The following is a 62962-nucleotide window of genomic DNA, read 5'->3' on the forward strand; positions in this document are numbered from 1 at the left end:
GAAAAGCTGCATATTATGTACATATTAGATGATATCTTACTCCAAACTAATAAATAACCTCTTCCAGCAGCTTCCTATAGCTGTTAAAAATATAAACAGAGTATTTTTCTGCATAATATAATCCTCAAGACAATTCTGGTTCTATTTCTCTTGTTCCTCAAAACCTTCTTGCTATTGATCACACATGAAGCTTGTTCATCTTTTAATATCCCCTTTATAACAAATGTCTTTCTTTGTGACATCTTATCTTAAATTCCTCTTCTTCCTTACCAGGCGTGTCTGCCTTCCTCTTCTTTTTGGCTGGGTGATTACAGGCTCTACTTCACATTCAAAGGACTATTGGATCTGAACTACAAAATCTAGCTGGATGTTAGTTTTCTGCATCTCTTTGCTGCCCTCTACTGGCTGTCCACAGTTTTTCAACCCAAATCTGGTAGCCTTAATAAATCATTCTTGGTTGCAAGCTTTCATAGTCAAGGACAGGCTGTACTGTTAGGTAGAATGAGATGACTTTCTTAGCAGCAGGGGTGGGTGAACAGATGACCAGGAAGCGATGGAAGACAAAGCAAGCTAAAAAACCTGGCCTGTGCTGTCTAAGGGCATTTCTACATGGGATCTTTGAGCTGCTCCTGTATCAGCTTGCTCTTGTCTATTACCTGTTTAGCATCCCCACTTGTGAGTTCCCTCTTGAGATGCTAAAGCTGAGCAAACTGGGTCCCCACTGGTGGGAGCTCTCATACCATCCTGCTGCCCAGCTCCTGGGCTCAGTTCTGCCTCTGCCCACTTCCCATAGATGCCTCTTGCAGAAAACTCTTTTTTGATCCTGCTGTTTTGTAATTTTCTGGAGTAGCTTTCCAGAAGTTTTCTACATTGGCACGGGCCAGAGGAGGTATGGAATGTTTTGAAGTTCTCTGGAACATTCTGGAGACACATTTTACACTGACTCCTTCTCGAGATTAGAGAATGAATGAGTGGTTGGGAAAAAAAACCACATCCACTCAGTACATGACTTATAGGCAACGGCTTTCTTTTGTAAATATTTGCAGCCTTTGACAAGTGTGTAAGGGGTTTATGTTTGTTGCTATTTTTTGGCAACGTGTGTGGTGCCTCAGTCACCAAAGTGTCTCTAGACAGCTTACATATTGGAATTAAAAACAGCAGCAAGAAATAATAACAGCCAAACAAAAGCCAAGACTGTATGTAATACACACCTCACATCGGGGAATGATAACCAGCTCAAACACAGTGATATTGGTCAGAATAAAGTATCAGGGAATACACCCTCCCCCAGGGCTGAAAGAGCCAAGTTTTTATAGCTTTATGAAATCCCACACAGGGTCAGAGCCATACAGGCTTTGTGTGTGTGTTGTGGGGGGTGGGGGGAGCTGTGTGCGTGTGTGTCGGGGGAGATGCTGTTTCTACAGAACAGAGGAAGCTGCAGAAAAGGTACATTGCTTAAGTCCCACAGGGCAAAGCTTTATAGCTGGGACCTGGAGTGAGCCATCTCTTCCAGACCTTCCTGGCTGGGCAGAAGTGACCGGTTATTATCTGCAGTGACCTTTGACTGTGTCCCCTACACCTCTGTACATCCCACCCATCAATTCATCCCATTTCTTCCTATTTCTCCCCCTCCAGTTAGGAAATTTAATCCTTCCTTTTCTTTCCTATTTAATGTCCTCTCCCACATCCTCTCACCCTAATCTCTTGCTGGAGAGAGAGAAAAAAATATTGGGTACAGCAGGCACATCTTCTGCTACTGTTTTCAGTCTCCTTGTTTCCTATTAGAGCTTCCCCTTCTTCCCCACCCATTTTAAAACTTATCTTTCCATTTCTAATGCAGAACCATGGCTTTGGTTGTGCACCACAACTCCTTCCCCCACTTTCTAAAAATCTCCCAACCGCACTTTCCTCTCCCACAGCCCCTGCTGTTCTTCTTTCCTTCTCCTTCCTTCTTGCTTTCTCCCTGTTCTCTTTGCTCAGTGCAGCCATTATTCCACAATTTTACCTGTCCCATAGTATTTTTCTCTGGAAACCTGTCCCTTTCTTTTTCCAGCCCAGATCTCACATTTGCTTCACTCAAGAGCAGGCATCAGCTCCTGTTCTAGTCTTCCTGGCTTAGATCCCTCTGACCTCTTCCTCCATCAAAAGAAGGCTTCATTCCCGCCCTCCCCCCCTTCCCTCCTCAACGTGCCACATTAATTGCATCTTTCCTGATTCCAGTCCCTCTCCATCCCCACCCAGTTCTTCTATGCGGCACAGTTTCTGCCAGTTCCTCTGTTGCCACGTGTGCATCCAAGGTACCACATTCCCAGCTCATTGCCATGGTGACCATTAACCCCTTCTACATTTGCCAGAAGGCTAAGCTGCTCTTGATGCCTTCCTTACGTTGAATGGTAAAGTTGATTGGGTCTCTCTGGACTTCTGCTCCCCTGAGCCCTGTGAGAAAGTGGGAATCGAGCCCCACAGAACCCCTGCACAAGAGCCCAACAGTCCTTGTCCCCCAACACACACACCTGACTCTACCAGACCCCACTCTCCCCTTTCGGATAACAGTAACCCTTTCTCGCTCCACTTTTGGCAAACAATTTTCCTTCCTTTTCTTGCCTTCTGTAAATTTTCTCCTCCAGATAGCCAAGGTTCTGCCAATTCAGCCCTGAAATACATGAAGCCCTTAAAGAAGGTAACTCTGGGGACACAGAATAGGTCCCTTTGACAGATCAGGAACTATGACCCATTCTTGCAGAAATGGGATTAGGAGAAAGAAATTCCTAACCATTGGGCAAGCTCTGGGTAGCCTCATGAGCTCTGGGATTTGTAAGGATCCCACCAGCCAGGGGATTCCATAGCCATGACGATGCAAACTTGTTTTGTTTGAAATAAAGTTTATTGAAGTTGTATTTACAGTATAATACAGAGTAAATAATATTTTGTTGTCCCAATCCCTCCTCATTGCAAGGAGGGAGATGGAGTTGGGACATTGTATTAATAATAATCATAATAATTAATTAATAACAATTTTCTTGTAATTATTTAAAAAACCCAGGTTCTTTTGTTCATTAATTAAACCCCTCCCCTTAGAATCCCCTTGTCCCCTACCCCATTCACCCCAAAAATCTAGGATGCAGACTAAGAAAATAACATCAGTGCCTCTCAAAACCAGCACAATGGCTCTGCCTCATTAGTTGCAGACCCCATTTTTCTCACGGTAGCAGCTCCCTGCTTGCTTTATATTTAAAGTTTCATTCTGTTTAACTTTATTACTAATAGAGAATAAAATGCTCGGCTGGTACCAAGACACGTGTGTGTGTGTGTGCGCGCGCATGCACGCACACGCAAAGCAGTACATTTCTGCTTCCTCTCCCATAATGTGATTGAATTGCTATGAATAGCAATATTTTGCTTTGGGGAAGTATATGGGTTGGTCATATACATCTATCCCAAGCTATCCTTCTAACCTCAGTGCTGACAAAATACCCAATTCCTACTCTCTTTAATCTGTGTAAATATACAAGATGGCTTTTAGCCCTTGAAAGTCTTTTTATTATGTAAAGTATTTAGGTCCATGCATGTGGAACCCAAGTCTTGACAAATATGTTATTTCTCTCCATGCCAAAATCCACGACCCAGAGGCACCATTTTTACTCCTCTTGCAGAATTTCTGTGTCTTTTAGCAGTTCCAGAATGGATGGAAGCTGAATGGATGCAGCTTTTCCAGCCATGAGATGTAAGATTGGTGAAAGATTCAATTATTCAATTTTCATTCATCTGTAAAGGCACATGATGCTCCTTCCTGCTCTTTCCAAGCACAATAAAAATAAAAGCTTTCCTCTTACCGCTTTCAGCTATTTTCTGCAGGAAACCATGAATGCAGAGTTAGCAAATTGAGGTTCTGAAAAGACACTTGTACCTTTAAAAGTTACATCTGAGAGAAATTCTCGCCAGGTGTTTTCCCCAGACATTGCAGAGTTTTTGTACCTTTACCCCTCTTAAAGTCATAGGAAGCATCTCAGAAATCAGGCTGCCAAATTTATTTGAAGCTTTCCCTCTCCTCTGTATGTTCTATGTCCCCTTCCTCAAAAAGCTCACACAAGGAGGAACATGGACAGATGAAGTTATCCTTTCCTAGTTCATATATACTTGGACTGTGCTGCTGTGGCACACAGAAATGATCTAATTTCTGGGTTCACATGACATGCTAAAACTTAAACTAACCACACGAATGGGATCATGCAGTAATAGACTGCCTTACCTGGGTTGCAAACACCTAGATGACCTCTAGATGGCAGCAAGGAGATACAAAATACTAACTCTTTGCTGCAATCCAGTGGTCAGCCCAGGTACAGTAGCTTAACAACGCACACAGCTGAAATCTCGATGGCTAGTTTGTGGCTGTCTCCTGTAAACCCAGCCTTAAGCATCACTTGGTGGCTGCTAGGGTGCTGTGCCTGTGTGAAGCAATGATCCAAGGCCACCCATCCCTAATAGACAATGTCCCTCCACCCCACATTCAGAGGTCAATCAGCAAATTATCCAAACACAAGGGGTGCATGTATGAAGTCATGCCATCTGTATCCTGAATAATCCAAATTATTCAGTTATCCGAATTATTCCAAATTCCTGAGTCAGAGTGAACAATACAAAGGACTTGCAGACAAGACTTATATTGCACAATCACCATGCTCTATGGCACCATTTCTCCTTTGTCACCCCCCTGCCTCTGGTCCTACCATTTCTTCCGTGATTTCCCACCTCCCTCCCTCTTCCATGCCTGATAACTAGAGCTGATAAAAGCTTTCTGTTCCAAAGCATTCCTCTTTTTAGCTGTCTCAGCAATCCCTGAATTTTGTGTAGACATTGTAGGAGGAGAGCTGTGCTTCGTCTATGGTAGCAAAATGATCAGAAGCTTATAACAACTTATGCCTTTGAATACAATGCATTAATCAAAAAAGGCGGTACCAGATTGCTTCTGATTTTTTGGATGGTTTGGGGGGTGGAATGCAACAGAAGCCCGAGAAGATAAACACTGCCCAAACTGAATGGGCCTACACCCATCTCTTGAAGAGATTCATGACAGCCAAGATTGCACTGCTGATATTTGGTTTTTGTTGCTGCATCTCTGAGCCAGGAATAAGCTGGGATCTTGCCTCTTGTGCAGCAGCCATAGGATGCAAAAGGGTCACCTTCCCCCAAGCCAGCAGTTAGAGAAATGTGGGAAGAAAAGGGTGGGCACTCGTTTATTTTTCTCACCATCTTTGCACTTTTGCTGGTGTGACTTCTCATTCACAGCTTGTATACCTTAATCTTCGATGAGCTCAGCAAGTGTATACAAAGCTGCAAGATTTTACACGCCTGATTGCTACACAGCTACCCAGTTTAGTGGGATTTACTTCTGTGTAAACAATCAGAATATGGCACATTTTTTTCCTAATGAGAACATAATCCTGCATTCAAAGCTCACGCCTGTCATTCAATGATTTTATGGCTGTTTTATACCCTTTGGAATTGGTCTGGCAGTATAAACATTGCCTTTTTTTTTTTTTACTTGAATATTCTGAACAGAGTCTTTAATAAATCATTTTTAAGGAGTTACAAGGAATAAGCTTTTTTCCTCAAATAGTCTAGCCTGCTGCCTTATAAATTGTGCTGCAGTCCTGAATAAATATGTTTACATCAATGAACACGTTTTCATGGACATCCATTAAAAACATATAAAATAAAGAATACACTATATGCTTATTTATTTAGAAGAGTTTGTTTTCTGAAAATGTATGTCAATTTGATTGACTATGCTGTAAAAAGATCTCATCAGGTTTACTGGCTGAGTGTGTAGATATCTGCGGCTAAATTCACTTAAGCCCTACTGAGAACAAGAAATTCTTTTCGGCCCTAGTGAGGCAGTAACTTCTGAGTAAATATGCATAGGATTGATTGGTAAAACCACTTTAATCCCATAGCAGTGTTACTCAGTATTTGATCACTTGTTAATAAATCCGCTGGAAAGTTCTTAAATCTACAGCCTCCCCATGTTTTCTATTAATTTTTGCACAGGATCAAGACGTTCCTAGTTGCCAAATCAGAGTTTCACCAAGGCCAGATGTTGTATTCCGAAAGGAAAACCGTTGGCCCTGGATGAAGAAAGTTTCCCAGAAGATGGAGAAAAGTTTGGGAAATTTGACATCTTGTTTTTCTTCTCTTTATTCCCTTTTCCCAATCAAGAGATTGTACTCATCTTGTTCAACCCCTGCATATATATAATCATCTTCTTCCCAGAACAAGGTGGCTTGGTTAGGCCTAGATCCCACCTGAGGGTCTCTTGTGGACCTTCAGAGCATTACAGACTATTTCATCTTAGTTGTAAAAGAACATTTTGCGCTCATGGGGGTTGTACGGATTGCCCTATAGGGAATGGCGAAGACAAATAGGAACAGAGTGGGTTTACTTAGGAGAAATGATCCTGACCAAAGCCACATAAAATCTGGAGAATGCACTAAAGAACAAAGGTAGGCCTTCAGACTTTGCCATGCAGAGTTTACGGTAGCTCGCTCCTCTTATCTATGCCACTGTCCTTCTTCTGAAAAAAGCAGCCTTTAAATAGTAAGCAGAAGTTAATATTACTATGCATCTGTCACAGTAATATTTTCTTAGAGTTATGAGATCAAAAGGACTAGAAACTTAATTCAGGGCAAAGAGTAATTTGTAGCATTCCATTCATCCGCAGCTCCTCCTAGAGGGCAGATGTTTCCATAATTCATACCACAGTCCCATTTCCCCCCCAAGATTAGAATGTATTTTCTTATCCTTGTGTCACTATATACAGCCATGAAAATTCAGTGGTTGATTTTAGGTCAATCACTGTCTCTCTGCCCAGCCTACTCCACAGGATTGTTGTGGGAAATATGGGAGGAGACCGTTCTTTTTTTAAAAAAAAGTGGGGAAGAGGAAGACTTTTTAAAACCAGGTACACCCTCTTGCACCAAGCCAAGTTTATCCTTCTTTACTTTAAATAAGGTACCGATGCCGGGATGGAGGAGGAAATGGCGAATAATACTCCTGCAGAGCCGCCCTTGAGCGAGGACAAGGAAAAGCACGTGCGTGAGATGGATCTTGTGCTGGAGTGTGATCTCCAACGCAATGCCTGAAGGTGAACTGAGCTGCAGTTGATGCTGACACAGCAGCAGGAGAAGACATGCGGAAAAAGAGATTCAGAAGGCTTTTTGTGTGCCAAATCTGAGTCAGCAGCATCTTTTCTTCCCCTCCTTTTCATAGCCACAGCATGGAAGCACTCGGAGGTCTCCGTTCCTTATCCTTCACAAATCCTTGCTGCCTGCTCTTCCTATTTCTACGGTATCTGCGCACAATGGCCCGTTCCTTTGCTCAGGGGGCTTCTAATGAAGTTGGCCACCATAGCTTCAACCCGTTAAAAAAGAGCAGGATGGTCTTGCTTCTCCAAAGGAGGCTGCGTTGCAAATACAGGGAAACTTTTGTGTTTTGGAATGACCTCTGTTCCCATGAAAACGTCTCATCTCTTACAAAGTGGGTATGGAGGAGCCAGCTTAACCCAACAATGCCATGTTCCTTTCTCATTCCTTATAAAGGAAATGGAGCAAAGGTTTTTCCCCTCTACTTGCTACTACAGGGCAGAAAAACAGGCTGGTGTTTGGAAAAGAGCATGGAGGAAAAATGGAGTCCTCTATTCTGGCTTAAACAAGATGTGTGCATGGGGGGATAAATGAAAGCATTCATTTCCACACGGGGCACCAAAATTGCTTTACATGTCCATGAGAATAGCCCCTTTAGACCTAACAAAATTCCCCACACCACCCTATTTTTGTTTCCCTTCCTATTTTTCTCAAACAGTTCTATTGGCACGTTTGCTTCCGTTCACATTTTCCACCAAATTTCATTGCACCTTTCAAAACCCTGTTTCCTCTTGGCTAAACAGTCCATACACAGGAGTTGGAGCTGGAGAGGAATAGCTGAGTAACAGAGAGAAGGGAAGGACTAGGAAAGGTCTTTTTTTTAAAAGGACGATGGACATATATTAAAACAAAGGAATATTATAAACAATTAAATTAGATCAGGGAAAGGAAAAACATGAAAAACTGAGCATGCTGCGTGCTTATAGATGTGTGCCCCAGCCATAAAATAACTAAGGAACCACAGGAAGATGAAAATGAGGTTAATTAAAACTTAAGAGCAAAGGAGCAGACACACGAAAAATATAAATAATTTTAAGAAGAAAGTAAAACGGAGAAGGCAGTAAAGCAGAAGGAGTGGAGCCTTTGATAAATTGAAACCACAACATATGGAAAAATCAAGAAATGTCTGAAATAAAAAGGAGGGGGAAACTGGATACTACTTTATGAGTGTATGTTTTTCTTTCTCTCTGATTTTTTTTTTTTAAATGTAGTTTTCACCTTGCTGGCCATACGTGGCATCAAGATGGAAGGAACCATGCCTGAAGAGAATCTTACGTTGTTAGGAGCTTCCACTGGTGCCCTACTACGGCCACGGTGCCCGTGGATGGAGAACCAAATGGTGGCTTTTGAGGCATTGATGGCTGGAAGACACTGTTATTTCCTCACCCCTCTGTAATTATGTGTTAGTTGTTCTTATTTGTGGGGGCCCAAATAAACATGTCTCTTCAAAAATGTCTCTCGAAGAACAATCTGTAGAGTTGCTCTTCAAAATACTGACGAAAATAAAAATGGAGAAAGAGCCAGGAAGTTGAGTCAGCAAGAAGGCAAATGGTATGAGAAGCTTTGGAGCAGTTTTAGGTGCTAGGCCATTTTCTTCGACGACAGAACAGAGACTGCAGGAAAAATATCCCTGATAGGAAGGGACCCATATTTTAGCCTGCCATGATGGTGCACTATTTCAAAGGTTTCAAAAACAGTGTCTGAAGCAATATCAAAAACTTGCCAAAATGGGTCAGTTGTGAATGTATAAAATAGTGGCCAAGTCATTGGTTGTCAGGGTCTAGAAGATAAGAATGAAGCAGTGAGAACTGGATTTAGGATACAGAAACATTACAAGGGGATAGCTTCCAGTTAGAGTTCATCTGTGGTTGAAAAAGTGACGAGGAAAAAAATTAGGTAAACTATTTTTTCAGAGTTAGATCAACCTAGCAACACTCTTGGAGCTATGTTGCATTCCAGAATAATGGGAAGAAAAATAGAGAGCAAGATACTTCATTTGACCAGGCCATTTTTAGTCAAACCAAGATGGTGTTCTAATATGTATTACCTGTTAATTTCTACAAAGGCATGGAAAGATTATTGTTTTCAGGCGGATAAAGCTGGAGAAATAGGGCATTTTAGGCATGGAGGAAAATAAAATAAGGAGATGTCATTTGCCATCAGAAAACTAGAAACAACACCAGCAACAGTAAACCAATTGTGTCTCATGAAGGCTGTTTGATAAGATGGAGGCACTGAACCTCTCCTATCAGGAACTAATTAAAAAAAACAGCCGTTGGTCATTCTTCCTCTCAAGGTCTGAAAAGCAAAGATGGTTTTGCAACCCCATTTCTGTCAAATCTTTGGGGGGAAAGTTGAGAGAAGCATGCTTGGTGAGCTGTTTCTTGCTAGTGATTCCAACTATCTGAGTGAAAGGAGAAATAATTTGGGACAGCATCGCAGAACTAGAAAACACATCCCTTGGTGCTGCTTCTTCCACTGGTCTGTGGAGGATAGTAGGAAAGACTGAGAAGGAATTTTCAGTTGGATGATGGAGCTTCCTGGAAGAGGCCAAAAATGAGAACAGTTTCCAAACAGGAGCATCAGCAATCCCAAAGGTTGCTTGGAAGGTTCCCACTAGCTGGAGAAGGAGAAAGAGGGAGAAAGGGAAAGAGAGAAAGAGATGGCATTTATAGCAGAGCAGGTGGTAGAAGGTCTTCAAAGAAGGAAAGAGGTCCCCATCAGCAGGGCAGCCTCATAGGGAGCAGGGAGGGGTGTTGGACAATGTAGTCTGCAAGCAAAGGCCAGGCTCCTGGTCCACCACGTTCTATGGACATCTAGCAAGGCGATGTTGATATGTGCATATGTTCGGGATACTTGATGGCTGGTGGGTAGTTCTGAGTCATCTGGATGGAAACATCGCTGGAGATGTCAGAGGGGCTGCGTCCACGGTGCCACACTTCAGGGTGCAAGAACTGGCCTGAGTAGTCAGAACAGTCGCTCAGGCGCGGGCGGTAGAAGGCCGGGTGCGGGCGATACATTTCCTCCTCGGCGTAGCGTTTGGTGAAGAGGTAGACAGACATCACACCTGCACCCTGCACAGCAGTGACAGAAGAGAGGGTTAAGATTAGGGCAGAGATGCAGCCGTCAGTCACCAGACAAGTCCCAACACCAGAGAGGCACCACCAACATTAGTAACTCTGAATAGGACACTTTCCAGATGGGAGAGCTATTATATGAAATCAAATACAACAAGAAGTAGTTTTCATTTTAGTGGTGAGCTTCAGATGCCACAGGGATCTCATGATATATGTGTGTATAACTTTCTTTGTACATTCTGTCAAAATTATGAGGTCAGCAAATTGGCTTCTGATGAAATACAGACTGCACCTCTCAACTTATACCATTATTTTCCATTTGACTACTGTGGTGCAAAATGGCAGAATGATTTAATAGGAGCATTAGATTTTCATGCACAGATATGAAGCTAAGTTGTTTCTCCCTTCCACAAGCTTAGTTTTACTTTCACAAGTTTGGGTTCTGTTTGCGTCAATGAATAAACAACATTTTGGAGCTGCGTTTTGTTCAGCTGTGTGTTTATACAGAAATCAAAAGTAGTCACAGCTTATATTGGATATGCGTGCCTTATATCTGTTAAGATAATTAATTCATGTCCCTCTTACTGTACGATTATCTTTGATACTGTGCATGTATGTGATCAGTTTCCTCTGCTAAGTGTGGAGGCTAGAAAATCAGGAGCAAAAAAGAAATCAGATACAGTACTTAACTGTTCAGGTTGGGATATATAATATTCAGAACAAATTTAAAGCATTGCAAAATATACACATTAATATTTTTTTTAAAAAAACACTCAAAAGGAACAACCCAATGGTCACTTCACATACGTGCTTCTTTCCATATGAGACAGATATCTACTAACAGACAGCCAGACATGGATTGTTTCACATACAGCAAAAGCTTTGTTATGTGCTTTTGATTATTTTGACTATTCCCAGATTTTCTCAGAAGTACATTAAAATGTGAATGCCCCCATTTTTCACATAACACATATAGGACAGGTCTCTGCCTTTCAAGCCTATTTGTCAGCATAATACACCTGTACTTGTATACCAGAACTTTCACCTGCAAGGCAATTAGTAAACAAATGAATTAAATTATTAAAAAATGTACTTTTTACCATTGTGAACACTCTACTTCCCAACCCCTGTTATAATGGATTGGCCACCATTTACATTTTTTTTAAAAAAAATGTTATTTTTCTGAACGAATTAACAAAAACTACATACGTACAACAAATTAAATAAAATGATATAATTTCGAATTTAATAAGGAATAAAAAAGGAAAGTGGGCTGGCAAATTAGGTTATAAACAAAACAACTCCCAGTACTTTAACCATACTGTGAGAGAATCTTCTCCCTTCTCCCTTTGTCTATTATTATTATTATTATTATTATTATTATTATTATTATTATTCACATGTTGAGAAGCTACACATATCCACAATCCTCTGCTGCAAACTAGGGATGGGTGTCTCCTCTGAAGACCTCCTCCTCCTCCTCCTTCTATCCATCCTCAAGTCCAGAAAATGCAATTCTTGATATAACCACCATGCAAACTGACCCTATGGGTCTTTTCCCATGGCTGAGTGCACCTATCTAGGGTTAGACAAACCAACATCAGCCTCACCTTCATTGACTCCATTGCCCGTTCCTATCCCATCTATGCTGGGTCTGTTCAGAGTCATTGCCCAATGGCGTTGTCCTGATTTCTAAGTGGGCCAGTCATATAAGCAAAATGATGGGCTTTCTGTTGCTCCTGCCTTTTTTTAGCCAGTCACCAGCCAGCGAGGAAAACACCCCCACCCCCACCCCAAATTCAGCAGTGTTTCTCAACCTTGGCAACTTTAAGATATGTGGACTTCAACTCCCAGAATGTGGAACTCTAGGACATGAAGTCCACATACAGTATCTTAGTTGCCAAGGCTGAGAATCACTGCATTACAGGAAGGGGAGAGTCTGTAGTGAATATAGAGGATGGCCTTGAAGGACAGAGGGAAGATCCACTATCAAGGCAACAGTCTGATAAATGAGGCTTGAGCCTGGATCAAGAAAGTGATTTACAAAAACGACTGAGACAGGTCCCCCTTAATTCATATGAAAATAAATGCAGGTGGAAGGGAAGCACGTTCAGACTTGCAAGACCCTGTTTCTATAGTTATTCTAATAAACGAAGCTTTAGGTCTACTCAGTGTTTGTTTCTTAGTGTGGTCTACCTTATTGGGCTGACCACGTCTGACTAGGGCTCTCTTTGGCGGCTCTAGGCTGTGTCTCCTCCTCCTCTCCCACCAAAGGTTTGGGCACCTTTCAAGTTAAAACAATATGAAATAAAGAACTACATGGGAAGACACCAAAGCACAAATAGCCCCAGAGAGGAAAGAGCTAGACTCTTCCATGATTGTGCAAATCACTAGATCAGTGTTTCTCAACCTTGGCGACGTTAAGATGTGTGGACTTTAACTCCCAGAATTCCCCAGCCAGCCATGCTGGCTAGGGAATTCTGGGAGTTGAAGTCCACACATCTTAACGTCGCCAAGGTTGAGAAACACTGCACTAGATCCTGTGGAGCAGAATTGAAAGTGATTAGTTACTAAGCAACCATTCTCTGAGCAGGGTGGGGTGTGTATGTGGCAGGGGGGAGTGATTGAAACAGACTGGTAGAAGGAAACTGTCAAAGAAGCAACAGACAGCCATTCAGCATCCCTCATCAGTACTGTAATGAGGAGAAGCAGGGTTTCTGCACCTTATGATAAATATATATTTTAGAATACTGTGAAAGCAAAGTAGTGAAAGTTTTTCTTCTCCCTTAAATGAAATTGTGGAGTTCTGCTCTCCTCTCTTCTACCTTGTTGGGAGCCTGGAAAGAAGTTGGTGTCAAAGAGAGAAAGTATGTGCGGGGGGAGGTGGGGGAGGAGGGAGGGTTGGAGATAACCAGTGGAAGGAAGAGCAGATAGGTTGTTATGGAGCTGGTTAGTAACTAGAGTAAGCAGGTGTACCCATGCTTCCCAGCACTACCGAAACACATTTATGATCACCCCCACAACAGGTGAATGGGTTCTGCATTCAAGGTAACGGGTAGTAAAGTGTAACAGATGTTATACACCTTAAGGCTGTTGTTGCTGGATGCTTTTGGAATAAGAGGGAAAATACTACTTTTAGCCGGGTACAGCTAACAAGGACTTAAGGGCTGGGGACAAGTTAAGGACACTGTTTCCCCAAAGAGGAAAACTGCTAATGTCAGGATATGATTCTGCTGTGATGAAATGCCAGGGGAACAGAACCTGTCCTACACAGAGAGCATCTGGAGAACATAAACTGGCACTAATAAGAGAGATTCCAGAAGAGGGTGCCATGCAGAAGACTCCTTTCAGCCTAGAGCCAGCCTTGTGCACACTGTGGAAGCAACACTGACTTTTCCAACCCCCTTGAAATGCAGAAGAGTTATTCCAAGCAGTCGGGATAACTGCCATTTGCTCTGCAGGGGGAAACAGAAGAGAGTCTTGCAGATGTGGCTGGGTTTAACACAATGAAACAAACAAGCAGATGTCAATAGGGCACTGGTTCTTGGGTCTCCTGCCCTTGTAGAGGATTACTGTGAATGAGATCCAAGACTAACCAACATAACCCTCCTCGCACTGGCTCACAGACAAGCAGGAAAAAGTGCTGGGAGGGAAGGCAGAAGGTGGCCTGTTAAATCTGTGCACCTCTTTTTCTGTTGTCCCTTTTCTCCATTCTTCTCCAGGAGAAATGGCCCCAGAAAAGAAGGAAGAGGCACGCAGAAATCAGAACACAAAGAACCCTTTTATTTTCTGCATGGGAAATCTCCTTGTTCACATTTTAAACACACTGCTGCCCATAGACGTCAATGCAGAAACCCAAGATTTGTGTATAACCAGTAGAGGGCAAAAGGGTTCATTCTTTGAGGCCATTCTTAAAAAGAAAGTTCTAATTTGGTTCTCATTTTGTGCTAAACATTTTTTAAAAATTAGTCCTGCTAGTGTATCTTTCAAGGTAAATGCTGTTTCTAGATGAACATTTTAATGTTCAAAGTTCATGCAGTTTGGGGGAATATCCAGATGATGTCAGTATCCTTTAGTGCTCAAATCATCATTTTGTTTCTTTTCACTTGCTTTTGTTTGAATGGGAACAACTCAGATAGGCGAAAAATGACATTTCTCATGGTATGGATGTTCCATCGTTTTTCTCACCCGTAAGAGAGTTTGAAGGTACTCTGCAATCAGTGGTGAAGATCTCCCAGTTTCTTTTCTTAAAACATCCAAATTATTGTGAGCAAAGGAGATTCCCATTCTCAGGCGTATGCCTTTTGAAATATATTTTTTCATCACCTTGCTCACCTTAGTCACTTCCCAATTGGATTACTGCAATGCGCTTTACACAGGGCTATCCTTGAAGACCATCTGGAAGCCACAACTGGTCCATAATGCAGTGGTCCACATAGTTCTGGATCCCTGCAGCTCACCCATGTTATGCTATTGTTGCGTGGGCTGCACTGGCTCCCAGTTGCTTTCCAGGTGCAATTTGAGGTGCTGGTTATCCCCTTTAAAGCTCTATGTGGCCCAGGGCCAGGTCATCTGCAGGACCACCTCTCCCTGAGAGTAGCTGCCTGTCCCACTAGGTCAGATAGGGTGGGCATGCTCCAGGTCCCTTCCCTTAAATTCTGTCACTTGATGGGACCTCAGAGATGTTCCTGCTCTATTGCTGCCCCAGACTTTGGAATAGCCTCCCACCTGAGATTCAAGGAATCCCTATGAGAAGACCTGGCTCTTCCCCCAACATTAGGCTAGGATGGGGTTGAGTCAGGGGGTCACTAGTATGGCCAGTCTGGTGTCTAGTGGGAAAAGGGTTTGTTCTGGTTTTATTTTGCTGTTCTTATTGGTTGTTATAAACCACCTAGGATCGCTACATGAGATAGGCAGCCATATAAGTTCTTTAAATAAATAAATAAAATTTATTTATTGGCTGCGGTTTTAAAACTTACTCTATATCCTGCCACTAGTTCTCTGTTCACTTGTCAAGTTCAGGATTTAAAGCTACTCTTCTTTCCCTGAACAGAACTGGGCAATCCATTTCAAGATTTCTATATCAAAGGAAAGATACAGGTTTGTACCCAACTCGCATCTTCAAAAATCTGCTTTAGAGGAGCTGTAGGGGTAGGAGAAGAACTGAAAACATTCTGTGAGTGTAGTTGCGTTAATGTTTGTGCCATTTGTAATCAGCAATATATAGGTATTTTGTTGTAAAATAGATCCGGGGAAAAAAGTCAGCAACTAAAAATAAAGATATACATGCTTGCAAGACACCAGCATTTTCTGTTTCTGGGAGGCGTGTAAAAACATTTAAAAAAAGAAGCCTAGGTAGCTATGTAAAATAGCTGTGCATATCTTCATAGCTACCGTTTATTTTGAAAGGAATGCCCAGGATAAGGAAGAAAAGCTGAAGCTGACAGGACCGAGTAGACAGGAATCCATTTTGTCCCATCATGATCTACCCCCTGTGGCAGTGTTTCTCAACCTTGGCAACTTTAAGCAGTATGGACTTCAAATCCCAGAATTCCCCAGCCTGTATGGAGTTGAAGTCCATACAGCTTAAAATTTCCAAGGTTGAGAAACACTGCACTATGGTGTTCAGGATACTACATATTTGTTTGAAATGAATCAGAGTGGCAACAAAGTCTGCACATTGTATTTTGCAAGCCACAACAGGAACAACAATGCTGTGGCATGATGCAAAAGGAGACTTGCTTCTGGACCTATCATTATCCTCAAAGTGACTGCGGCAGGAAAGAGTGACTTACGACCCTGCTGTTCATCTTACAATCCATAGGTCAGATTCTGAAATGCTGTCCAGGATTGTTCAGAAGTCCTCCTTGTTGCAATTCTAATGTGGAGATTGCTGGCAGCTACATCACATGAAGGTTTTCCAGCCATCTAGTTCAGGATGCAAGCAAGTTCCTTCTGCTCTGACCCTAAACCTGGAAAATGCTACTCAAGGAAGACTTGGATTCACATATTGCACTAAGCCATGATTTTTAAAACCACACTTTGACAGCTAAAACCTTTTCCTCTCTAGTAACCCCTAGAGTCATCCAACTATTATGCTGATACAACGATAATGAGGACAAGCTAAAGTGGGGGACTTTAGAAGATATTATAAGTCACGACTGGGAAATGGCCTAACTCATAGTGACCGCATTTACACATCCCACTAAGCCCAAACCAAACTGACACATTCTGGTTCATCAATAAGGTATGAAGAAAACCTAACAATGAGTTATGCCTGCTGGAAATCAGAGGTTTTGTATTCTCTTCTGTACCTCTTTGAGCAAGAAAGAAGAGGCAGCAAACGCGAAGGACCATCCATAGCGATACTGAAAATACTGCTCTGAGCCACTCGGACGGTTCATCACTTCATCATTGATGCTGGAGATGTACAGGACCAAGCCCACCACTAGGGACAGCCCTGCAGAAGAGCAGAGAAGGCAAAGGAGGAGATTGGGAGAAGAAACAAAAGGAAAAAGGGGTGTCATCTCACGTCCACCAGCTTCCATGTAGGCCTAAGGGTGGCGGTTTGTAGAGGTTTCATTTGGAGTTGAATTGTGTTCCAATCTCTGCAACTGTTCTTTAGCCAATGAAGGATCTTTCATGTTAAGCTTAGTGGGGAGAGGCCATTCCTACTGCACAGAGAATGCTCCCTCCCCACTCCCACTGGGGATCCATTGTTATGTTCCTCTCAATGAGGGAGAAGGTTTGCTTGAATCCCAATGGTCCTCCCAAACCGTAGGTTGGATGCTGTCCTCAAAAACTGGCCAATGAGCCACTGAAAATTAGGGGGGCTTCCCGTCTCCTGCATAGCCCCAAGCTCAGTTTCATTTCTTGGCCAAGACAGCATGTAGCACAGAAACACAGGCATATACAATGAGTGGTAAAATGCAGCTCGCTTGTGGTGCAGGCCAGTGTACCACTGTGCAGATCTGTGGACCACCTTTCTACCACTTTCTCTTCAATGCCTGCACAGCACTGTAGGGCCAATGTTAAAATTACTCCTGGCAACGTCTTGCAGTGACTGATCTTCAGCATCTCTTGGTACTCCTGCATCGGAGAAGTGGCATTTGGACTCATGGCTCCTTTCCTGACATTTTTCCAGGTGCTACTCTTTAGGTCCCATTGTCTTTGAGTCCATACTCAGGGCTCCCAAATAACTGTATAGGCCAGTGTTCCTCAATCTTGGGAACTTTAAGATGTGTGGACTTCAACTCCCAGAATTCCCCAGCCAGCATACACACACATCTTAAAGATCCACACATCTTAAAGTTCCCAAGGTTGAGGAACACTGGTATAGGCAATACTGCTTATTTTGTTCCCCCTGCTCCTTCATTTGCTTCTAGCATAAATGTTGCCTAGACTTATGATAGCCATCTCCTTTTCTTTCTCCCTTTCTTCCTCCTGGGGATTGCAATTACTGCAAAATAGTCTGTATAAGGAATCAATATGACCAGGGACTGGAAAAAATGAGTAGGGGAGATCCTGCACCAGCCTAAATTGGCCAACAGGTGCTGGGCTGATCCCAGCGATCCAGGCTCTAGGCACAGTCATCCAGGAAATTCTACTTGGGATGGTGGGAAAGTCCTGTTCTTTCAATGGGGGGCCTCCCCTCTGTATCCTCCAGAGACCTAGATCAGCTTGAACAGCAATTGGTCTATAAGTGGCAGAGGGGAGGTGAACACTCACCCCCTACCCCTGTGCCTGTCAGTTATTGTTCAGGCTGCTTGGGAACACAGGTTTAGCGCTCTTCCAGAGAAACAGTGAACTCATATTCAGCAGCAGCCAGAACCAAGAACTGACACTTGGGAGGGTTTGGCTGGGCCGTGAAGCAGCACAGTCAGCAAGCAAGAGATGGCTTGCGCACTCTTCCCCTGCACGGATCAGCTGTCATTCAGGCTGTCAGCAGTGCAGGTTTATCCAGGTCTTCGAGGCAGGATACTGGGTGGGTAAAAACCTCTTCATCTGCCATCTCTACCAACCCAGGCCACTACCCCAGTGGCCCATGGATCAACATCTTCTCCAACCCAGCAATGCCGTAACTCAGATTTATATCTACAAAACCAGCAGAGATTGAAATAGGAGGAACATTGGATTGTTGTATGATAACAATGAAAAAAAGGACAAATTTCTTCCTACCAAACATCCAACATACATCAAACTTAAATGCTAAGAGCTTAGTCCTAAAATCTTGTATTTCTACAAATACAGGTAGTCTTTGCTTAACAACCACTACTGTCGCTAAGCAATGTAGTTGTTAAGCAAGACATCATGTGACCATGACGGGATTATGACATCATTTCCACTGTAGTCGTTAAGTGAATCACCACAGTTGTTAGGCAAGACATCATGTGACTTCAACTTGTGATTTTACTGCTGGTTTCTCCATTGATTCTGCTTGTCAGAATCTGGCTGTGAAGCACACAAATGGCGATCACATGATTGCAAGACACTGTGATGGTTGTAAACACCCACTGGTTGCGAAGCACCTGAATCTCGATCACATGACTGTGGGGACACTGTGACCGTCGTAAGTGCAAGGACCGGTTGTAAAGTTATTTTCCAGTGCTGTCATAACTTCAAAAGTCACTAAACAGGGCAGTCATTAAGTGAGGACCACTGGCAGAAGCTTTTGAACTTCTAGAGTCCTGAGTTAATGTGACACAGAGGATGATTTTCACCTATTCTCTACCCTGACTTATAGGCCCCTTCCTATGGGGCCTCTGAAGCTTATTTTAAGGGGGGATGGGAAGGGTACAGAGAGGCGATATCAGTGGAAAGCATCTCCTGATCTGTCCCATTAGTGGAAAGGCAAATCTGGATGCCACCTACAGACACACGTTCATCCATTTCCCGAATTTGCATGCTATCTTTCTGTTCAAACTGAACATTCAGGGTAGCTTATGTGACCCTTGGGCAGAATTTAAAATTTCTGTCCTCCTTCTTACCTCCTCATTTTTTATTTAAAAAAATAAGTTATTGACCTCTGTATTTTTATCTGTCTTGGATCTGACAGCACATACTAATCACAATCAGTTTGTTCGGCTTTGGGCTGTTGTACTCGGCTGGAGGAAGCCTCCTGGGTGTCAACCGTTCTGAACCAAAGCCGTGGTCCCGCTAGATCTTCCCCTCTTCATGCTGCAAAATCCCACCAGCCACCGTCCACCCAGAACCGTCCCCACTGTTCCAGCCAGCCCAGAGCTTGCAGATCAATCCCCTTGGCAGAACAGCCTCTGCTTTCGAACCCTTACCAGAGAGGATGAAGAAGATGCCTGAAACAAAAGCCAGGATGGTTCTCTGCGGGCGGATATGTCCAATATTGCTAATGACAAAGGCTGTGAAGACCAGAAAAAGGCTGACCATGGGGAAAGGGGTGGCTGTGCGAATGGTCTCTGCCGGGAGAAAGGGAGCAAGAGAAAAAAGAAGGGGGGAAAAAGTTAAATTTGAGTCCGTCACCAGACCAGGGCTATTTCTCATTAAGGCTTAGATCAGGGACATGCAAAGGGATTCTACAAATGAGACAGCCTGAGAGCATACACAGAGATCTTTTCCCTCATTATCAAATAACTTGGAGCAGTTGGCATCTGGACTTTTTGGCCCACCCCTGTGAAGAGCTTTAGCAACCTGCCTCCTTCTTTAAACCCGACACCTCTTCTTTCTGAAATGAGCCCACACTTCAATAGGTGGGGTGCAGAATTTTGTCAGGTTCAACATTAACGCTTTTTATCCCCTTACAACTTGAATCTGTTCTCTCTGTAAGGAAAGGAACACCCCAAGTGAATCATGAGAACTCCCTGTCGAGTTCTGCCACAGCGAAGTAACTGAGCCAAAATGTTTTTCAACTTAACCCTGAATCAACTTGCTCTCCCCTCAGGGTCAGTAAAATGCTTATTCTGCCCATTCTGGAAAAACTGCAATGTTTCTCAGTTGCTTCAGAAGCGGACACTGATGACTAGAACTAAGAAGGGTGTGATGGTGAAAAAGGCTAGAAAGATTGATAGCAGAACTCAGGATATTATGGAGATTTGAAGTCCAATCCTAACTCAAATATTAAATGAAGGTGTAAGTAACATCTTACAGGACAAGATCATAGTATTAAATGTCGCTCTTCACAGTAGAATGAGCCAAACTGTATTGCATACTGAAGCACCGCCATTAGCACAATTTCAAATACAACATGCCTAGCTTACGTGTTCCAATAAAATTCCATTTTCCAATAGAAAATGGCAACCCTTTGCATGTTGTGTCATCTGCACCACCGAAACATTGCACTGATATATAGATTCCCATCCATTCAGTTTGCTGTTTGGAGATAGTATACTATAATGTCTTTATTTTCTTCTTTTTTAAAATCTGTCTGACTGTGCCCAAAATAGCTCACACAAGTAAAGATACTGATTTTGCAGCATACAAAGGAATGAAACCAAGACTTCAATACAGATTTATATATCTATATCTATCATCTTCTATCTATCTATCTATCTATCTATCTATCTATCTATCTATCTATCTATCATCATCTAATCTATCATCTATCATCTATCATCTATCATCGATCATCGATCATCGATCATCTACATACATACACAGACACACACACACACGTGTATGTGTGTTTTAAGTCTTATTGAGGTCTTGGTTACTTTCATTAGCAAAGCATAAGCCAGGGGAAGCCAGCACTAATATAATAACTTTGCAGTGACGCAGAAGAGAGCCAGTTTTGTGTAGGGGTTAAGGCACCGGGCTAGAAACTGGGAGACTGTGAGTTCTACTCCCGCCTTAGGCATGAAGCCAGCTGGGTGATCTTGGGCCAGTCCCTCTCTCTCAGCCCTAGGAAGGAGGCAAGGGCAAACCACTTCCAAAAAACCTTGTCAAGAAAACTGCAGGGACTAGTCCAGGCAGCTGCCAGGAGTCAACACTGACTCGAAGCCACCAAAAACAAAAAAGTGACATGGAGATGTGCCATATTGTAAAACAGCATAAGCATCTGATTATCTGCCTTTCTACTAACTCTGGAACCATTTTTGTATATGTTTTCCTGTTTGAATGTAATCATAAGTGGATCCCACTCCATTCAATCTAACAACACTGCATCACCCAGATTGACTTCATTACTCTGCCTGAAACATCCTTTTTCAAAACACGACGTTTCCCAGGACATGAAATTGGAGTAAATGCTGTATTTCTAAGATTCCCTTCAAGCTATCTGTTGATTACCATTTCCAAAAAGGTGAGAATTCACGACTCTCAGCTGTTGCTCAGTTTTGCCTTGCTGGAAGCTGGAGGTTTCATTAGCTCCTTTATAATCAAATAGAGTGACTTGGATCCTGCATCTCTGAGCAGTTGCATAAAAGGCCTTTCAGAAAGTGCAGCTTTTCTGACCTCTGCAGGGCAAATTCTCTCTACCCATGTTCGTGCTTGAATTCATAATGCAAGAGCTCCCTCAAGCTTTGTATTCAGTGACCTTCCTCGCCAAGGTACCTGGATTGCCGGTTTCCAAAAGCTTTGGGGCAAGGTCAAGTTCATTAAAGTGGATGAAAAAGCACCCCAAATTCCCAAGGCTTCAGACTAGCCTGGGAAGCCAAAGGAACATGATGAATCACTTCTATACTATTGCCAAGAGAATGACATGGATGCGTCCTGGTGTGTAGTCAGCAAGAGCTGAATGTGACTGGACACAACCTTTGCTACTACTTCTAGACATCTGGGACTAACAGGAATTTTAGGGAGCTGATTATAGCAACCTTCCCAAATCTATGCCCTGGACAAAACATTGAACAATAATTCCCATCCCAGGAAGATTGGCTAGAGAGTTAGATGAGGTGATAGGCTGCTGAGACGGGGGCAAAATATATATCATAGTGTAGAGGAGGAGCAGTGTTACCTTTTTAATGCTGTCCCAAGTTTTGTGTAAGGGAGGAGGAGGAGGAGGGAGAGGGAGAGGGAGAAGGAGAAGGAGAAGGAGAAGAAGGAGAAGGAGAAGGAGAAGGAGAAGGAGAAGGAGAAGAAGGAGAAGGAGAAGGAAGGAGAAGGAGAAGAAGAGGAGGAGGAGGAGGAGGAGGAGGAGGAGGAGGAGGATTTCCCAGTGTAGCTCTGGGCATTGCTATTTTTGTGTTTGTTGAGAATTAATGTGATCATGCCTACAATGTGGTCAGGTTCCTTGGCCATCTTATAAACTGACCTTCCCTATTCCAAGTTCTGTGGGATTTAGACAGGGTTAGCCCACTTGCATTAATGATAGGGGCAAGGTGTCCCATCACCGAAAGTAAAGTATACAATTCTGAATGTTCCTCCTTGCAAGAATTCCCTTTACATAATAAACTATATACATAAGGAAAAAAGTTTCTAGTCCTTTCCTGCTGTCCTTATTTTCTCGTCTGCCCCAGCCCTCCAGTGGAATGGTGATCCCTCACTGTGACCGTAGTCCTCGCTCTTCTGTCCCAGCAAATGATAGCACGTGGCTTATCTTGCTTAGGGTGGGGCTTGGTTAGTACTTGGATGGGAGCCCCCACAGGGAATATTAAGGGTCTGGGGTAGATTGAGAATCCAAACAGAATCCCAGAAGATGACAATGGCCAACCATTTCGGCACGGCTGCCAAGAAAAGATCTGAAGTCACGCCACCTGCCCACCGGTTCCACCTCGCCAGAGGCAACAGAGCAGGGGGCCTGCTGATCAAATGGGCACTAAGCTGGGGAAAATTGATCTAAGTCTATAGGAGACCTGTCATGGGAGGCCATCAACCACCCATTTCCTATCTCTTCTCCATTTCGTTAGTCATTGCTTGTGCGGGCAGCGGATCCTGGGTACGGTTGGGTGAAAGAAAAGAATAAGAATAAAGCGGGAGGGGGGGTGTTGATAGCGGGCCTGTAACCCCTCCTTTCCAACAAAGTATGCTCAGCCCTTTTCACATGTTCAGGATTTCTCCTCCCTCATCCTGATACAAACATCCTGCGTGCTTGCGCTTCCGGTTTACAGTCCACTATCCACATGCATTTTCCTCCAGATTGTCATAGCTGGGTCCCCCCCCTCCAGTATTGAATGTGCAAGGGTTTGCCACTGATAAAATGACATTTCCGATGACTATCACATTTGTCCTTGCTGGAATTTCTGCTTGGGACAGCGCTAGTAATGAACTGCATAATTCCTCTTACTCTCTGCATGCCAGGATTGCACCATTTTGTGACCTGTGCTGACGGCTGGAAACACAAAATATTTTTTCCCAAGTTGAAATATAAGAGTGGAGTAGTTCCTTGTTGTGTCCAGCAGAGGGGGCCGTGATATATTCCTATTTCTCTCTCACGCACACCCACACCCACATATGCTTAGAGTTTAGGGCTACTGCATCTGGGCTGCAAAAAGCGAGAAAATTATTAGATGGCAGCAGAGAGACACAGTGGACTCTGAACCCATTATTGCCATCTAGTGACTATCTGGATTTGTGCAGACCAGATGTGGTAGCCCCCCTTGCTCCTAACTGCTGCACAACCACGTGCCATGGTGATCTTTTCTTTCTGCCAAGTTCCCCCAATGTTGCCTTGAGCTCAGTCTCTGCCCATACAGCGACCTGAGATGTTCTGGTTTTGAAGGAGTGTGTGTTTTTCCTCTTATGCCAGTTGCAATCTAAGACACCTTCAAAATGTGTAAAATCTGATGTGCATTTCTTTGGCATGGTCAGATGATCCACCAGGCTGTCCCTAAGTCCTTCTGCCACCATTCTTTCTTTTCTCCTTGGGATGGAAAGAGTTGCTGGGCACCATGGCCTATAGCCCTCCAAAAGGGGAACTACCAATTTCACCCTGCAGATTCCCCACCCACCAATCACCTGTCCAGAGTGTTTACTGGGGCATCAAGTTTACCATTCTTTCAGAAGAGCACTAAATCCATTGGCAAAGCAAGCCCACCAAACAGCTGATCTCCACTATATCTAGGTGTACCATATCTGGGCTGCAGACCTCTGAATGATTGCTGGATAGCAGCCAAGAGATAGAGGAATCCCCAAGCCTTGGCTGTCATCTATACAAGTAGTCCTCACTTAGCGACCATTCGTTTAGCAATTGTTCAAAGTTATAACAGTGCTAAAAAAGTGACTTACAACTGGTCCTTGCACTTACGACTGTTGCAGCATCCCTGAGGTCATGTGATCATGGTTTCGGGCACTTGGCAACTGTCATGCATTTATGATGGTCGCAGCATCCCATGGTCACATGACCACCATTTGCGACCTTCCCAGCTGCTTCCAACAAGCAAAGTCAATGGGGGAAGCTGGCAGGAGATTGCAAGTCGCGGTCACGTGATATCTCACTTAACGATTATGGGTGATTCACTTAACAACCCCAACCAGGACTGCTGTCGCTAAGCAGGGTGATCATGTGATGTTTTGCTTAATGACCACTTTGCTTAGCGACGGAGTTGCCGGTCCCAATTAGGTTCATTAAGTGAGGACTACCTGTAATCATTTGGATTTTTGCAGCGTAGATAGGATATGCCTACTTTTCAACCTGCTGATGATCAGCTGTTGGGGGCAGCTTCTGGCTTTTGCCTCAAAAGCCACACCAACCTACAAACATCCTCAAACTTCTCTGCCCAACTGGGAAGATGGGTTTGCACAAAGGCTCACCTCTACCTAGTATATTCCTGCTTAAGCATTTCCTTAAGTTTGCAGCCAGAACTGAGCAGCTGCCCCCCTCCCCAACTCCATCCCAGATCCGTTTGACTCCTATTAGTGATAAACAAAAGCTCAGACTAGTTCATGCCACAAGGATGGCATTAAATCTTGGGAGCCTGGTGGGTCTGCTGTCTGGAACCTGGCTGGTACATTAAAACTCAGGTTAATGCATTGCTCCCCCCCCCCGCCCCTTGCAAGACCCCCTTCATTCTTCTCAACCTCCAAGAGAAGAGAACCATGCCCAGGCTTTTTCTCTCTCTGCTGCGCCCATCCCATTTTCTCCACAAAAATAATCACCAACTTGCTAACTATTCTGGAATTCTTGGATGAATTATTGCAGTAAGTCTCCCTTAATCATCCCCTTTGTTGCCAAGAAAATGACCCATATTAAGAATACTTGATTTATTTTGAATTAGCAATCTGGGCTGGAGCAAAGAGCTTCTTATCAATCCCTTGATGTGGCGTTAAACTCAGATTGAACATGGGGGATTAAAAACAAACAAACAAACTTTGAGGCCGTAGTTAAGCCCATCTCTTCGGTTGGGCTCCCCGATTCCTTAGTGGGTAGGGGAACTCTGTTTTAGTAAAGAGACACAATAAAAAGGACAAATGTTTGGGAATCAGAATCCTTTCAACAGAGGTGACCTGGGAGGAAGGCCAATGTTGAAATGAGGATCATGCCATCGCAACACACTCTGCCTGTTTGTACATGAAACGGGTGGAGTTTGTGTGGCACAACTTGCATGGCATCATTTTGAGAGCATTATCAGATTCTGTAGATGTCTCTGCTCTTCAGGATCAACGGGAAATAAAATGTGTGTCTGTGAAATCAACGGGCGTTGAAAAGCTGCTCCATTTTGGAAAAGTTTAAGCCTGATTAGATGACCGACTATAAAGGGATGTGAAAAAATAAACCTCAGACCAATTACTGTAATTTGGAAGCAGTCATTTAGCAAATGGTGGAAAGCAGGGTTGAAACAACCTTTTGAATGAGCTGGTAGTTGGACTTTACTTGAAGGAAATATCAGCTTTGCCAGTCGGTAGCTACCTTCACCAAACCATCATTCAGCATGCATGGGCAAATTACAGCGGATGGGCATTTGGGAAGGGGGCAGAACAGAGCCAAAGTGAAGACCTTAAATCTGTTAACACTTAGAACAAAGTAACCGCTAATGCCTCGGTAGCCATTTTTGTCTGCCAGGACCTCATGACATTGTCTTCATCTCAACCCCAGTTTCAAGTGGCCCTTTCGTGTTTTCCCTCTTCTTCTAACACAGTTTTTGCCATGGACACAATCTGGAATGCTTCATTGACAAGGTCAGGGGATGAGACCTGCTCAGCTCCTCTTGGCCATTTTAGGCTAAGGAGGGTCCCTTTGGTCACGGGGACCTGCCCTCCATAGCCAGAGCTTGGGCTGCCGGAGAACCTGGAAACCTGGCTTCTGCAGAGACAGAACAAACTCCTTCCAAAACACTTGTCCGGTCTTGCGCTGGCTCCTTATGAGCACAGAGCACTAGAACTACGTCGGAAAACACAGAGCGAGCGTTTAGCGCTCTCTTGAGAGAGAAAGAGTTCTGTGCTGCACAAAAGGTTGATTTAAACCAGGAAATACTGCTGGCTTCTGCCAGCCGTGTTTTTGTGGTTCTGTCCTCATTAGGTACATCGCAGATTTTGCACTGCTTCGGCTGACAAGAAGTTTTGCATGGTTATACCTTTTATTTTATTTTAGGTTTTTTTGTTTTTTTTACTTTGGTTAAGGGGGAGGTTGGCTCCATTTTGCCTGCTGCATTCTGGCTTCAGTGGCACTAGATGCCATGGGGGTGCCAGTTGTTCTTACGCACAGGGCAATCACAATGGCATCTTCTCCAGGGCCATCCAGTGACTAGTTCTGGCTACTGCCAGCCACAAAGTCAGAAATAGATTCCTTAGTGCGGCGGCCAGCCCTGTCACTCCCTTGCAGCACTAGTAGAGGGTGGAGTGTGTCTGTTGATCAATCACGCCCTCCCATCTCACCCCACGTCTCTTATCCATGCCTTTCCTCTCTCAGCCAGACTATTTTTGGACAGGGGTTTAGCACTCTTTCAGAAAAGTGGTAGACCCATGTTCAGAAATAGGCTGTGGGACAAGTCACGTGCCTGGGCACCTCTGCGTCTGTGCCAAGGATGCCATTTCAAGCACATTCCTAAGGCGCTCAACCCTACCCCCCGTCAGGGAGAGCGATTGCTGTTTTCCTGCCAGCAGGTTACTTGTGGCGGGAGGAGCAATGAAGTTTATTTATTTTTATTTGTTTTACAAGATTTGTATGGCTGCCCATCTTAAAACAACTCTGGGTGCTCACATGTTGAGGGGATCCGCCAATTGCTTTCTTTAACATGTCCCCCATTAAATCCATAAGGACCACAACCGTTGCCAGTTTTGTTCCTAGGACTGAGCAGGGATCAGCAACGAGGGCAACACAATTTTTAGCCAGCTCAAGGACTGGAGGACAGTGCTTTAACACAGCTGCCTGGTTTTGCTCCCTGAATTCTCAGCAAGCATGCTATAAGTTCCGACACAGACCTTCCCTATCCCCTTATCACCACCAAAATGAGTGGATGTCTTCCTGCCAGTTGGCTATGTTAGGAGTAGAGAAGCAAACCCAGTTGCTTCTCTTACACACACATAAAAGAAGGGGTGGGGCTCTGATCCCATGGTTCTGGCTGCCATCTTGACTTTTTTGATCCCCTTCCTGCAGACCTCCCTGCATTGGAGAACTGAGGCTGGTGGCTTGACCAAGGTCACCCAGGGCATTCCTGGCTGAGATGAGCATTGAAGAGGCCTGACCTCAAGCTCTGCATATTTATACATGGGTACTACTTCAAACAGGGGTCTCAGATTTGTGGCCCATGGACCCCTTCCCGCCAACCTATCCAGGTCATTCTGGATGTCCTGCAACCATATTTAACAAAGTATAAAAACGGGAGTCTGACCCTTGCACCTTTTGGCTGCCTGACCCTCCAAGTCATTTCCATGATCTGCAAGCCTTCTAAATAAAGAATACCGTACACTACTAAACAGGGGTGGCTTGAAAAAGAGGGGCATGCAGAGGAGGTGCTGGCAGAAGAGGCAATGCCAAGGGAGGATTCCTGCCCCCCTGCATAAGCCCAAATGTGACAGGGACATCACGGCAAACCAGGCTTGTTCAGCTCCCTGCTCCTGTTAGCCTTGTCCTGATGCTGTAATGCTTGCTGTGGCTCACACCATTGTTCATGCAATCTCTGATTCACATCAACCCCCTTGCACTGCCCCACAACTCCCAAGCCCATCCCACAGGGTGGAAACAGCTGCAATCAGGAAGTGGGGAGCCACAGGAGAGCAGAGGGACTAGATGAGTGTTTCTTAAGCTTAGCAACTTTAAGATGAGTGGACTTCAACTCCCAGAATTCCCCAGCCAGCCTTGCTGGCTGGGGAATTCTGGGAGTTGAAGTCCACACATCTTAAAGTTGCCAAGGTTGAGAAACTCTAAAAATCCAACAGGAGAGATGGAGAACACTTGGCCACAGCCGAGCAGTGGCCTGGGCTGCTCAGATGAAGACGTTCACTGAATCTGGGCTCGGTAGATGCCCCAGCCCAGCAGCCAAGATGAGGCCAGAGGTAGCATTTGGTTTATTTACCAACATGGTGCTCAGTGTGGCAACTTGGCTCCACCTTTTATTGACTGGCTTAATTTATATCCTGCCTTTATTCTTATACAACTCAAAGTGTCATACATAATGCCTTTTCTCCACAACAACAACCCTGTTGAAAGAGTGGGACTGGCCCAAAGTCACCCAGCTGGCTTTGATGCCTTAGGGGGGACTAGAATTCAGACCCTCCCGGTTTGTAGCCCAGCACCTACACCACTACACCAAATGGGCTTGGGTGAGTCATGGAGCCTCTGAGGTGCACCCCAGCCATGGGGGGGGGGGCTCTTAGTGCCCGGGTCCTTGATCATTGCCTCCTCTGCACATGGCAGATTTCCCCCAAATGCCATACCGGTGCAGAACCAGAACTCAACCCAGAAGCTGTGTCTGGAAGCCCAGCGTTCTCTTTGGGGAGATGGCCCCCTTGCCACGCTCTGTCTGTCGGTTGCCCCTCACTTGCCAGCTGACCTGAACAGCATCTGCTGCTGTGGGTGGGCATGGCAGGGCATGAAAATTGGTGGTCTCTATCTCCTGCCAAGCATCTCCCTCCTAGTACCTAGCGCCCTTCTCCTCAACTGGAATGGTGCAAATACTTTTTCTCATCTGTGAAAATTAACAAATCTGTATCGAGGCTGACTCACAAGCATTTGTAAGTGACACAGCACTCCTAATACGTGTACTCCTAATAATGCTGGAAGGGACAGGCTTGCAACCTTAACCTTGCTGAGCAGGTTAGCTCAGTGAAGGGTTAACCTAATAGCTTTTTTTGGGGTTTTTTGCAAAATCTTGGAATTTATGTAGATGTGCATCCAGGGTGGATAAAATAAATAAGGACAAGGAACGCATGGCAGGCTGAGACGTCTACCCTTTTGTACTCCTGATGAAGTGGAAAGATTCTGTATTTGACGTGCAAGAACTTTCAGGCAATGAACTTATGACTGCGGAAATGGCTTTAAAAAGGAAATGTGGGGGGGGGGATGAGATATGAATTAGGAACTTGGGGTGCGTATGGGTGTGTGTGTGTCCACAGGCACATATGTAGGGTGTTAACCCTTCCTTCTAATGCAGTGTTGATTTGGATCACCTTTTCAACATGCACCTGATACTAATTTATCCATTGTTAATGCTGTGAAATCACATCGTGTCTAGATGTATTATCTACTTACTGAGGATATTTTCTGTGTTCTCCGTAACAAGGGGGCCTTCTGGGTCGGGGTCAGGCCTAGCCTCGAGGAAGTATTCAGAAGCCACACAGCTGCCTTTTTTCTGACCTAGAGAAGAGACAACCCATAAACATTCACATAGCCTGCGGAAATGGCTTTAAAAAGGAAATGGGGGGGGGGATCCCCATAGGAGCTTCAGGGAAGCAATGGTGCCTTCTTGGAGAGGTGCCCCAAATCCGCAGGGCCAGATTCCCCATGTGCCAACATGGACAGTCATTCACATTTCCATTTAAACCGGCCACTTCTGTAAGACAATGGAGCTCAGAGTCACGGCCTTGGCTAGTGCCAGGCAGGAGACCTCCGACCAATTTCAAAGCCATAAGCTAGACCAGTGTTCCTCAACCTCAGCAACTTTAAGAGGTGTGGACTTCAACTCCCAGAATTCCCCCAGCCAGCATGTGGGCGGAGACAAAAGGGCCAACCCTGTCCTCAGGGAGAGTGAGGCAGCTACTTCAAGGGGAGAGCCTTCTCAGCAGGTGCCTCAGGAGCTTCAGCTGGTTAACCCTCACTTTCTACCCATGTGCAACAGGCAGGAAGTCAAAGCCCCATGCTCCACAGAAGCACGGGGCGTGCATATGCACTGCTCTGTTCAGGTGATGTAGTGGTTAAGGCAGTGTTTCTCAACGCTGGCAACTTTAAGATGTGTGGACTTCAACTCCCAGAATTCCCCAGCCAGCAAGGCTGGCTGGGGAATTCTGGGAATTGAAGTCCACACATCTTATAGTTGCCAACGTTGAGAAACACTGGGTTAAGTATTGGAATTGAATTCTGGGAATTGAAGTCCACACATCTTAAAGTTGCCAACGTTGAGAAACACTGGGTTAAGTATTGGACCAGCACTGGGGAGACTCAGGTTCAAGTCCCACTCTCAGCCACGGAAGCTCATGGGAGACATTGGGCCAGTCACTCTTCCTTGGCAGCCCCACTACCTCAGGGGAATGTTGTTGTGGGCCAAAAGAGGAGGAGGAATCGTGCACTTGACTTTGAGCTTCAGTCTAACAAGCAAAGAAATAAAGAAATGTCTCCTGTGTGCACTTCTCTGTTGCATTGTTCCACACCCTTTACTTCAGAAGTAGTAAGGGTGCAGTGTCATTACCAGTAACATATATTGATTGATTGATTGATAATGTGCCATCAAATCATTTTCAACTACTGGTGTGTGTGTGTAGAATATGGGAGAGAGCTATCTTAATCTTCCCTTCAAGTAGAAAATATCTTGGGCTTGGTCTACAGAACCAAAGCATATCGGGGTGATAAAAGAAGAAGGAGAAGACTCAGGGCAATAGAGTAGTATACAGAATAGGCAGCAGAATAGGGGCCTGCAGAATACAGACCTGCTGTGAATGGAAGCAAAAGGCAGTAAAGATTTTGGAAAGGAAGAACCAAAAAAAAAAAAAAGAAAGAGTTAAAAACAAAGCTCACGCTAAGGAGGTTCTGAACTTGGGATCCATGGATGTCAGAGAGCCCGTAAACGTGGGTGGGGGGAAAAATGACATTATTTTCAGTAACTAAAATTCAGCTTTTCATTCAAGAATGAAGGTAGGCAACAAAACAGTTGTTGGCCTCTAGACTCCAGAAGTGTTTGTTAATTTCAATAAATCTCACTACCTATTATTTAATAAGAATAATTTGAATTATGTTTTAATATTTTGATAACTGTACTTGGGCATAATTGGTTTCCTTTGTAATGCTATCTATATCTATGCATTTTATTTTATGTAGCTAAGTCATTGTTTCTCACTCTCAGCAACTTTCACATGTGTGGACTTCAACTCCCAGAATTTGTTAGCCACCTGGCTGGAGAATTCTGGGAGTTGGAGTCCACACATCTTACAATTCTGAGATTGAGGAACACTGATCTAAATGGGTTTTTTGGAGAGGGGTCTGCAGCTTTCACCAGACTGCAAAGGGGTCCATGGCACAAAAAGGTTAACAACCCCTGGCTTAAAGGCAGGAAAAAAGGGTTGTATCGTTGCATGGGAAAGGCAGGGTAGCTAAATGTGCATGGCTGGATAGCTGAATTGCATAGTTTAATTTAAACAAATGCAGTATAGGTACTGCAGTATTTGTAAGTGCAGTATTTGCAGTATTTCTAGCATTATTCAGCGAAAAGAAGAGGGGCAAACCTTCTCATTCCAAGACCCTGTTCTTAACTTCACAAAGTCTCCTCACTTTGAGATAATAAACAGGTAGTCCCCAGTTTAAGAACGAGTTCTGTTCCCAAGGTCTGTCCTTAAGTTGAATTTGTATGTAAGCTGGAACAGTATTATTGTATAATACTCTATAAATAGTATTGTGTAATTAATTTGAACCATTGCGTATTTACCTTGAATTTTGCTACAACAGGCTCCATTCTTAATGATGGATCATCCATAAACTGGGCATTCTTAATGCGGGGACTACCTGTATTTGCAGTATTTCCAGCATTATTTGATGAAAAGAAGACAGGCAAATCTTCTCATTCCAAGACCCTGTCCTTAACTTAAGGAACTTTCTTACTTTGAGATGACATACTATACTCCCAGGGTCAACTTTGCCCCACCTCCTCAGCCTGATTGAATGTAGCTCGAAATTCAGAGGACAGCCAAATCTAGTTTTCCTGAATGACAGCTCTCTGAAGAACCTTTTCAAGAGCTGAGGCAGACTGCTCCAGACCTTCAGGGAAGAGCTCCATTTTTCGGCAAGTCCAGTTTGCCCAGTGATTTCAACTTTGCAAGTGTTCAACCACTTGCCCACGTTGACTAGAATTTAGCCAGATATCAACCTCACCCTTCACTCAAGACATTATTTTGTTGCTCTGGCTATCAAATGTTGATCTGAAGAATGCGGAGGAATCTAGGAAAAATAAACGAGGCAGACTGGGTCTGGTTTAGTTCTGGGGTCAGCGCATGGATGTCACAGCCGGGCTTGAGAATCTGCCGTCATAAATGAAGGCAGCGTTGGAGGAGAGTCCTCAGACCCTTACCTGCAAAGAAACAAACCCTCCAGAGGCCCGCGTGGAGTGCCATGACTATTTCCGTGGTCTGGTTTTGTGGAAATACAATTCCTTCCTCCATGAACAGCCAATAGTCAGTACTGACAGCAATGCCCACCAGAAGCAGCCCGCACGCTCCAAAAACACTAGACAGCAGGGTCAGGGCGCGGCTGCTGCAGTTACTCATCCTAGGTGACAGAAAGAGCCACTGGCCAAATGCAGCGCAAGGACCTGGAAGAGAAAGAAGCCCCAATCAGTCCAAAAGTCCAGGGGGTTACCAAAACCAAACCAAACCCCTTCTGATTTTATTGGAGCATTCGTTGCCCATTTCTGAATCCAATGTGTTGATTCCCAGAGATCCTCAGAACTGCTGGTTCTTAAATGCTTTTATGTTGCCTTGGAGAATTCGTGTTTACCCAGAGAACCATGCAGGGGCACCAAATTCATTAAAACTTTCCCCAGGTCCCCAGAAGCCTGGTAGCTTTCCTAAAGATAATCCCTCTTAGCATTTTTCTGACCCGGAAATGTTGGATATTTGACCATGACGTCCAGAGCAGTGGAAAAGTTTCCTTCTGTAATAAGTACTAGAGCAGGCTTCCCCAAAGTGGGAAAACAGTGATAAATAAGATTACATGTCCCATAACTTCTAGTCTACCGGGATTTGTATTTATAAATACAAGGTGCAAAAATCCTGTACCAGCATTTGGTAGGAAAATACTAGAAATGGCTCAATGTACTGTAGTTTGAAAACTCTTCTTAGGAACTCTATTTTTCCACCTTTGGTCTCTTATTGTTGTTCTCACTGGCTAGAAATTCCAGATTCTAAAATTGAACATTAAACTGAAGATTTCCTCCCATACCAATAAAATGGAGGAATCATTATTACTTGTATCCAGCATAGCCAATTTTCTGACATTAGGCAAGTGTCATTGTCATTGTCATTTTCCAACCCAAAATTCTTCCAAAGAGTAGAGTTTTCTTCTTCTTTTTCAAAGAGTAACCTGATGTCCACCAAGCTTTGCTATCTAGCCCATGGCTGGCTCCACGTTTGGCAAAGTGACTGTGGATGAGGCCCCTTCTCAAGTTTTGCTGGTTGTGATGGTTGCACTGGGTATTAACAACCTCACTGTTTTGAATTCCATCAGGCAACTAGGTCTGAGAACCACCATTTTCTGATTTCTTACAATACTTCTAAGTACTGTTAGGTTAGAGCCATTGTGGGAAATTTAAATATGGCTGCTGGATCCAGTTGCTTAATGTTGACCAGAATCTCTCACACACACATAAAGAATAGCATTTTACCAGTGGTACAGCCTGCCCCCAGCAGCTATCCAAGTATACAATGTTATGGTAATGATTTTGCCAAACTGTCTTGAAGAATGTGACTTTCCCATCACTTCTTCTAAATGACCCCCCTCCAAAAATACAGGAGTCTTGGACCCTATCTAGAATACACATTTCCCAAAGAGGAGCCTGTAAATCAGTGGTAAAATGCATCTTTTACATGCAGAAGACCCTAGATTTCTTACAGTTTTTCTGGATATATTTTTTTAAAAAAAACCAGAATGCAGAATAGTTCATTTCAGTGTCAACGTAAACACTGCAGGACCATCTTGAATTCATGCTTGTTCCAGCCAATAAAATAATCAATTTATATACAGCTAATATTGACCAACACAGAGATAAGCCATGTTACTGAATTAAACACTGTGCAATACAGCAGAAAGATCCCATATAGCCAGAACAGTGAACTGTGTTGCCCTTGCAATTTAGCTCCTAGGCAAGCTGTAACAACAAAACCTTATGAGAACCTTCTGAGAACACAGATGGTAACAGAGATGCTAAGAATGAGTACAACCTTTTTTTCTGCTTTTATCAAGGTTTTCACCCCTTAATGAGGACATTAAAGACCAGGATTTGAGAGCAGTATTTGATTAGTGTGTGGGAAGAGAGGTTTCACGCTTGATTGTGAAAATACTTTTGCATAGGGCTGGTAGACCAGGACTGGCAACAAGGTTTGGCATAACTTGGCATAACCTGCTGAGATTTAGTCCAATAAGAGGGTCATCTGCCAAGCTCAAACTTCTACGCTTCTGCTCTTGTTCCTTGATCTTACCGATTGCACTTGCCTTCTCCAGAAATGCAAGCCATGACAAGAGTGAGAAAAAGGAGCGTTTTCCACTTTGTCTCCTTCTTACAGTGGAGAGAAGCCACCAAGGGCAACCTACAAAATTTCCTCTCCCCAAACTTGCAGCTGGCATTGGAGTTATGAGGGAACAGTGCCTGTTAACAGTCTGATACAGAATTTCTGCCAAAGATTTATCTGATGATTTTAAAATAATATACGAGTGCCATTTTTTTTTCTTTCCACTCTAGATCTTGTCATAAGATGGACTTCTTTGGAAGTTCTACCTTAGTGCGTTTGGGTGAACTCCTCTTACTCAGAGAGTAGGAAGGAACACTGAACATGCTTAGTTTCCCTTGACATATTATACTTCTGAAACTGGATGGGGAACAACTTGTGTTCCAGGAATAAAAGGTTGAGCTCCTTCAACTATCCCAATTTTCATTCTCAACATTTCTAAGAAGCTTCTTCCGCCTCTCATCCCACCCTACCAAGAATGTCAAAAACCAGGATTCATATGCTTTCTTATGAATATTTTATAGTTTTAGCTATATATAAATGCTTTAAAGAAGTTTAATCTCTTTGGTTTATTTCTCTTTGTAGGGTTATGTTCACGGAATGTGCTTACCCATGGTTAACTTAACATGATTTACTGGATTGGGCCAATTGTCTACGTTTGCACAAGGTGGAAATCTAAGATCTGGTCGTCTATTTTTGTGGTTCAATGTGCTACATGAAAACAGCCAAAATGTAGGTGCCACTTATTCTCAACCACGTGATAGTGCAGTGTTTCTCAACCTTGGCAACTTTAAGATGAGAGGACTTCAACTCCCAGAATTCCCCAGCCAGCATAACTGCACCAATCTCCTTCAAAGATGTGGACTTCTGGGATTCAGGTTCCCTTCCCCATTTTCCCCAATGCCTCCTTGTTTGCTACCCACAAATATTACCCAACCCTGATTTTTTCTGTCACAGAGTTACAATTTTCTTCAGGATATTAAGTTTGCACTTTCAAAGTCTAACATCATCTCCACTTGCAATGGATTTTCAAGAACTTTTCCTCACTTGTATCCCCTGGGGTTCCTAATGATGTTTTCTTTGGCCACATCTGTGCCATTGAGACTTCCCCCCTCCTCCCCAAGATACAATTATCTGTGAGCATGTGTGTGTGTAAGATAGAAAGTGGAATCCGGGTTGGAATAGAGGACCAGGGAAGTACGGCAAAGAATCCAGGCATAAGCTGAATTGCAGCCCCTGTTAGGGGGCTCAGGGATGAAATGGGGTCTTGTCTGTGGCTCTCTATTGCCTTCATATGCATTGTTGATCATTCCTGGCAGTGAAGCATTACCCCAGCTGCTGGCTGAGAAACTTCATCTGATTTCTCCCATCTGCAATGGGTTTATTTTGGTTGCAGAAGGTGACACAATACCCATCCTACTCAAACCCTGTTCCAAATCTGCACACACACACACACAACACAATCAGACACATAACTCTGTGTGTGCGTGTGTAGCAGTATATGTGTGAGGTAGGAGTATATGTGTGAGGTAGGAGGAAGATTATATGCTTATGAGCTAGAGAGAAAAGGGATATCTATGTTTACAGGCAGAGACCAAGGTATGGATGAACAGACAATCAAGTTCACACAGATATATATGATTAAATGCAGAGGGATGTTTAAAGAGATGGATGTCACTTGGGAAGATGTCTTCTTTGCTAGAAGGTTTCAAGTAGAAGAGACAGCTTAGAGATGCCTATTCTGGATTTCTTGCTTTTCACACTACCATTTCTGGGTGGTCGGATGTTTGAGAGAGGAAGATTGAAGGATAGAAATGTAAATATTTAAGAGAATATTGGACACTTTAGAAAACACCAGGAGACACAAATGGATTATTCATCTTGCTTTGGTTTACTTAATGTTAGAGTTTCTAATAATTATCTACCTACCTGTCAACCCATCTTCTCTTACTATTAGTTGTGTGCTGTTTACTACACTCTGTGTCCAAGATAGGACAGATTAAACATTTAAGACGCAAAACATGCCCAAAAGCACAAACAGATATTAGAGGGAACTCATATTTCAACCATATACCATTCCCTGTGGGTAAATATTGCATACACATGGTTTGTGCATGATGTTAATTACCCATGATTTATTTATCCATGATTTATCCCATACTGCACTTGACCAAGTTCACACAGCAGACTAAGCAAAAACCAAAAATATATGCACAAGGTCTGTTGACACAAATGGCAAAAAAATAATCCAGCCCACAGAAAGGGGCTGGGAACTGTGCCACTTTTCCTTGGACATTCATCACCATTGTAAATGTTGGCCTGCACAGGCATGTTTTTTCCACCCCCTAAGCCCAAAAGGATTAGGATAATACACTGAATACATGTTCTGAATGGCAAGCCATATACTTTCCAAATCCTGGTATCCATATGCAAGAAACTCTGATTCTGTGTTCAAGTATTCACTTTAGAATTATGTTTGCCAACAGTTCTGGTTAGATCTCTCCAACTGGATATTTTCCAGATCTCTTCAACTCTTATTGGTCCAACCAGCAGGGTTGCAGGACATCAGATTGGGGAAGGGGGCTTCATGTATTTTGAAAGGATATGAGACTTTAGCGCCTTTGAGTATTATGTTCCCACTCTGCTGGTGAATCCCAGAGAGTGAAAAATATGAAGGCGCTATGGATTTGTTTCAGACTCTCTTAACCATCAGTGGAAACCATATGGCCAAGCCATTTGTCTTCAGTGAGGGCAGCCATCTTTGCCAACCTTGCTCCTGGGTCTTCAACAGCAGCAGAATCCACAGAAATGTAGCAGGTGAATTTTTTGCCAAACACCCCCTCCCCCTTTTTAATGGAAGGAAAAACTAAGCTATAAGCAAAGTTAGCATGATAGATTCATCCAGCTGAATCCAACTGATGCCTTCCAGAGGTGTTAAGCTACAACTTCCATCATCATCAAACAATGCAGGATGGGACCAATTCTCCAAAATGAATAAAGACTACCAGGTTGGGAAATCTGAACTAAATGAGGAGGAACAGCTTCAAATCTGTGTCCAGCCACAAATCTCACTGGATAACTCAGCCTAACCAGTTTGAGGTGAAGACTGGTACACTGTCCTGAATCCCTTGCTGTGTTTGTGTGATATCATCAGAATACAACTAATGCAAGGCTATTTCACAAATCTGTTTTTAGAATAAAAGGGAACATACATACCTATACCTAACCATACCTTCTGCCCCAAGCTTTGGGGGGATGAGATGTAACTGTAAAACACTAAATTTGCAGGCTACTTCTCAGGACTTTCAAGGGACACCAAATGAATTTTAAGAAGACTAATGGTTTTTTGAGGGTGGGTGGGTATTTTTTACTCCTCTATAAATAAATGGCATGTGGAAGTGGAAAATCCTATTTCCATTTTACGTATCAGTTTCTGAACTCAAAATGGGAAGCTCTATTTACAGGGAAGCATGATGCCATTTTTATGTGTTCATTTAAATCAGTGTTTCTCAAACTTGGCAACTTTAAGACATGTGGACTTCAACTCCCAGAATTCCCCAGCCAGCTGGGGAATTCTGGGAGTTGAAGTCCACATGTCTTAAAGTTGCCAGGTTTAAGAAACACTGATTTAAATCTTGCCATCCACCCCAAAGAACACCTGCTCAGCTTATTTTTGCCGGGTCATATAGGTAGAGCCAAGAGGCCCCAAATTAGCAAATAAGCATTAGGGTTAAGGGGGGAATTGTACCTGATAAAGCCTTCCTCAGCCTAACCATCTCCAAATGTGCCAGACTACACATGGGCTTTTTATACTGTTTTTGAACGTACTGCTTGCCACCCAGAGTTACGTACAGTATTTAAGTGGAGCAGCTATGTAAATATTCTACAATAAATAAACAAATAAACAAACTCCAATCATCCCCAAAGAATACACTCCAGCATATCCAGGAAGCATGAATCTAGGAAAGTGAATCCAGATGCTCCTTTGTTTAAGACCAGTAGTCTAGCCACTATGCCCTACTGCCTCCCACGCAACCAGCTCAGCACCAAGGGAGGCATAATAACATTTTCCCCATCATCCCTTTCACTGCACAAGATGATACTCTGGTTTCCTGATGCTCCAACTCACAGCACACTACTATCGTTGTAGGAATGATGCTGTGCGTGACACAGAATCACAAAGGTAGTAAAATTAGCCCTGAGCCAGCCCGCATCCTATTTAGAATCCATGCGCTGTGTCAGCACGGTGCTGATCTCCGTCCCACTCCCAGTCCTACACCACCAGGACCTTCTCCTTCCAGCTGTTGCTATACCACATTCACCTGTCAAGAAACACAAGCTCATAGCCACATCACATCTGGGACTGCCTGAAATGTTAGTGCTTTGGGAGTCGTGTGTTTCTTTCGTGCAAAATTGCCCAGTTTCTAACCGACTCCCCCAACTAGCTCCATCAGCTTAGGTAGTACGATGCCATTCTAAATATTTATATTCCTGTGCTAGTGGTATGAGCCTCCCCCACGCCCCCACCAACACAGAGGGATAGAAAATTCACCTAGATGCCTGTCTTGAAGGCAACTTGCCTATAAAAGACATTCTTCTGAAGAAGGCAATCAGCCAAGGAGGGATGAGAAATACCCAAAGCTTAAATCCACTGGCACATACAGTACATGGCAGACAGACACACACACATCACCCTTATTCACTGTATAAGACAGGGATCATCCCCAATAAATCATAAGGCACACAATATAATATTAACATGGGGTGGAAGGGGTGGGGTTACAATAACCCCAACGTATGAAAAGACACATGCGATATGCTAATCCAAGGAACATGGGAATTAACAGGAATCATGCAAAAATATCAGGGCATCAAGCAGACAGGCGTACAATACCCTCTGTGTAATTCTTTTTCTAGACAGATTGATGCTCGAAAAAAACTGAGGGAAAAACCTTTTCTATCAGTTTCTTAGTCACATGTGTGCACACACAGACACACACGCATACACACTGCACAACAGTGCAAGCTTCCCCAATCTTGTACCCTACAAATCTGTTTGGACTACAACTTCCAGTATCCCCAGTGATCAGCCTCCATGGGGATGATGAGCATTGTAGCCCAACCAATGCATCTGGAAGGCTGGCGAAGGCTGCCTTGATGCAATGTCCAGAGAAAGGTGTTAAAGATTCTTGTATCCTCTCCTAGCCTGTCCTGTTAAACCCGCACAGCACACTAGCACAACCTCAGAAGTGTGCCAAGCAAAAGACACTACAGGGTTGCAAGAAATCCATCTCATGCACTGTCTGAAATCACAAATGCAACCCTACCTACCAGTAAGGACCTAAAGCAATGTATGGGTGACACCAATTCTCTCTCCCCTTGCCCTTACACACACACACCATAACAGATATTGTACCATTCTGGCAATACAACACCACAAAAGAAGTATGAATCTCTGAGGAGAGGTCTTATGCTCCTGACACATTGAGCGTCTTTCCTAGCAAGGTGGGGAAAACACTAAAAGCGTTTGCAGCAACATCACGTTGATGACAGTTGGTCCAAAGAGGTTACCCATCACCCTGTCTAAAACGAATGGGCACAGGTGTCGTTTTCACCCATGCACGAAAGCCAAAGACAGTCCAAAGGAAACAAAATTCCCAGCTCTGATGGGAATGTTATTCAGACCCAAGGGAAATGACCACTTTTAGGAATAGACAGTTGTCCCAAGTAGGCTACACGCATGTGTAGTAGCAAAGAAAGTTGCCACCTGCAGTATCCCAGAATCTCAGGCTGAGGATTATTGTTCCAATAATGACTTGCCCTGGACTTCAGTCTCCACTATCCAGAAGCAGACTTAAGACAACTCTCTTTCTTCCCTTATGTATATGCCATACAGACACACACTTGCTATCAGCAAGGAATCAGAAGATGCGTGTTTTTCAAGCAGAAGCCAATTCCTTAAAAAAAAAAAAGAACTAGGAGGATTCAAGACCCCAACCATTACACATCTGCAACACACCTAGGTGCTACACAACCATCATTCCACTGTCTGGTAAGGAAAGGGAAAGGCCACAAGCTTGCAAGGCAGCCAAAGTTGTTCAAAGTAAGACTCCCATCTCCGAAGAATCAGCCCCAAAGGAAGAGGTAAACAAGGGGACTCTCCCTGAAGACCAGCAGGGGGGCTGGGGTGGGGATGGTGGGCCAGGTTTTCGGCGAAGACAGCACTCTGGTCTCGGGAGTTCTGCCCGGCATCCTGGTCTGTGAAGTGACACGGGGGAGCCTTCCTGGTTCCAAGGCGCGGGTGCAGAGGGGCAGGCACCCAGCCCCCCAGAAAAGGCAGGGCCCGGGGAAGCTGGCCCTGGGAAGGCCGGCAAAGGCTCTCCAGCACAGGCTTCGCCGACCACCCCGGGGAGGCAGGGGCCGGCCGAAAGGGCTGCCGCCTCGTCTCACCTTGCGGTTAGAATGCCGCGGGGGCTCCGGATTCCTCGCTCGCCTTCCACCGCACCTGCATCGCGTCCCCGGTTATTGCTTCCCCTTGTTTTGCACTCCGACGTCGGCGGCGGCCGGGGAGGGGGGCAGGTTGGGGGAAACCGCCTTTCCCCCTTTCTTGGAGGGGGGCGGAATATGGACCCCCGTCTTCAAGGGCCGGCCCTCTGCAAGCCCCAAGGCCAGGGGTCTACGGCTGAGCGCCCCATCCAGAAGTTTGCTTCATTCCAAAGTGAGAAAGAAGAAGGAGTGTGTGTGTGTGTGTGTGTGTGCGTGCGTGCGTGTTGGGGGGAGGAGGAGAGGACGAGCGCAGCGTTTCGAGGGGGGCGACGGAATGGAAAAAGGAAACGCTGCAGCAGTGGACGAGCGGGGGGTAAATCTCGATCGGGGAACGGGAGAGAACGAGGGAGGGAGGGAGGGAGGGATGCAGCAGCGGGCAGGGAGGGCGGCAATGACAGAAGGAAAAAAGGCAGCGAAAGGAGGAAGGCAGCGGCGAGCAAGAGGTGGCGGCGGCAGCGGAGGGAAGGGAAGGGAAGGGAAGGGGGTCGGCTGCAGCGGCGGCGGCGGCGGCGGCGGCAGACGAAGGGCTGGACGCCGAAGAGGGGAACGCTGGAGGACGAGGCGGAGGGGGCCGAGGCAGGGGAGCGGAAAGAAAGACGGATCGAGGCAGGAGCGGGGGGAGAAGATGAATGCAGCGGGAGGAGGGGGCGACAGGGGCAGCCGGGAAAGCCGCCTCGGCGGACGGAGGGAAGCGAGAGAAGCCGGCTCCGAGCAAGGGTGCCGAGAGGCGGGAAGCGACCGGAGGGGGAGGAAGGGGGCGCCCGCAGGGGTCCAAAGGGCGGCAAAAGCGACGCAATTGCAAGAGAAAGGGGAGGGGGTGCGAAATGCAGTAGGAACGGGGGGAGGCTGGGGGAGAAGCGAGAGGGAAGACGGCGCGAGCGTCCAAAAATCGCGGCGGGGGAAAAACCGTCTGGGGAACCACACGCGCGCGCACACACGCAAGAAAGAAAGAAAAGAAGGAAGGAAGGAAGGAAAAAGCGCAGCAAAGAAAGACAAGAGGCGGAAGTGCCCGGGGCGCTTCGAGCCCCAAGCGCCCCGTTTCTTGAAAGGATCCCACCGGCGGGGGGGGAGGGAGGAGGGAAGGCTCGGCTCGGCTCGGCTCGGCTCGGCCAGTGGCAAAAGCGCGCGCGCGAGACGGGGCGCGGGGGGGCGCGGCGGAGCCGCAGCGGGGAGGGAGAGGAAGGCGGCTGCTGCTGCTGCTGCTGCCGCCGCTACCGATCTTGTCCTGGGGGCTTCAACCGGGCACTGATGCCGCAGTCGGCTGCCGAGAGGCGGCTGGGCTGTCTGCGAGTCGGTCCCCCGCTTTTTCGCGCACACGTACACACACAGCCGCGCGCGCCCAGACACACTCGCACATACACACACCCAGGCTGGAAAGCACAGGGCGCCCCCGCTGCCGGATCCCGCTGGATCACGGGATCCGCTTGGCTGGGAACTGACGAGGGGCGCGAGGAGAATTCACAATCACCCCCAGCTCAGCAGCTCACTGCAGCTGGCCGTGATGTCAGAGGCACCACTCTTAAAGGGACCGGCGGTCCGGAGGGCGCTCGCAGGTTTGCCTGCTCAGCCGGTGTCTGACTCTGTGTGTGTGTGCTTGTGTGTGTGGAACTGGGGCGCGCGTGTTTATGTGAGTTGCGTGCGGAAGAGATCGAAATGAGAGGGAAATGCACACGACAGAGACCGACGTAGTGAAGGGAGGAGGTTAAAGCGCAGGTCCTAACGTGGGAAAATCTTAACATTCACCAGATTTCGGCCATTTACTCTCATATTCGTTTCATGTAGGTGACTGTTCAACTGGACCGTCAAAGAACGACTGCCGTGAAAATGTAAAAGTCCGGCGATTCTAAACTGTGTATATTATAGATTTCGTGCCTGTGTGCTCTTGGGTCCTAGACTGCCAGCCACCCTGAAGTTCTTGAGTTAGGTCGAGCTACCGTTTCCCAATTCCACGCCACAAGCTCAGGGTGTGTGCGCGTGTGTGCACCGCTTGAGTGATAGGCAGCAAATTAAAGCAAGAGAACGATTTCAATCAGAGAACCCTTTACATCCCTCCGAAGAAGGCAGTCGTAACCATCAAACAATTTAGAAACGATCAGAAGCTGGACTGAATGTTTAGCCAGTCCAACCTTGGAGAGAGGGAATTCCTCTGACCCCCGACTCCATCGATCTGATCTCTTTGGGGAATATTACTGATATTTGCAGACTTTGGTGGCTCTCAACATCCCCTTTTCTTCCCTGTACTTCATCTAAGAGAAGCAATAGAGGGTGCCCTCAAATTAGGCTTTAATTGTGCCCTGGCTCTGCTGCTTCATTCACAGAATTCTTCACACACCCCAGATTCTTCACACACCAGAGCCCCAGATTTTTCACACACACACACACACACACACACACACACACACACACAGGATATCTTCCTACTTCTCTTATCAGGAAAAGGGAAAAAGAACTAATTGCAGAGGAAAAAGCCAGAAGAACAGTGTATTTGGTAAGAGCTCCCCGTCTGGTAGAACCATCTAGAGGAAATAGAGGTTTAATACAGAGACTTTAGAACAGGAATTCCCAGGACTGAGCAAAAAGAGAGGGGAGTCTAGATTCTAAGTAGCTCAGCCTGGATTGCTTGAACTGTTGGGACCTCTTGGGCATAGAAAATAAATATGGAAAAGTGGAACGCAAGAAACCTTTATGTTCGCTAGGTGGCAAGAGGAGAATTAGAAGGATAGAAGGATAATCTCCAAACTAAGCAGGTGGGATATTCCCCAAACTAAACTGATGGAAAAGAAAGAAATACTAAGGCCCTAGTTTGGATTAAAGTCTATACACATCTTTTATTTTATTTTTCCAAGGGATGTATCAGAGGGACCAAAGCAACATGAGAATTTTTAGAGCAGACTGTCTAGACCAGTGGTGCTGCTAGAACCAGACCTGTTTAATCCAAAACACCACAGATTCAGCACCATTTCAATAAACCAAACAAGCAGAATTTTATCCAGCCTTTCCCCTCTTGGTAAGAGGAATCAGTAGATCCTCAATCAGTTTGCCAGAGAGAGATAGACAGAGAGGGTAGAAGAAAGGGTATGATAGAGAAACACAGAGAGGTGTTTCCCTATTCCATTTCATTCCCGTCCCATCCACATGTTTATCTCTCCAAAACTGAGGCAGTCCTGGAGAACAACAAAATCTAGTCTGGCATCTTTGTTCCCACACTGGCCATCGAGAAGTTTTTGTCCAAAGCCCATAAGCCTAAAATACTGTATCCCAGCATTTAGCCTGCTATGCAAATAATACTATAAGGAGGTGAGGGAAGGTGATGACCAAGATGGCCTGGGGACTTGGATGTTTCAGCACTCCGAAAATGGCCTTCCTGGGAGGAAAAAGGGTGAGTTCAACTCCAGGTGTGGGGCTGAAGGAAGGGTGATGGGGACAACAGCATACAAAGCTTTCACAAAACATAACATATGCATACAGGTCTATTAAAAAAGTCTTCGTTCTCTTCTGGATTTTGCTAATTTTTGCATAAGCCCCTGAATGTTATCTGAGCTTCATGTGTGTCCTAGTGATATGTAAAAGGAACTATGAGTGAACAAATAACACCAAGGCTGATACTTGTTTTATTTATTTCATACATAAAGTTGTCCAACTTCCAATGTGCCAGTTTGAAAAAATAGACACCTCCCTGGTTCAGTCTGTTCGGTTAAAGGAGGACACCTGGTAAGTTCTTCATGAAACCATCAGAGCTAATCTGGGCCTCTCCTATGTAAATTTCATGAACTTTGGCTCCATTCATCACAGAGAAGATCTCACTACAGAGATTCCAGAGGCATGTCATACTTCCCTTAAAAGAAATTTCCAAAGGCCTCTGTAAGAAGAAGTTGATGCCTATCAGTCTGGTAAGGTAACCAACCTGTTTCTCAAGTTCTGGAGGTCTGCCAATCCACAGTCAAGACCTAGGATGTTTCTTCATGGTTGGGTTCACCTGCGTTCCTCCAGTCCTTAACTCAGCAGAAAACTCAGCTGGGATTATTTGCACTGCCCGGAGGGCTGAATTCTACGCAGCCGAAATACAAGGCCTGCAAGTGATCCTCTTCTTACACTTTTACTGCAGGACAATTTAGAGACAGCAGTTGGAGGTTCCCCTCCTTAGTCTCCTCTTCCACATGGCATCACCAGCTGGTGAAATATGTAGCTATGACACTGGGCTAGAAACTGGGAGACCATGAGTTCTAGTTCCACCTTAGGCTCAAAGCCAGGTGGGTGACCTTGGGCCAGTCACTCTCCCGCAGCCATAGGAAGAAGCAGGCAAGGGCGAACCACTTCCAAAATCTTGCCAAGAAAACTGCAGGGACTAGTCCAAGCAGTCACCAGGACTCAACAATGACTCAATGTCAAACAACAAAGTGGTGGGGGCCTTGGGCAAGGGTGAGCAAGTGCCTGGGATGGAGGCTGCAGACACATTTCAGTGACAGGTTCAGTGACAGGTTGAGGGTGCAAAGCTGCTCTCATTGGTAACTTGTCACTTGGGCCATTTCTGAACATAAGTCTACTGGCCTTCTGGTAGACCCTCGTCCAAAAACAACCTGGCTGACAGGTCAGTTGGGCATGGGAGGGGTGCAAGGTGAAGGAGGAACATGATGCTTTTTGAAAGACATCCTTCCCACTTCATCTCAGGCCTGTTCTTTGCCAGAATGGCTTCTCAACCAGGATCTCTTTGGTCTTAAGTTTACTAGTAAGAGAAACTGGCAAAACAGTTGTCAATTTCACCCCAGCGGCATCACAGATCAGTTAAGTACCGCAAGGGACTGGAAATATACTTGGGAGTACACAAAAATGATGCCCTACCTCCACAAAGTAATAAAATCAGTAGAAAGTGTCTGAAACTCCTTGTCAGCAAAAGCAGCAACCCCCCCCCCCCCGTAATGCATTATTGTGGGACAGAACCAGTGATTCATCTCTTTCCCAGTATTTATTTATTTATTTATTTATTTATTTAATTGTTTTATTTATTTACATATATATATACACACACACACACATACATATAAGTGTAACAATCCCTGTGCATCTATTTGGTGCAGGGGGGTCTGTATGGAGCAAGGAGGCAAGGCTCAATGTTTTAAACAGGCTTCACTGCTTGCATCCCCTTGAAATTAGGGCTGTTCTACATCAGGGAATTTCTGCCCACTCTTTGACTGTTAAAGGTCCAGAAGAGTTGCTAAGGAAAACCAAAGAAACAAGAGGGAAGTTCTCCATTCTCATGCCTGGTGGTCCCAAAGCTTGAAACATCAGGCTCATGTTCCACCTGTTTCCACCCTCCCTTCTACAAATTACCAGCTCTTCCTTTTGCAGAATTTAGCTCCTGTTGCACCAGGTGCTGCGTAAACAGCAAATGGGATTTGCTTCGTGGCAGTTTGAGGGGGTGAATGTAGAGATATATTTATCATCCAGCAGTAACATCCTTCTCTCCCCATCCCACTGTACAACTCGGCCTCTCCTCTGGTGCATGATGAGGGAAGGCAGAGAGAAAGCTGTGAGCTTTTCAGATTGGACCCAGTCAGAAGCTAGCCAAAGTGGAAAGGGAGAGCAGCAAGGGGACCATAAAAGCCAAGGTTTTATATTCATTATCTCTGCAGGTTGTTTTAAAAGAGATTTCTCCTGCAAGATATCGATTGATGATTGATTATGTGCCATCAAGTTGGTGTTGAATCTTAGTGACCACCTAGACAGACCTTCTCCAGGGTGATCTGTCTCCCATCTGGCCACTCAGGTCTTCCAAAGGTGCACCCATCTTTGTTGTAATTGAGTCCATCCACCTAGATGCTCATTGTCCTCTTCTTCTCTTTCCTTCCACCTTGTCAGCCCTCAAAGGTAGATAGGTTCAAGAAACAGATGCCATATGTACCAAAAACTGCTTTGACTAAAGTAACAGAGTCTTGCAGATCTGAATGTGCTTCTCCTCTCTCTTTTAACTTCATGTGAATTTAGGGGGCATCCATCTAAGACATTTTTGTACCGTTCCCCCCTTGACTGGCTTAAGCAATGCTTATCAACTTCTTGTCTTGGTAATGGATCTTCCCTCTCTCCATCAAGGCCATCCTCTATTCTTTCAACACACCTTTTCCAGCGCTACTGGTGGGACTGCCTGTCCCCAGTAGTATCTCCCTGTCCTACATGCTCTAGTAGGATGGGCATGCTTTGGGTCCCCTTCCTCAAGCAATGTCATCTGGTGGGACCCAGGAGGTGTCCTTTTCCCTCTGGAATGACACCCCCCTCCCCCAGCATATACGGCTGGCCCTGATCCAGTGCTGCCCTTTAGAAAGTCTCTAAAAACGTGTTTTATCAGGTGTTGGGGCCAAGTTGAATGGATTTCTCATCTGGAGGGTTGTAATAGGAATCTGGGTTCTGATCATTTATTAATTTTTGCTGTTATTTTAAACTGTATTGTTTTCTTGCTGTTTTATTGATAGTGTGGTGCCCAGAGTCACAATTGTTCAAGTTGGGCAGCTTATACATCCCATGAATAAATAACTGCTTATTACAGACTTCTCAAGGGAGCTAGATCCTCACATTATATGCCTAAGATATGATAATTTGAGCCTGGTCATTTGTGCCTCAAGTGAGAACCCTGATTTGTCCTGTAAGATAAGCTATGGATAAATATGAAGAATAAGATCATTTGTTCTTAGTTCACTGGTGTGAACTAAGCAGCTATGGTTTCTAAAACCTGGTTTACAGCTTACAATAAATTCTTTGGCTTGTTCAGGTAACTTTCTAAATAGATTGTGGAAATGCTTTCATACAATATATCTAGACTTTGACAAAGTACTTCAAAACATGCCGATTTGCAATCTAGTTAATTGTGGGCTGGATGGTATAACAATTCAGTACTTTGGCGGGAACCAATTACCCCACACAGAGGCAATGGGCCCCCTTTCAGTGGGTGTCTTCAGGCAGAGGCTAGAAAGCCATCTTTCTGGAATGTTTTAATTTGGCTTTTTGCATTAACCATTTAATAATAGCTCTCTTCCGATTCTAATTCATAAGCACACACTAAGCTATATTGCTTCATTATGGTTTATTGAATCAGCCACAACTGATTGGTTCATGCAACAATCTAATCCATAAACTACAAAAAGTATAGCAGTTGACTTTACACAACACGGTCAACCAAGGGTCCCCAAATTCTTCAGCTCATTGACCCTGTTTCAGACTGTTCATCAACCCCCCAAACATTTATTATATGAAAATAATTTAATAAATACTATTTTAACTAATAGTACTACAAATAACAACAACAGCAACATTGACTGCTTGGATAGTCCCACTGACTCTTGGGGGGTCAATACTGACCACTTTGGAGAACTCTGCACTAAACCATAAAAAAGTAAAATCCCATTATGCTTAGCCACAATGCACGAATCCAGTCATTGTGGTTTATTCAATAGTCCATGGCAAACAAAAAACAAAAAACCCCTATAGCTCCAGAAATTATCAATTATAAATTTTGATTTGGTAAAAGGGGAAATTATTAAATATGTCACTGCAGAATAATCACATTCATAAAGAGTTGGAAGAGACTTCAGAGTTCATGTAGTCCAACCCTCTGTTCAAGACACGATCCACTAGAGCATCTTTGACAGATGACCATCCAGCCTCTGTTTGAAAACTTCTACTAAAGGAGAACATGTACTTTCCTGATCTACTAAGCCTTTGGAAACATGGAAAAGAGGATCAGAAGGCACTTGGTGTGACTAGAACTTGGGAACTGGTACCAGGCTCTCCTCCAGAGGATGATCAATAGCTACCTGAGCCAGTGGTATCACAGAACACTGTAAAAGATACTTGGGCTCCCATGGATCAAAGAAACTCAAGAGCCACCCTGAGAAAGAAGAGGTTATCATGGTAGATGATTACCCACTAAGGGGAACTAATGCAGTTTGTGCAGACCTGATATGATGTCACGGGTGGTTTGCTGTCCACTAGGTGCCCATATATAGGATGTGATAGAGAGGTTACCAAGATTATTCAGACCCACTGAAAACTAGCCCAAAGAGACCTTGAAAAACTCATTGGATATTAAAAGGTCTTGGGCAGGAAAGTGAAAGAACTTGGAGGCATGGGTAGTTTTTCATCAATTCTCCCTAGTACAAGAAAAGGAAATAGGATCCTGGAAGTCCTCAACTGCACAGATGGTATCACCCTGAAGGGTTTGGCATCTACCACAATGACCTATGTTACCATCATGAAGGGAAGGAAGTGTTGGGCAGGTGTCTTGCCAGTCTCATCAGGAGGGCATGATGAAACTAGAACAAAGGAGAGAAGATGACAAAGGCCCAGAACTTAATGTGCAGCCAAGAGAACCGGGGCCAAGAGAGCAAAATGCAAAGGGAGAAACAGGAGACCAGGATGGGGGCTTAAGAGTTTCACAAGACACAACAATAAAAACACAAGTAAGTGGTACTCAGAACCTTGGAGGTTTCTAGACCAAAGGACAGAATATGGGAAATAAACAGGAAGAACCAGAGACCCTAACCCAGGAAGGCAAACATAATGTGACAGGCATCACTGAAACTTGGTGGGATGATATTCATATCTGGCACACAGCACTGGAATTTATTCAAAAGGAACAGACCCAATAGAAAGGGGAAGGGAGTTGCACTGCATGTAAATAAAAAATATACTTGCACAGAAAATCAGGAACTAGAGCATGGAAATCCTATTGACAGAGCTGATTAAAAAAAAAAGGAAAGAAAAATAAAAGTGATACTATTATGGGGGCTTATTTTAGACCATTTGGGCAGAGAAACGATACAGATGAGGCCTTTCTGCATCAGATGGCCAGTCTTTCAAATAGGAGCGCATTAGTGACAATGTGGGGTTTTAATTACCTGACATCTGCTGGGAATTTAGCTCTCCCAAGAGTCAGAGGTCCAACAAATTCTTGTTCTTTTTTGCTGACATCATTTGTCAGAAGTTGGAAGAAAGAACAAGATGAGCTTCTATCCTGGACCTAATTCTCACTAACATGGAAAAACTGGTTGAAGAAGTAAGAAACTGGTTGCTGGAAAGTAATCTTGTTATCCTTGAATTTGCAATATCCAGAGGAGGAGGAAATGAGAAGAGTCTAACCTAGATTTGAGAAGCGAGGACTTTTGATGAACTCCAAGGAAAGGTAGGTTGGATTGAATAGCTTGAAATTCTGAAAGAGAAAAGTATCCAGGAAAGATGGGAAATTCTACAAAACAAGATAGTGAAGACATATTCACATACAATCCCCAGAAGAAGACAAAATGGGAGGAATCTTAAAGGCTGAGGTAGATTCATGTAGAGCTCTCTAAAATGTGGAAGAGAAAAAGAACATGTTCAGGAAAGGCAACAAGGGGAACATACTCAAAGAAGTAGGTAAGGCAGTCTCCAGAAAATGTAGGAACTCTGTCAGAAAGGTGATAATGAGAACTCAAAACTTCTTAACTTCCATTTTGTGTTTATTTTCTCTCAGAAGGGAAATGGAGCTCTAGCTGGTCATCCTTATACCATTGAGGGGATGAGGGAACTGCAGCTTAAGATAGACAAGGAGAAGGTCAAGAAAGAACTTAACTAGTTTAAATAAACTGAAGTTTCCAGGGCCAGATGGAATACATCCCAGAATGAACTAGTGGAGGTGATTGCAGAACCAATGTCAGTAACCTCTTAGAACTTCTAGTGAGATCCCAGAAGACCAGTGAACAGCAAATGTCATCTCTGTTTCACTGTAATTTTAATTAAAAGAAAATGAAATGAAACTTAGTTTGTAAATTGGCTGCTGCCCATTGTGTTTGGGGGCACGGTCCCCAGCATGCCATTCAAAGGCCAGGTATGATCCTCACCTGGAGAACAGTTGGATTTTCATGATTTAGAGTGATGTGTGGACAATGACTAAGCCATTTACTTGACTATAAGTCCCATTAAGCGTGATAGGACTCAGTTCTGAACAGAGTAAGGATTGCTATAAAACTGGCACTTTATAATTAAAATTCATTGATCATGGTTTGTGGCTCCATTGTTGCTCCATTTATTTTAAGTTCTACAGGGGCAGTGCTCACCGACCAACAATATAAATTTAAGTGCCTTCATATTTTTACATTTTCATGCTCCATTTTTGCACCCCAAATTAAGTACAAGAGCCTATAGGACAATCTCCTGCTACGTACACAGGGATCTTCATTGTGGACATGCTCAGTGTCTTCATCTTTCAAGTTCATTTAATTGGAAATGAATTTTTAAAACAGCAGAGCAATGGGGAGGGGGGAACTCTTCTCACACAAAAAAGCTAGGTAAAATCTTCCAAACTCTCTGAGACACACTAAGCTTGAGTGAATGATGGAAACATTTTAGTCTGGGATCAAAGAGATTTCAGGTGTGATTCCAAGGAAGTCTAATTGAGGAAAATATTCTATAATTAAGACTTAAGCCTGATCAGTCCTGAGACATCAGATGTCCAACTGTGCTCACTCAAATTCAGTCATGTTTTTATCAACAGGCCCAAACTTTGAGTGAACACTTAAGCTTCTGACTCTGAGCATTACTATCATCTCTAATTTGAGGGGGGTGAAGGGGGTTGCAAAACTAATTTTCTGACAGATTAGGCCAACCTATCTTGATCTAGTACCCTTTGAAGGCATGATAGCTGAGAATGATAGCAGTTGTAGTCCAACACTTATGGATGAAACTCAAGATTGGCGGCGGCTCCATTATCTTTTCTCTTCCACTCACTTCTTTCAAACTAATATCTACTTGATAAGCTAGTAGATGTAAAGTTGAAGAAGCCGTTTTCTGCTTTCAGTCTATGTGGTGGTGCTACCCTTCCCAGTGATTCTGAGGCCTGGTCTTTAATCAGGCTTTATATGGTTAATTCCAAAAACATGTTGTGGAGGAAAAGGGATGAATCAGCTTGACAACCACATGGAGGAGACAAGTTCAGAAACTCAAGTGTAATTGAGTCTGATGGGCAGGAATGTGTCCCTGGGGAGCCAGCTTGTGTTGTGCATGTGGGGAGAGGGGTTAGATGAAAATAGGAGTCAGTTGGCTTTACAGTTGATAGGGCATCTTCAGAGTTCATAAAAAGCAATTGAGCAATCCACAAAATGGTGAAGGTTGTTTGCTCTGACATCCAGTTTAAAACAAATATCCTTGTCTGAAGGCCTGCCAGTGCCAGGAAACTATTATCAAGGTCCTGAAGACTCATCTTTTCCTTCCTTAAAGCAGTTTTGCCAACTTGGTGCCCTTCAGATGGGATGGGACTCCAGCTCCCAGCATTTTATCATTTAGAAGGTCACCACCGTGAAGATGTGAAATGATTACATATTGCCAAATATATACAGAGAGCATGTAGCAACTAGCAACAGAAGCCATAGTAGAAAAAATCAGTTAGCAAAAAACTCCAGATGGGATGGCTCAAAGCTCTCCTGTCTGCAATATCAGGCAAGATCTCATCCATTCCTAGGCCTTGTTGAGATTCATCATCCCTTGTGCCTGGTCCCACCTTGTCCTTTTCATCCTCAAAGAAGGAGAACCAGATGAAGGAGCTCTGGAAAGTCACCTTTGGATAGAAGATCATGGGAGAAGCAGAGGGCAGCGTCAGGTAACACTGAAGTCAGCATCTCAGCACAAAGTGCTGAATTGCTTTCTTTCTAGCTCTCCTCTAATAGCTTTCTGTTTCCTTTTGCTCAGCTGTCATTGTTCACGTCTCCTTCAAAGACTCCACTTTGAAACACATTATTTATTGAGCAGACAATTTGGTGTGAATGGAAGGAATGGGGGGAGAGGCAGGCAGAGGAAGAGATGTGTATGGTCCCAGTTCTGCCAAAAACTCTCAGTCCTTGCACCGCATGTGCCAAAGGTGCCTTCCAGCACCTGCAAGTTGGACTAACAGCTTACCAAGATGTCCCTAACCCATGCTATGATTTGGATTTTCAGTGTTTCTCCCATGCTTCTCATTTGCCAGCGTAGGGACAAATAAAAGGCCTTTCTCCATTATCTCTAAACAGACAGGTCAAGTACTGTACAAGGAAACCATGGTTATACATCAGGACACAGAATAAATTCCTGATTTATAACCACAACCTGGATGATGTGCGGGCTATGAGGATCGCGGGTTATAAATCAGGAATGTGCGGGCTATGAGGACCACAGGTTATAAATCAGGAATCTCAGGATATTCCTAGAGGGAGAAGGGAACAGTCACCATTTTAAAAGACCATACAGGGAACAAAGCACCTTTGTACTTGCAAAAAATGTAAACTCTAACCAAAAGCATAAACCAACGAGAAATGGGCATGTTGTATATAAACAATGTAATCATTGCAGAATAAACTTTTCTCTTTTCCTCTTGGCTGCCTCTCTTTGTTGGGTGCAGAATTGTTATTCCACAACATCAGGAATAATGTTCAGGGGATGCCAGTCTCTCCTTATTCTGCAGTCTGGACAAACCCCAAATGCCAGGCCAATCTAGGATGTTTTGCTCCCAGGGCCAGTCCAGGATGTTTTGCCAGTCCAGGATGTTTTGTGGTATTTGCAAAACTGCAAATACCACAAACTGGCCCCAAAATGCATTGCTTCTAAGGGTGGTCAATTTATCTTGGTACTCAAGGTTAAAAACCTATAAGCACTTCTTTCCTAGGACTAAAATAACCATGATAATGTTGTTGTTCTTAGTGTTTGCCCCACTTGTTCTGCACCATGCTCACTTCAATTCACAAAGGATTAATGCAAGATGCAACAAGAACCTGGAGTTGATAAGGGCAGAGAGGGACTGATCCAAGGTCATCCAGTTGGCTTCCATACCAAAGGGAGAACATCCCTGTACCAGTCCAATGCCCTAGCCACTATACCATGCTGGATCTCATTAAAATGACGATAATACACATAATTATTTCTTCTTGTCCCACCTCAGATGACCCCATCACTGTGTCTAGACCCAGCTCTTATGTTACCATCACCTCTTCCTGTCTCTATTATCTAATGCCTATTCTTGAAAAATCACTGCCCTGACTTGGCAAATCTCGTTAAAAAATTTGTTAGCTCAAGCAACTAGCTTGGAGAGTTCTTTGCTCCTTAGTAGTCTTGTTTCCCCATGGCAAATGGCTGTATTATACCTCTTTGCAAACATGCATAGATATGCCTGCGTGGGAACATCAAGGCATCACGCTGTGGACAGCTTGCTATGTCATGAGGCTCATTAGGAATAGGGGACAACAGATGGTAGGACAACTGGAATTTTCTAACACAATTTTTTGCCTAAACAATACATTGACTTAGTAAACAGTGTTGGAGCAGTGCTCTCTAGGCCAGTGTTTCTCAACTGTGGCAACTTTAAGATGAGCGGACTTCAACTCCCAGAATTCCCCAGCCAGCATGGCTGGCTGGGGAATTCTGGGAGTTGAAGTCCGGTCATCTTAAAGTTGCCACGGTTGAGAAACACTGCTCTAAGCATTTATCAGGAGAGCCTAAAACATTTCGCTGTTCACTTTAGGGAGAAAAAAATCCTGAATAAGAAAGGGATTGAAGTATGTCAAACTATATATGGTGTGAAGAAAACAGATGGAGAGATGTTTACCATCTCAGAATACTAATGAAGCTGAATGGTGGGAAATTCTCGTCAGATGAACAGGCAAAGAATTCATATGCTCGAGAACTGATGGCAAAAGCCAGCAACTTAGATGAGATCTGTCTAAAATTCCTCTTCTGAATACTCTCTCTTTTCCCAGGGTTTAAGGAATGCTTCTGCCCTTGTTTCTGTAATGAATATTTCCCTCAAGGCTATCTCCATGGGTCTCTATGCTTCATTTTCTCTGCTTCTCACAACCTTAAGCGTTCCTTAGCCTTGATGACCTCTTTCTTTGCAACTACATGTTTCTGGTTACGCACAGTTGTTGTGACTGTAGTTCCTTTGCCAGTTCAGACATTCCCAATATACAACCTCTTAGACAGAATGCAGACCTAGAGTCAACTCCTTCACAAGGAAGAGATGCTGTTTGTCACGTGATGATGGAGATTCCCCCAATCCCTTCCTTTCTTAGAGATAGGAAAAAGAGTTTGTTTCTTTTACAGGAGGCTGGAGGCTGGCAGTATGGTACACCCTTTCCCAGATAGTCCTTGGTACATGGCTGGAAACTACAGGAATCTTTAGAGAGAGTATAAATTGAAAAGCAAAGGGAATATTGTTTAAACAGTTTCTATTTCTACAGAAATAGATAACAGGTCTAGAAAGGATTGTATATTAGGATTCTGATTTCTGTTCCTTTAGTTCATGCTATATCTAAGATTCTTTCATTCTCTGTATAAATTAGAAAGTGGGTTCTTAAGGTAAGCCTTGAATCATACTTCAGCCATATACTGGAGGTATAATACTACTTGTCTTCTCTTAAACATCTTGTGGTGATAGTGGTGGTGGTGGTGGTGGTGGTGAGTCTTGTGTTTCTCTACTGAGACTTTGGAATGGTGAAATCCTATGTGTAGCACCATCTTGTGGCATGCCCAAAGCACTATGTTGTCTTTTCAGATTTTCTTTTTTTACACAGCTGAATGTATCTCCTTCAACCTGGAATGTTTAGAGACTGGATATTTAAAGTTAAAACAAAGATTTTTGAATTTTATCTTTTTTTTAATAAAGTTATATTTTGTTTATCTTGTGAAACTAGTTATAGTCCAAGGTAAGGATGAACACTTTTGTCTTATAGCTATAAGGCCAAGATATTGTATTATGGAAATTATTTCTTTTTTTATAAAAGCTTTTTATCACCAGAAAGGCAACATGAGTTGTGAGAACCCAAGTAGTGAGAACCCTATCTCTCTTACATACTGAAGTTAGGGGGAAGATGTCAGGTGAGGCGCCCCTTAGTAGTGGGAATGACCATGCCACTACAGATAGTCCTTGCTTACTGACTGCCTTGTTTAGCAACCATTCAAAGTTATGACAGTGTAAAAAAAACAGCTTTACGACCAATCTTCACATTTATGACAGTCTCAGCATTCTGTGGTCACGATTGCCCTTTGTGTGCTTCCCAACTGGCTTGCAACAAGCAGAGTTAATAGAGAAGGCAGAAGTAAAATTGTATGTCGCACTTCACTTAATGACTGTGGTGACTCACTTAATGACCAAATGGGAAATGATGCCATAAGTCTATCACGGTCTTGATTTTCCGTTTAGTGACTGTGGGACTTAGTGATGGAGTTGCCGATCCCAATTGTGGTCACTAAGCGAGGAATATCTGTAATCCAAAACAGGAAGTAGGGCCAGGGTGTGAACGTCCAGAGGGTTTCTGGGAGAGGAGGCTGAGACCTCCATCATTCCACCCTAAGATCTCAGCTACTCTGCTATAACAAGATACAATAATTTTCTCTCAACCAATTTTTTTGCAGCAATCATTCTCTTGCACACATTTTTTCTTCATCCACAGCCTCTTTTCCTTCCAAAAATCCTTTTCATGCTTTCCAACCCACCAGAATTTGGAAAGAAATTATATAAAGTGGCTCAGGACTTTGCTCGTCCACCCTTCTAGCTGTTTGTCTATCCTTTTGTCAGTCTGTGAGAATAACAGCTCTCCAAAACCCTAACAGAAAGGACCAAATTTCCTATGGTGGGGAAAAGACAACAAAATCAATATAGAGTTTAAAAATGGTCTTCATCCATCCGGGGGGCTGTGGAGAAAACATTCCAGAAAAAAATCCCCATTCATCCCTCTGGGATGTGGAATGTTGTTAATGGTTCTGTTCTAAGCCCTCGCTTCTTCCTGGTCACATGACCCCCAAAGTGGAGCACAAGCAGCGTACCCAGTGCCTCTCCGTGCTCGCATACAAACACATATAGCTGCAACACTGGGGAGAGCAGACTGATATGCACACATGTATACAGTACATACAATGATTAATAACATATAGAGGCAACACCCACAATTTGAAAAAGTGCATGCATGTACACCTACACACAAAGAGACACAACTATTTTGTGACGTAGAAGAAAACAGAGATGCCTCCTATGGCCTCTGCTGGTAAAGAGGTTGGAAAGAATTCCAGCAGCCATGATCTGCAGGCTTTCCCTCCTTTTTTTACACTTCTCATTACTGTAACTCCACATATTTCTATGGAACCCAAAAGCACAACCAAAAATCACATTTTGGTTTAGCCCAGGCTCTGTGCAGAGGAAAAGCATGCCTAAATACCTACACACAACCCCCTTCCCCTCCCCTCCCCTCCCCTCCCCTCCCCTCCCCTCCCTCCCTTCCTTCCTTCCTCGTAACAGAGTTGCAGTCTAGACTGATCCCAGAACTACGAGGCCAAGTAAAGAACTATGTTTTTCCTATCCTCTCCACTTATCTCACTCCTATTCTTGTTTTCTTCAGTCTTTGCCCTGTGCTTGTCCCAGGCACAGCCTTACTTCTTAGAAGATACCATCTAGATTAAAGTTCCAGAAAACTGCTGGAACTCTTGCTTACATCCTCACACATTGGTTGGATTTGTATAACACACAACACCTGCTGTGTGGTTTCATGGTTAATTTTTGATTCAGCGTATAATGGAAATCCAAGCAGTTAGATTAATTTATTAAACCACGTTCGGTTAATCGTGGGTTAGCATCTTGTGTGAACTCAGCTTCATACAATAGCAAACTCTGCACCAAAGAGTCTGCCAGCAACTCTACTGTATGTAATTATTCAAGAAAAAAGTGGAAAAAATAACAAAAAATAGAAAAACATAAAATGCCATACTGGAAAAAAAAGGCACACATCCAAGCTAGTGCCTTTAAAAAAAATAATCTTCATATTTCTTTTGAAACATGACCTATTTACATATTTAATTTTTCCTCATTGTCAGGCCCATAGAATTATATAAAGGCCTACTTGAATAATTTATTGTTGATTATTAAATCATCTTTTAATTATTCTCTCATACTTGCAAAATGGGAAATGGACATTGGGAGAAGATTAGATTTTTTCCCCCTCACCTAGTCCGTGATCAAATATGAGTAAAATGGGGTATTTTAGCTAACCATCATAATTACCTAAAAAAATATTGTAACGCCTTGAAAACTAGCAAAACTTATGATCCCATAAGCTTTCATGGATCACAATCCACTGCATCAGATCTGTCTAACTGATGAGATGGACTATAATCCATAAAAAAAGTTCTGATAATAAATGTGTCAGTTGTTACAGTGCTATAAAATTCTGCTATTTTTTTATATTACAGATCATCAGAAAAGTAGGAACAAATGAAATATAGATTTGGTTTGCTTTACGCCTTCTTGACCAGAGTGCCCTCTGGACTAGAACTCCCAAAATTTTCAGCTAGCATGGGCAATGGGAGTTGTAGTCTCAATAGATTTGAAAGGCACCAGGTTGGGGGAGCGGTCCTCTGCTAAGTCAGCCAGTTGTTCCATCCAGCATAGAGATGTTGACCATTCAGACTGGTGAAAACTCTGCCCTCTGCTGATTAAATGTTGGATTTTGAGGCTCTTTCCTACCACCTTGTACAGGTCCTTTCCAAACTGGCGATACTGAGAACTGAAACTTTCTGACACGCAGGGCAGATGCTCAAACGCAGTGTTAATGGGAAAGGAAAAACAGGACAGAGGAAGCAACCCAATCACTGATCCACCCTAGCTCAGAACTCTCTACGAGGCACAGCAAAGGCTCTTTAGGATCTGAGGCAGAGATCTATCTATCTATCTATCTATCTATCTATCTATCTATCTATCTATCTATCTATCTATCTATCTATCTATCTATCTAACCAATTTATATCGCTGCCCATCTCACCAGAGGCGACTCTGGGTGGCGTACAACAAAGCTAAAAACGACCAATAAATACATGATATTGTATTATTACTATCCCCCAATGAACGTATCAGTCTGAGCAATGTTTATTCGGATTACATCTATAGAACATCCAGGAGCAGATGGTCGCTGGAGCATTTCAGTGCTGGCTTCCATGCCATGCTGACAGTCTTCCTTCGCCATCTGGTGGCTGAGTGCCCTACTGGCATTAGGATGGTATGCCTTTGCCTCAGTTTGTTAGACACCCTGCCATGCTGTGATCATTCTGAAGGCCAGATGGGCTCATGAAAAACATTCAGTTCAAACAAGCCGATATGCCCAGGCTTTTAGCTGCTCTGTGGCCAGGCAGCTGATGGGGGAGTTTAATAACAACAGAGCTGCTAGCTTCCCTCTGTTGATGTACTGGTAGCCAGGAGGAATGGGTCTTTCTCTAGGGATCCATTTAGTTGTGTATTAATGTGCTCTGCTGAGACATAATTCAGGGAAGCGAGCTTGGAAATAACCTCAGTTTATTTGGAAATAGACCTTTTCCCCTCCAACTCCCCCAGTATTTCTAAAAATGTAAATGTGCAATAAAAGTCAGATACAGAGGCAGCTGTAATTACAAAACAGGCAGATAGGCATCTACATAAGTTTTGCAACCAGTTGTATATCCATAACTATTTCTGTTTGTCTTAAGAAAATGAAGCAAAGGAAGAAAACGCAGAGGGATAAATGAGTAAAGGAAGAAGCCTCTTCCTCATGTTCGTCACTGGCTTGCTTGACTTGTATTCTTTTGTAAATAAAGAAAATACAATGAAGATATGGTATTTCCAGTGTGATCTGATCCATCAGAAATCAAAGCCTGAGTTTTGGGACCAACTCAGTACATTACCTACTTCAGTCTGCTGCCTCTCTTAACTAGGCTTCAGGGACTCCAGAAGAAAACCATGGAGGAGGCAGCCAGCAACACCTCCTTCACATGCAGAGGTCTTCTCTCACTGGTTTCCTTGGTGCTGAGACGTCTTGTCTCAGGGGCTGGATGGTGGGCATTCCGTTTTCCATCAGGATGGGAGAACAAGAAAGAAGCATTAGTTGGCCAGGGGGGTGCAGCTGTTGTTGTCAACCCAACAGAGCAGACCAGACTAAGAAACCAATGTCATATAGGTCAGGATTACTTTTATTCTAACAGTTATAGTAACAAAATCTTGCACATCTGAATGTGCTTCCCCCTCCCTCACTTGTATCTTTGTGTGAATTAGGGAGGGGCTTGTCTGAGATGTTTCCTCAAGTTTTTTCTTGGCCTTGGCCTGACTATTGCCTTGATAGCAGCTCTTCCTCCTGTCCTTCAAGGCCATTCCCTATGTCCTCTACAGTTATGGATACCAGCATCAGCATGCATTCATAAGCTCTTGTGATACAGCTACTCTTACACTGGAATGTACATCTTTTTACCTGGTATCTTTCTTGGACCTGACTAAATGACTTTAGGAAAATTGTTCATGGCATGTACTAGAAGGAAAGGGAACAATGAGACAAAATTCTCTATTTCCCGAAAGATATATAAGTCGATATCAGGATACTAGATATTTTGCCATAGAGAACTTTCTCTCTCCCCCCCCCCATCTCTCTCTCTCACACACACACACACAAATGCATCAATTCACCAAGAATTGTTTTTGGAGCACCAGCAGCCTATGCAAGTAAAGGCTTGTTTTCCCTCTACTCTTCTCCTCTGTAAGTTCCTTTTATTATTTATTTATGTGTTGATTTAATTTAATTTTTTCTTCTAAAGAGGGAAACAACTTTCTGAGCGGTACTATACATAACAACATCAAAAATGATGAAATACTATCTCAGCTAACCCTATCTCTAAAAATGATTTCAGCATGTGTAAACAAACATTCCCCTTCTAATTCTTCTCTCAAATTTGGAACCTGAAATTTGAAAGATGGCTATGTTAGCTGCTACTCGAGGAAGAAGGATCTGGGTGGCATCACGGCACTTATCTTCTGCTTCAGAATGACATGAAATCTAAGAGAGGTGACATCTAGAAGAAGGTAGGAAGTTTGTTCATCTCAGAACTGGAGCACTTAAGGGTTATAGATCATCTCCATAACTCAACCCAGCATACCAGCAGGGCCACCTACTCTTAAAATAACCTGTTGACCAACTATCACCATTTATACTTTCCATAATGCACCTGCTATATCTTCCTTCTAGCACGTTATGGGAAATTAAGTTGATAGCTTCAAGCCACCAACTGGAGCATGGCTCCTTTGTAAAGTCACCCAGGTCCATTGTACCAAAGTTCTCCTAATGGAGTTAATGCAGACTTGACTGTAACCAAGTTGTCCTGATTTAAGAGATGAAAGAACCATAGCTCCAAGCACAGACTATGCATGTGGTGATCAATCAGAGGCACATGTTGGAGCATATTCCTGACAGACTCAGGTTAGCTATTTGCTCTTTCAAACAGGAAATGCTCTAAAATGCTGACTGGTTCATCCACTGTGCTATGTTTGCTTAATCACCATTTATTGAGTAGACCATAACTGGCTCAGTTCACATGCTAAATGCTGGAAATGGAATGAGCTGGCTGGATATGGAGTTCAGCTGTTAGCAGTAGCAACAGCAATGCTTCTGATCAGCTGTTGTGAAGTGATGCAGAATCACTTTACATGGTATGTTATGGGGGAGGGGAGCAGCCGTGCTCATTTGGTTGGACCTGAAGTTCCACTGAATGAGTGAGCAGAATTGCACCAAAGTTCTGGCAAGCAATCTGGCTGGGAAATGATTGGTTAAATCTGGTTATTGGATGGGATCTTTAGATGTGGGGAGAGATGGCAGAGATAAGGGAGCTGGTTCGATGGGGTGGAAAGAGGTAGGCAATAGGATCTCAGTGGTGATGGGCAGAGGGAGTTATGGTGGGAGACCACAAGCAGACTGCTCTCAAGAAAGGTGTACTTGGTATCTTGTACCGATGCTACCTTGTAACCTGGTCATCAGATGCTCAGGGCCTCTGGGCTCAGGCTGCTGCTGCTTAATGCCAGGTCAGCCTGTAACTAGGCATTCCTTATCCAATATCTTATCATGAATGAGAAGCCTGATTTGGTATGTATTATTGAGACCTGGATGGCATGGGGGAGGGGGTTTCCCACTCAGAAATGTGCCCACCAGCTATGTGACACCAGCTATGACCCCAGGGCAGGGACAGGGGGATGGCTATTGTCACCAATAGCCTTTCAGAGGTAGCTTGTGTCTCTTGAGGCTTTCAGAAGTGCTGCTCCACGGATAATTAGATATGAGACTTCACTTGTGAAGCTGAGATCTGAGGAACAATGCTATGGTCCTGGCCTCCCTGCTGCATAGTTGCTTCCCTGCTGAATGACGTGGCTGGGGTGGAGGTGGTTTCCCCCACATCTGTGGTACTGGGAGACCTCAAAGTGCCATCTCTGGGTCTGGAGCTAAAATGGTTTTGGAGTTCGTGGCAACCATGGATCTGGGTCAAATCAAGGGTCCAGGACAGGTCATAAATTGAATCTGATTTTTGCCTTGGGACAGCGGCAATGTGATTTGAAGTAGCGGAATGCTACTACAGGTAGACCTCACTTATCAACCACAACTGGGACCAGCAACTCGG

At 44.0% G+C, this 62962-nt stretch overlaps 1 protein-coding gene across 1 annotated transcript; it reads right to left on the reverse strand.

Moving 5' to 3' along the window:
- Positions 1-9494: 9494 nt before the first annotated feature.
- Positions 9495-33063, reverse strand: CACNG7 (calcium voltage-gated channel auxiliary subunit gamma 7). The gene is made up of 5 exons (XM_007439875.3): positions 32833-33063; positions 29811-29915; positions 19567-19707; positions 16591-16736; positions 9495-10273 (listed from the first exon to the last, which is right to left on the reverse strand). The coding sequence occupies exons 1-5, from the start codon at positions 33026-33028 to the stop codon at positions 10016-10018; spliced, it is 846 nt and encodes a 281-aa protein (XP_007439937.1). The 5' UTR covers positions 33029-33063; the 3' UTR covers positions 9495-10015.
- Between the last annotated feature and the right edge of the window lie 29899 nt (positions 33064-62962).

Source organism: Python bivittatus, unplaced genomic scaffold (assembly GCF_059951505.1).
Source record: "Python bivittatus isolate LINGU-HERP-01145 unplaced genomic scaffold, Pbiv_v1 ctg000440_np1212, whole genome shotgun sequence".
NCBI classification, from domain to species: Eukaryota; Metazoa; Chordata; class Lepidosauria; order Squamata; family Pythonidae; genus Python; species Python bivittatus.

What these genes read in the sequence shown, in the direction of transcription:
- CACNG7 (XM_007439875.3), bottom strand. Translation starts at nt 33,028, where the DNA reads ATGAGTAACTGCAGCAGCCGCGCCCTGACCCTGCTGTCTAGTGTTTTT. An exon ending in GAGGGTTTGTTTCTTTGCAG is followed by an intron (nt 29,916 to 32,832) that starts GTAAGGGTCTGA and finishes TCTCTTCTCTAG; the next exon opens with GTCAGAAAAAAGGCAGCTGT. An exon ending in CATCTTCTTCATCCTCTCTG is followed by an intron (nt 16,737 to 19,566) that starts GTAAGGGTTCGA and finishes GCTCTTCTGCAG; the next exon opens with GGCTGTCCCTAGTGGTGGGC.